Source organism: Chanodichthys erythropterus, chromosome 11 (genome assembly GCF_024489055.1).
Source record: "Chanodichthys erythropterus isolate Z2021 chromosome 11, ASM2448905v1, whole genome shotgun sequence".
Classification (NCBI taxonomy): domain Eukaryota; kingdom Metazoa; phylum Chordata; class Actinopteri; order Cypriniformes; family Xenocyprididae; genus Chanodichthys; species Chanodichthys erythropterus.
Window position 1 is genome coordinate 24,408,795 of NC_090231.1, and position 72,089 is coordinate 24,480,883.

Below are 72,089 nucleotides of genomic sequence, written 5' to 3' on the forward strand. Positions count from 1 at the left end.
GACACACACTGCTATAATCTATGGTTCAAAGCATTTGCATTCCACTAAACCTCCTTGGCAAATGATCTTAAGGGAGAAAAGAATAGTAAGCATGTTTGATTTCATTTAAAAGATCTTGACATTTAACATAGGATTTAACATAAAGCATAGCTGTGTGAACAGTGGCTTGAACAAAACAGTCAAGAGCAGAACAGTCAAATTCAGAGGCTAGGAAACTTAATGATCATATCAAAAATCAAAACACATTAAAAAAAAAAGACTAAAAGGTATCTAGTTTACTCCATTAAAACAAAGAACTGCATTAAAGAGCCATATTTTTTTCTCTTCTCTCTCTCCAAATGCTCAACGGGAAGTCCTACCTGCTAAATATCACATGACCCTGCAATCTTTCAAATGTAACATTCCCGTCTTTCCCATGGGGCGTATTGTAGGTGCATTGCACACCACTAATGGAAAGCGGGATGGACGATAATGTGCGTTGCTCCAGCGTTTCCCGTAGTTTCTGCCCCCCAAGGCATCACACATTGTTCATCAATGCTTGCCCAGTTCATTATAGCACTTAGAGACAGGCTAGGTCATAGCATCCAAGCTATGGGTGAGTGATACATGCACACACAATAGGCCATCACTTACCACACATCTCTGCTGTGCTGCAGCCTTGCCTTTTTGCTATTCATCACAGCTAATGTTTTAATATTGGCACTTTAACAAAAGAGAGGAGTTCATCTCCAACACAAATACACATTAATGGAATTTTCCATTTGATGCATGAACATTGAATTGAACGTCAAAAAGGGACATGCTGAACCAAGGAAATGGATAATACTTATTCGCAAATGACTTTTGGGTTTTAGGGTGTCTGAAGTATAAAGTCTGTGAAAGATATGAATAGAAATACACATATGAATAAGGAAAAGAAAAAAAATTGATGGTAATTTTGGCTACACTTACTACTGTGTAGTATTCAAGAAAATATTTCATAGAAATAAAATGAAATGCACATAGAATTAAGTCAACAAGTCAACAAGACCAAGATTCCATTGGTTGGCTCACACATAACACACCTTAACAATAAATAACACTGAACAGCCTGGTTGGGTTGAATCAATAGAGAAGCTGTCATGGAACTAATACACCCTAACTGTGAAAAATTGAGCAATATTATCCTCAATAGCATCGCACTATAGGAAGCTCTATTGATTGTGTGGTCAATATAAAAAATAGCCTCCAACATGCAACTTTATTCACCCTCTATTTCTGAATGTGCTAGGTCAACTTCCTTGGCAAAGTAAAGTGGAGGACATAATTCAGCGGATTTAAATGTATAATCTATAATGAACATTGTATAGCTTTATAATGGTGGCATGAATAAGTGCCTTGTCATGTGCTCTGCAGCAAATAATGAATTCATGACTGTATGTAGCTGTCTAATGAGTGCAGAATTTAAATAAGAATTAGACCTAGAATAGAAGCATATTTCTATATTCATTTTTTTTTTTGGCTGTACTCGTTCATGCTCAGATCTTCGGCTGGAAAGAGGGAGTTTAGCTGATGTTGTGAGCATATTCCAATCAGTCTCCTCCAATCAGTTACTGGAATAAGATCCAACTGTTTCAGATGTACAAGCACCATCCATGCAATAATTAACCGCTTGATATTGCTGTCAAAACCCCATGCGCGTAGTTAAAGTATATGATCCACATGCACAGGGACAGAGTTTCTCTCACTGGTGGAGAACAAAATGTCACAGTGGTGCATAAAAGCCTCATTAAATTCCCAATTATTCACATTATCTTTAGAGTTACTCTGAGTATACAAATCCTCACCAAAAGGACAGAGTAGTTTCGAAGGGAGTAGTGCACCATCTCTTCATCAAGCAGAATAGATAATTGACAGGGCTTTGACAATGAAAACCATGCACAAGCCTGATGCACTCTGAAGGGAGTCGCACATTATACGTTACTACTTCCAGTAAGTCAATCAGTAGGATTCAGCATGCAGCAAGCTTTCCCTTCCATCTTTTTAAACTGAAATCAAATCTCTTCTTGTCATTAGGGAGACCCACATATTCCCTTGCTCTCTGTCAAATTATGTAGCAAGCTCCAAATGTTTGAGCTTTTGTCATATTTAGCTCATGCATTCACTCTGCTGTATATCAAATCGGAAAAAAAAAAAAAAAAAAAAAATAATAATAATAAAACATGTTAAAAATAAAAATGTGACAAAATATCACTCCATGCTGTGGAAACGTTTATTTCCAGTGGGGATTTCAGCTTGCAAGAACAATACCGGCACAGGGATGAAAGACTGTTGTTTGAGGATGGCTGTACCAAAGGCTGATGGTTCATACTACAATAAGACAATTGCTTTTGCCTCCCTGTTTTACTTAACAAAATTGAGAGGTATAATGTGAATGACACTTTGCAGCAAAATCTGCTTATTTACTGTATGTGAGTCATTATTAGGTACTTAAATTTATTGCAAAAAGAGATTAAAATGCTACTAACGATGGCATTAAAAGGTAAAAAAAAAAAAAATCTATTACAATGTGACTGTGTAATGTGTAATGTTTCATATTACAGTGTCTATTAATTATGCCATTGTATCAATATCAAACAATTAAAAATAATTACACATTACGTACTTGTATTTCATTAGCATTTCTAATACTTCCTTATGTACAGTACATAGAGCAGCAGTTATGTACCCACAACCTTCAGTGGACATGACCATGCAGTGTATTCCCACTGCCATACATATCGCAACAGGGGTCATGTGATACATGGATCAAATTCTTGTCAGATCTGGTGTGATCTCAGCAAAATTGCTTATGAAAAAAGCATGAAGATAAAACATCACCTCATGAAGATGTCTGGTTTGAGGCAGAGACTCAGTAGGGGACTTGTACTGTGCATACCCTCTGTCCTGGCACACCAATAGCCAGAGGATTCATTTACACTTAGAGTGCCTGATTTCATGCCTTTCTAGTCTTTGGGGATGTGCTTTGAGTAGAAATAAGACCATTTTTGTTGTTCAAAACCAGTTAAGGTCCAGAATGACACAACTTCTGTAGTTTAAAGTATAGATTTAGCAAAGAAAACTTCCAAAGTTGTAACAGTTTTTCAGGATTTCAGTTGCTGCCGTCATGTATTTGTTAACTTATTAATTTATTTTCTATTACATTTATTATTGGTGCACAGAAACATACTCAGTCAGTATTGAACATACTGGATGAAGAGAGGAAAGTATCACATGCAAAACAGAGTAACATAAGATTGCTATTACACATAAATGCTGTCCTTTTCAACTTTCTATTCATCAAAGAATCCAGAAAGTGTTACGGGTTAAGGGGTTTTCTGTTTCTTTGTCTGGTTTTATGGACTTTTGTTTTGAAGTGTATTTTCTGTTTCACTTGATGCAGAGCTTAATGTTTCCTGTTTAGTTCCTGTTTGCCTTTGTTCTCTTAGGCTGTGTCCGAAATCGCATACTCGAGTAGATACTTATTTTAAATAAATAATTACTTCATGACAGCTAAAAAAGTATGTTCTATATAGTATGAATGTGTCTTATGAATGTAATTCAGACGTACTACATCCGCCATACTGTAATTATCATGTGACCCAGCGTCAGTTGCGTCACTTCAATGCCATTCACAAATCCTCTCCCGTGGCCTCATGGGATAGTAAATTTTCCATCATATGCACACTTCAGAATCACGCCAGAAGTCCTGTATAATTCATCTGGGTACTTTTTGCCTACTCTTTTATGAGTACTGTGAATTTGGTCATACTTCTTTTGTCACATACTGTTTTTTTACCTACTATATATTAGGGAAGTATGCAATTTGGGATGCAGGCATAGTTTTTCCCAGATTTGCCGTTTTAATGATATACCTGATGCACATTGCCTCAGCCTTTAGAACACACTTTATAAGCCAGCTCATTGTGTCATTCAATGTCTGGCTCCAGTAATGTTTCCTAGTCTTTTGTTTGTATTACTTATGTTCCTGTGTTCCGTTGTCTTTATGGACTCTTTGGATTAGTAATGTGCTTAGACTCTTGATTGTGGCCCTGTCATGGCCAAGAGGGCTGTCTTTGCCTTTTATGTTTTGGCTGTTCTGCGTGCCTGGAGAGTGCACTTAAGTTCTCTTGACCATGGACCAGTCTGCCAGCCTGAGCCCGCAGCCGTCCCTGAGCAGCCCGAGCCCGCTGCCGTCCCAGAGCAACCCGAGCCCGCTGCCGTCCCAGAGCTGTCTTCACCTATGTTTTGGCGGTCTTGCGTGCCTGGAGGATGCACTCAGGCTCTTTTGACTCTAGACCAGTCTGCCAGCCCGAGCCCGCTGCCATCCCCGAGCAGCTGATATGGCCACGGAGGACCCTTGGTCTGCCCTGCCACCGCCGCCCAGGCTGTCCGCCCTGCTGCCGCTGCCCAGGCCGCCTGACCTGCTGAAGCTCTCCTGGTCAGTTCCTCCAGCACTGCCCTGGCACTTGGCCAGGACTCCAGACCTGCTGGAACCCGCCTGGTCAGTTCCTCCAGAACTGCCCTGGCACTCTGCCCAGACTCCAGACCTGCTGGAACCCGCCTGGTCAGTTTCTCCAGCACCGCCCTGGCATTCAGCCAGGACTCCAGACCTGCTGGCACCCGCCTGGTCAGTTCCTCCAGCACCGCCCTAGCACTCAGCCAGGACTCCGACCTCACTAGAGCCCCCATGATCTGTTCCTCTGGCTCCCCCCTGGCCTTCAGTCGGGGACTCTGGACCTGGCACACCATCCCTACCCCTGGTCCTCCTCCAGTCCACCTCCCTCCTGAGAGTTTTTTGTTTTGTCAGGTGGAGCGTCTGGTAGCCGCTCCGTAAGCAGGGGGTCATGATCACGAGTTGGAGTGCCCTACTTAGCCACTAGAGGGCACTCCAACACGGACTATTGTTTCACTTTACTTGGACTTCATTTCCATTAACCCACTTCCCGGACTCATTACTCCCTCATTGCACAAGCTGTCTTGAGTTTTGTCATTAGTGTCTGTCTATTTATACTGAGTTGTTTCTGCCTTTGTTTGTGGATTGTTAATTTGTGTTACGTGTACTCTTGTATTCCTGGTTTTCTGTTGTGGTTTCCTGTTTAATGTGGACTGTTCTGTGGAGTTTGACCCTTGCCTGTTTCTGGAATACGATTTTGGATTGTCCTATTAAAAGCTGAGCTTGGATCTTACCATCTCGTCTTTGTGCATTACGTGACAATATCTTATATCATTTTTGTATATATATGCAAAATCCACCTTGATTTAAGAATTTTTAGATATTTGTACTTGAAACAGGACAAAAACATACTTAGTATGGAAAGCATTTTTGCAGTGTGAATGAATGAGTAAACTATTTAAACATCACTTGCACCTTAAAAAGGGGGAGGACACCAAAAGAAACTCTGTTTGAGTGTAAGTTACCTCTCTTTCAGAAACAGGCTTGACTTAACCTGCTTTCTCGGGTTTGACATACCTCCCATTCTGAAACGGAAAACCCAGAGTTTCCCTCATTTCAGGGTTAACATACTCAGAGTTTTCACTTAACCTCCTTTCTGAAACAGGTCCCTGGATACTTACCTGTTCCTGTTATTTTGTTTGTTTCCTGAAACTCTGTGTGTGGAGTTACCTATATATTTACCTGTTCCTGTTTTTTTAGCTCGTGTTATGGACTATCTGCATCTGTGTGTGGATTTATTTGGATACTTGCCATCTCAAGGATATTATTTAGATAAGCGATTCTGCTTCTTGGAAGCCTTATGTTATTATTTTCATGGATATTTACTTCTTTGGATGCTATTTGGTTTAAAATACTGTCTTAACCTTGAGTTGTTTATATACCTTAAGTTTCTGAAATAAGTATTGATTATGATGAAACTATGACTATGAATACTCACCTTTGTTGTTTCTCCACTTCCTGTTCAACAAAACTCCCACGCCTGGGACCTAATAAACTCCTGTGTGTGTAATATATTGTTACAGAAAGAATGTAACATGGTTTACACACAAATATTAAGCAGCACAACACATCTCAACATAAATAATCAGAAATTATTCTTGAGGAGCAAATCAGTATATTAGAATGATATACTAAAAGATCATGTGACACTGAAGAGTGGAGTTATGATGCTGAAAATTCAGCTTTGATACCACATGAATAAATTACATTTTATATTAACATAGAAAAGAGTTATTTTAAATTGTAATATTTTATTACTGGATGCTCAAATGCTGTTTCTGGAGGCACACATTTTAATAAAGGATATTAAGGTTTAGTTCAAATGACCCAAAGCTGACAATGGTTGTGACTAGTTCTTTTTCCCATTAACTAATGAGAAGTGATATGGTCATGAGAAGTCAGAATTTTGTAAAATTTTGCTAACAATGGGGGAGAGTGTAAGGAGCTATTTGGCACATTTATTTTAATTCTATTGTAGTTTTAATTTATTTTATTTAATTATACTGTAGACTTTCTTCTATTGCCTTTAGCACAAGAATTTGAAGTATCTTTTTCAAGTGAGTTATTCTTCTTTCTCTTCATTTTATTTCCTTTTATTGATTAAAAAAAAATCAGGGTATTATTATTTTAAAGATTAAATAACTTGCTCTAAAGAGGATCTAAAAGCATCCTTCTTTCTCTTTGAATGTCTGCAGCAGAATAAAATATTTGAAAGATTATTCTCTTACTGTATGTGTCAAAAATTCTAGTGTTGTTAGGCATGAAAAAATAATATCCGTAATCTCAGCTGTCATTAGCACAGTGCTGAGAAATAATAGGGTAATTGATAAAGTCTTCTTAAAGTCTTCTTCTTTTTTCTTTTCTTTTTCTTTTTTAATGGAACAATGAATGACTATGACTTCATTATCTTAGAATACTAATAGTTCACATTAAGAGTCAGGTAATCAGCTTAGTACAATATTACTCACAGAATATCTTTCCAGACAGAGTATTCCATGGACAGCTGTTGGCTGTGATGCCTAATTACAGTGTACCATTCCTACCATTGCAGCCTGTCAAATATGCAGCACTAAAGCTTAAAAACAAGCACACAGTGAATCAATTGATGTTCTAAACTGAGCCAGGCAGGACCCTTTGGACAGCATTCAAAGGCTGTTCTGCTTGTTGTGAGCAGGATGAAGCAATGAAAACATTGTTGTCAATACCTTCAGCCACTTAAAAAGAAACCCCAAAATGCAACATTATGCCTTGGGAAACAACGAGTACAATCTAGTTATGTTGATTAATTGCTGCTGTACACAACAAAATTTAAAAGTTCAATTGAAATTCTTCCCTTGTGGGTGCTGGCTAATTGTTATAGTGAGCGCAATAGAGTTTAGTCAATTTCTTATTTTTGAAGAATATAAAATGAACAAAGATTGAAAAGATAATGAACAAAAATGATTACTCAGTTCAGCATTGCTTGATACAAAGAATTCACAAACACATTTCTAGCTCAAGATAGGCCTACTGATAAAATAAAAAAATAAAAAAAAAGAATGTCTATGAGCGTTTGTGACCTTTGTTCAGCACAACTTGCACGTCCTGAGCACTATCAGTGTAAGTCTAATGATCGACAACATGACATTTTCTATCGGTAAAATGTCAGATTCAACTTATTGTATGACGGACAAAACGCTGTAATGGAATTCGCTCCTTTTTAAATCTTAGCAGTGAACAACATATAGGAACTCCCTGGGGAAATCAACCGCGGCATTTAATATGTTCTGCCCACGGTCTGTGAAGAGGTGTGGACCTTGGCCGCACTCGCGCTTCAGATGAATTCATCATGAACACATATCTAAACTCCCACAGGGACAGTCATATGTTGATCACCACTTCATTTCATAGATAACTTAAACATGATGAGTAATTATTAGTTTAATTGTGTAAACATCGCAGTTTCCTTGGGGAAAAGAATGTATGGAATTGCAGCATTTGAATTGCTGCAGGATTGCTGCAGTTCAACGCAAGTTACGACAGAAGATGTGGTATAATGCTGATCAAATTTATTTTCACACCTTTTCTTTCAGTATATCAGTAACACTTTGTGATAAGTATACAGTAATATAATAATAATCTTTTATATGTTGTAGTCTCTACATTGTTAATATATTAATAGGCTACATATATATACCTTCCATTGTACTAAGTGTCACATCATAACATTATGCCATAAATTGTGTCAGTTGAGCTTAACTTGTATTTTACCTGGAATATTCGTTTAATGAGAGCATAATAATCAGGCCTAACCTGCACCATTCAAAACCATAGGAACCACTGATTCCAGCAAGTGTCAATAATTGCCAAGGTCCTCCTCAAGCGGAGATGGATAACATAAGATTAATAACACGTAATTACAGAGGGAAGATTGGACTGTCACTGTGTCGAAAGCAAAAATGAAATGCTTCCTGTGGGAAACTAGCATGGCCGTAGACGTCTGTGTCATCGCTGCGAGTGAGCAGTGAGCAATGTTTCTATCGCTCTCATCCCTTCATTCTCTCTGACTGCCTCTGCCTCTACTTTCGAGGGGAAAATCCCCCATAAGAGTGAGCCCTCTGGAGCTCCCAGCCAGCTTTTGTCTGATACAAGGACGGTGTGGCACTGTGGTCGCCTAAGCAGGTGTATCTCATCCTCTAGTAACAGCATGGCAGATTGGCCCACTTGTTGAGCACCTAGAGCATAAATCTGTCCTCCTAGGAATGGAAGCCTTCACTAGCATTGAGTTATCAAAGCCAGGGCTCAGAGAATAGTTTGGGCTGCACAGACATATGTGATAATGAGGCAGCAAAACATGCAGCATAGTTTCATTCTAGACCTGCAGCCTGACCTTTAAAAGTGACACAACTGCATTTAGGAGAGTCTTCAAATTACTTTTCTGTGGGCTAAAGGTGCCGACCCCCTGTAATCATTAAACGTACAGCTGACACGCTGTTCTAACTGCTGCATGCTGGAACAGCGCTTGGAGAGGTGATGCCACAGAGGTCAATGTGGAAAAAAAGCTGCAGCAGCTATAGAGATTCAATATTAAAGACATATTCATAATGAGAGGCCTAGGGATAAACTCCAGCTTCTACAGCTCTACATAGGAAGGGAGTGTTACAATTATAATAAATGTTTTTATTCTTGTTTTTATTGAATGTTTTATAAATCTTTAAGATTTATTAATGTTTTTGCCAGTTCTGTTCCATATATGATACTGTTCAGTTTTTTTTTTTTTTTAAATGTTTAACCATTTCTATAGTTATACTGTTCATGCCAGTCGGCTATCTAAAACATACATATTTCATAGCGTGTGGATGAAGAGAAGTTTCTCTCTGAAGTCGTTGGACGTAATCACATAATTAACTATGATTTCCTAACAGCTGCAAAGGAAATCCACTGTAAGAAGCAGAACTTATTTCTTGAAAACAGATTGGTGCTTCCTGATAATTAACACTGAACAAACAGCATAATATCCAACACCATTTAATTCTACTTTCTTCTTTTGTTTTCATCATTCATCAAAAGCATGTTTAAAATTTAGTGGTGAGCAACAATTATGGGGATACATTGTGATCTAAATAGTTAGTTCACCCAAAAATGAAATTTCTGTCATTAAGTACTCACCCTCATGTCGTCCCAAACCTGTAAGACCTTCAGTACTATCCAAAGAATCAGAGGATGATTTTAGGATGCCCAGTTCAAAGAAAATCCAGCCATTACTTGCAACTTTTGATCAAAGTTCACAAAGGACATAATAATATGAATAATAATTATTATAATTATTATTACTAGCATCAGATGGTGATGAGCAGAGGCAAAGATAAAATACAAGCCCTTTTATTAAAGGGGTGGTTGATTATGATTTCGGTTTTTTAACTCTAGTTAGTGTGTAATGTTACTGTTAGAGCATCACATCTGCAAAGTTATGCCACTCAAAGTTCAAAGCAAAGGGAGATATTTTCTTTTAAAGAAATCACTTTTTAAGGACTACAACAAACGGCTGGTACGGACTACAATGAGCTTTTGCCCGGGTTTGTGACATCACTAACCCTACAATTTACATAAAGCCTGCCCCCGAGAGCATGCAACAAAGGGGTGAGGCCAGGATATTGCAATACAGTACGTAACATAAATGCAATAGCAATAAAAGCAAGATGACAACATAAGTTATAACCATAATTAAGCCAAACTATACCTGTTCTATCTTAAAGCAGCATATATTCTCTGGCTCTGTAGGCATCTTACAACAGTTCCCACACATGCGATTTATAGATTATCATGACAAAATATGTTAATCAGTGACTTTAAAATAGTTAACTCCACATCAGCTACATACATTCATCAACTAACCATTCAGAAACATCCTGTTGCATTCTACATGTTGTCACTTCTTCTTGAGTCTCTCCATCATCTGGTTTAAACATAAAAGGTTGAACAGTTTCTGACATTTTCAGTGAGTCTGCATGAGGTAATTGGAGGTGCTAAAATTAGCTCTTGAAACTCCGCCCTCTTATTGGGAGCAGCAGCTCATTTGCATTTAAAGGGACACACACAAAATCTGAGGGTTTTTTCTCTCCCTCAAAAAGTGACAAATTTAACATGCTATAACATGCTATAAAATTATCTGTGGGTTATTTTGAGCTAAAACTTCACATAAACACTCTGGGGACATCAGATACTTATTTTACATCTTGTAAAACTGGTACTATATGACCCCTTTAACAGAGATGGTGTCATGATCACTAGTGGGAGTGCCCTAATCAGCCACTAGAGGGCACTCCAACCCGGACTCTTGTTTTCACCCCTTGGACTTCATTTCCCATAACCCACTTCCCGGACTCATTATCCCGTTCATTGCACCCAGCTGTTTTGTGTTTCATCATTAGTGTCTGCCTATTTATACCCGGTTTGTTTTCTGCTTTGGTTATGGTGTTTTCATGTATGGTTTTCCTGTTCTCTGTTTTGGTTTTTGGTTTTCGTGTTTCTTATTTTTTGTATGGATTGTCTTTATGGATTTTAACCCTTGCCTGTCTGTGGATTACGTTCCGGATTACCCCATTAAATGCTGCTCATGGATCTTACCTGTTTGTCTCTGTGAGTTCCATGACAGATGGGTACTCGAGTTAGAGACTCGGACTTGAGTCGCATAGTGATGGGCAGATCGAGGCTTCGTGAAACACTGAAACAGTTGAAGCAAATGTGCCGTAATGATTCGAGGCTTCGAAACAATCTGACACCCATCTCCGCAGTGACCCTTAGTGGTCAGAACAGTGGAAATGCAACAAAACTCAGGCCAAACATGCATTAAAAATACACTTAAACAAATGTATTGCAAAAGTTTTATTGAAAGTAAAATCAATCAAATGGAACAAACTAATCATCTAATAAGACTAAATATAGAGTGTCTGTATAATATGTGTTCTTTTATCAATTTTAAAGGCTTGTCTCTTTGTTCCATGGCTCAAGCTAAACAGGCCAATAAGAGATTAATACCTACCATCATTCATTTTAATTATTCTAATGTATAATTAAAACATCTACAAATGTATAAAACTGATCGGAGATCAGGTAAAACCATAGGGTATAGCCCTAGACACTTGTTCAATAGTTCTCAGTGAATCCGCATGATTCATTGGCTCACTTTATCATCGCCCTCTATCGGTGAACCATTGAAATTTCGAACTGTTTCAAAACAGTGATGACGTAACGAAGCCTCGTTTACTAAAATCACGTGACTTTAGCATTTTGATACATGCTCCGAATCACTGATTCGAATCAAAAGATTCATGAAGCTTCGGAGCTTCATGAAGCAGTGTTTCGAAATCGGCCATCACTAGAGTCGCACTCGAGTCGCATTTTAACAGACTTCAGACTCGGACTTGACCTGAAATGACTTCAGACTTGACTCGGCACAAAAGACTCGGAATATTTTGAAAACGACTGTATTCTTTTACCCTTAACTACTGATATAATAAATAGAGAATTTGTGTTGTGTTTAAATAGTTTTATAATTTCTGCGTCACATATATTTCCTTACGTGTCATGGTAGATCAGGCTCTTGTCATAGAATTTGATTGCGTATGTCCGTGCGCGTAAACTCCGAAATGTCATAATATGCAACATGACGGGAGCCACCTTGCCATATGTTCTTTCGTTTGAGTTTATTATCACGTCAGATTGGCTAGATGCACAGAATGTGGGAAAACAATTAAAGACACCGGAACAACATCATCAAATTTTATGAGACATCGCATCCACAAAGGTTAGTCCCATAAACTCACACAGCTATTATACTGTGGTGTAGCTGCATGGCTCATTTGAATTGCAGCCTGTTAAAATATGAGCAAAAAAATCTAGACTTTAGCACTACGTTTTATCAATCTTTTCGTATTATTTGCAGCTTTTCTATTTCTTAATATGTGTCAATAAGAGAGAGATAGAAAGAGATGTTAATCCATTTATTACTTAAAGCTCATATTTGTCTGATAATGACTGTCGTTAATAACAACGAAGCTGTATAACAAACCGTGACTCACTGGCGCCATCTTGTGTCCGTTTAGCGACTGTATTGAAAATGACTACTCGTGTTGCCGGGACGACTGTTTTGTACATTGTAATGGATTATAAAGCAACAAACTGGATGTACATTATCCCTTATATCATAGGACCTTAATTTCAAATAAAACAGATTATAGAAAGATCATATAATTTTGTCTATATAATACAACTATGATAAAATAGAGGATTTGATTATGAGAATTTCTTTTTTATTAATGACTCGATACTCGACTAAAATTAAACAAAGGGAAACAGGTAACCAAGGAAATACAACCTTAATGTTCATGAAAAAGAAAACAAACAGGAAGACAATGACAGAATGCCCTGTGATGACAGACTAGGGCGAAGCCGGTGGGATGAGGGGGTCCAGTCGAGCCAGAAGGATGATGGTCCCAGATGAAGCCAAGGGGGTGAGGAGCCAGGAAGGAGCTGACTGGTCAATGAGCTGAGGTGGAACTGAGTGCTCCGAGGGACAAGGTGGAGGCAGGGACTCTTAACGTGGAGCTGGGGACCGGGACCGGCAGCCCCAGGGCAGATCAGGGATGCATGGCTGGGCTGGTAGTGGAGATGAAGGGCTGCAGGGATCCAGCAAAGGTGGAGCTGACAAGAGGAAGATTGGGTGCGGAGACAGACTTGGTGAAGGACAGGGTTGGTGGCGACAAAGACAACATTGTGCTGGACAGAACCAGTGATGATGAAGACAACACTGTGCTTGACTGGGTGGGAAGCACTATCATTCACTGTCTTCCAGTCGATCAGCCATTCCTCCTCTTACAGCTGCACTAAAATTCCCACTAGCAGAGTTGTGATGGCAAGCTCACACACCTGGTCAGACGGGACCTCAGGCTTCACTTCGCTTCTCTTCTGGAACGGACGAGGCTGCTGGCTCTGGCTCTGGCTCCTGCTCCGTGGTGGGTATTGGCTCAGCCTTGGTGTCCATGGCGGGCATAAGCTGGGTCTCTCAGTCTGTGGGTGAGCTCTGGTACCTTATCTGCAGAGAGTGTGTGCTCTGGGTCTGGGGTGGTGACTGATGTTACGTGGGGTGAACACTGACTGTGGAATCCTCTTCCACATCACCCACCGTAAAAGGGAATTTGTCAATCCACAGGGTGAAGTTGATGTAATCCCTCAGAATGCACCAATAATTCTCCCGTGGCATGAACCAGATGAATCTCATCGTCCAGTCTGCTATAGAATCCCTCCATGAGCGTCAGGTCACTGCAGGTGGTGAGATGGCAAATGCTGGCGAAACTCCTTCATGTATTCCTCCAGGTCGCTGCCATTTTGAAATATCAAAATCACAGCCCCATCAGGGAAATATTTCTTGAGGCAATCTCCATCTTTACTTTGGGTCTCGTATTCTGTCACGTTTATAGTCAGATGATGACGAGCAGAGGCGAAAATTATGTAGGTAAACATAGTAACCAAGGAAATACAACCTAAAAGATCATGAAAACGAAAACAAACAGGCAGACAGACGATTATAATTATTATTATAAGAAGAAGAAGAATTATTCCTGTAGCTCAATCATTAGAACAGTGGTCGGGAACCTATGGCTCGCAAGCCACACCTAGCTCTTTGACAAAAATCATGTGGCTGTCATATAACTGCTCTGATATGAAAAGGTTGAGAATCCAAATGCAGTAGATTATTGAAGGGTAATCCAAAAACGTAATCCGAAAAACAGGCAAAAGCTCATAAATACATGGTAAACAATCCAAACTACAACAGAGCACAGAAACACAGGCAAACAGGGAAATCCACAAAAGACAGGCAAACAGGGTCAAAACCAAGGAACAGGAAACCGAATGAGTGCTCAGAAATGTAGTGCTGTCACATACAAGACTTTGCAACAAATGACCGAATGAATCAGGCTTTTATAGGCAGAAAAAAAAAAAAAAAAACTCTTTGATCAAAAAAGGTTCCCGACCCCTGCATTAGAGCATGATGGATCCATAGCCATGGGTTTGATTCCCAGGGGCTGCATACCAATGCAGGTCACTTTATATAAAAGCATCTGTCAAATGCTCAAGGAAAAAGAAAACTAACAAATATAAAAGAGGCCATTTCATAAACATCTTTATGGGGCATACCAGTCACTTAATGCATTCAGTATGTGCCTAACCAAACTGTCATTATATTACCCCATTATCCTGTATTAACTTTTCTGTGTAAATTCTATATTGAGCTACTTGTAAATTTGGAAGTCATGGCACATCAGTGGCACTTATCTCTCCTTCACTTAGAGAGAGAGACGAGAATGTGTGAGAGTGACCTCTCTGATAAATTTCCTCTATTTTCACTCTGTATGAGTGAGACCTGATGGGGAAGGCACTTCATCATTGAGAAAGGCTCTCACCATTCTGCCTTCAGCATTTCTCAACTTAATACGTTGTGGGAATGGCGCTAATAATGTTTTGAGGTATGTTTGTTTTGGGAAAATGGTTTTCATATATCAGTTTGATGTGGGATTTCAGTGCTGACATCTGATTTAAGGAAGTTTTATTATGAACATTATCCACAGACCGAATACTGTGTGAAAAAAAAAAAAAAAAAAAGGCTGCTTTTAAGGCTTCTTGTGTTAATTGGTCATTATTTTTCACAATCACACAGTTCACTTAAGTTCTGTGTGTTGATTTTTTTTATTTATTTATTTTTTAAGAAAATAATAGTCATCTCAGCCAGTGACAGCGATTAATAGATTACCTTTCTTTAAAATGGGCAGGATGCTGTGCATTGTAAAATGGTCATATATCAGGTTTACTGACAGTCTGTGAGAATGAATACAGTAATATTAAAAAAAATAAACAAAATAAGAAAAGTTTGTAAGATGTAAAAATACCCAACAGTGTTAGTCAGCAGGTCTTAAATGAAATAGTAGACTTTACATGTAATGTGTATGCTTGTGCAGGTGTATGTGAGGATACATACATGTGCAGAAACCACCAGGAGCACTTCTTGTCAGGAGTTTCCCCCAGGCCTGCAACACTGCATGTTTCTCCAGCACCAAGTCCCCAAGTTCCACCAGTGTTATCTCTTTATTGCCTCCCTCTCTCTTTGCTAAAATGCCCCGTCGGCATTGATTAAGGTACGCCAAGAACCTGCTTATGTGTTTAAATTATCTGCACCTTGTGCTTGGGGACAAACATTCACAGTGGAGCCAAGGGAATGTATTATTCCTGAGTTAGAAATTCTTTGAGGATCTCAGCTTTGCATCTTATTTGGTTGCTAAGCCTAGAGACAAGCCCCAGGGTTTTGGGTTCATAATTGGGCTGATTAATGCCTGATGTCTGATGGTGATAAAGTTAGGGTGAAAGGGAAAAAAGGCTCTCCATGTGTTGCTCAGCAGTTTATACTCAAGAGCTGCAAACAGATTAGGTGATCGCTCATGTGTCAGGTACAAGAGTAAAGAATAATTGTCTCCCTAAGTAAGCTTGTGCTTCAATAAGACATTCTGAAATAATTATTATTTATTTACATATTAACCTATGAATTGTGTGACCTGAGGACAATGAATGCAGTATGTATAGAAAAGTGCACCATGGTATTTACCTATGACAAGCTCAACTCAAATGGTACCTTTATCGTATATGCTCTTGTGAACTGAATAAATTCTAAGCCAGCTGAATGCTGCAAATTTTGCTCTTCTTTATGAGTACTGCTTGTCATATTGTGTGATATGACTCAAATTAAATTTTGGTTAAAGCCTATAGCAGACTTATGTCAGACCATATACTATTAGCCAGTCTACACTTATGATTGTCATGTTCTTACATCTTCATAAACACAAAATGAAACTGTATTGTACTACAAAACAAAAGAAAGCCATTATGCCAATGTTTTGCTTTGAAAAGGAGAAATAAAGAGACTGGGCTGAGCCATTTTCCAGTGTAAATGCAAAATAATCTAAGACGAAATTAAATTTTAAATAATACAATTTATACATGTATACACAGGAATACACTACACGGCCACCAAAACTTTCCAAAGTACAAATAACCTAATATTTATTATCTGACAACAGACAAGGCAAACAAGAGGGTTTAAATACACAAGAGAACCAAAACTAATTCAACATGAACCAATCACAAGACAAGAATAATGAACAAGACAAGCTAATTAACAAGGCAAAATCAACATGAACCAATCACAAAGACAAGACTAATGAACATAAACAAGACTCGTAAACATGAAGCAATCGCAAGACACTGCTGGAAACACCTGAGGGGGGTTTCCAGAAAACAGGATATGTGGCATACCCAGGTAAGTTTACGGATAATTATAGAGATAACCTCAACCTTTAGTTCCAAAACCTTAGCTAACCTTCAGGGTATGTAAGTAGCCGTAGCAACTTATTCTCTGAACATATCTCTGACCAGGATTACTTTACTATTATTAGGCACATGTTACCCTTTTAATGATGTTCCAGTGTGTGTGAATGCACAGATTATACATAATGTAATTTATAAAGTTGTAAAACATTATTATCAGTGGTGTCTGCAGCTGTACGGCCGTACGCACTGTGCCTACCTTGAGAGGGCGCTAATTAATGCCATTTTTATTTTTTACATAATTTTTAAATGGATTATTAAAATCTATCTGTGTCCACTCGACATATTAAGAGAGAAAGAGAGAATGAGAATACATAAAGGTGTGCATTTGTGTATTGTAAAGTCAAACGTGTGTAAGTGCGTCTATAGGTGGTCTAATCTGATTGGCTAGTTTAGTTTCGTTTTTTTCCACATATGAAAAATGACCTTACAGATAGTTAATAATGTTTAAAAACAGGGTGGATTCTGTGCGTACCCTGAGATAAAATCCTGCAGGCGCCCCGATTATTATAACACAAAACAATGTTTATTTTATTTTACATCACAAACCTAAAAAAAAAAACACATTTTCTTCTCATATACTTATACTCATAAGGTCTAAAGTTAACCTTGCTTTCTGGAATATCTGCCAGAGGTGCTTTTTAGGCTATGTCCACATTAAAGATTATATAAGTAACATTTATCTTTAGCAACACCATGAAAGTGAATAGCAGGCACAATAATGCCAGAACAAAGATAGATATACAATTTGCGTTACATGACTAAACATGTGTCATTGCTTTCAATTATCTCCCACACAACAATGCAATATCGTGTGTTTTCAAATTTATCCACTTGTGACAGAGTCTTCGAATCTCAGTGTGGATGAAAGGACAAAATGTATCCAAATCAATGTTGATGTATAGCCTTAATCGGAAAGCTGCATCCTAGCAAGTCTCAATCAGGGTGCTTTGAAAGAAGCATCAAGTGTGTCCTTTGCATGCATCTTCCGATCACCTACAATATACAGTAACAAATTATCAAAATGTTTTAGAGAGAGATGGTCTCCATATCTTTGATAATGAGAACAGCAATAAGTAACATAAAAAATGTCAGACAATAACTTTCATTTTATTGAAGTGGTGCACAATATATAATTAGCACATGACAGATGTAACAAGTACTTAAATCTTGGTGTATCAAAATGATACAGCACTCCACAGAACACACTGTTAAGCCCCTTCATCAAACAAGTACTTCTTTAATTAAACCGCCACAGATTGCCATCAACTGACTAATGGACATCTGATTACAGCAAAAAAATAACAAAGGAATAAGACAGATTTTCTTTTTTCATTTTCAAAGAGAATGCAATTATTGTGTGCTTATCTCAAGCAATTCCTGATGGATTTTCCTTAATGATACTGTTCTTGATAAATCTGCACAATATTATTGTGCAAAAAAAAAAAAAAAAAAATCTGTAGAAAATGATTAAAAATTTTACTTTTGTGTATCATTCTCTTTACACTGCTCAAAAAAATTAAAGGAACACTGAAAACACATCAGATCTCAATGGGGAACAATATCATGCTATCTATACTGATATGGACTGGGTAATGAGTTAGGAACGAAAGGATGCCACATCGTTTGATGGAAATGAAAATTATCAACCTACAGAGAATTGAATTCAAAGACACCCCAGAAATCAAAGTGAAAAAATAAATAAATAAATAAATAAATAAAAAATGATGCAGCATGCTAGTCCATTTTGCAACTTAAAAATGGTACTCAGTAGTTTGTATGGCCCCCACGTGCTTGTATGCATGCCTGACAACGCCGGGACATGCTCCTAATGAGATGACGGATGGTGTTCTGGGGTATTTCCTTCCAGATCTGGACCAGGGCATCACTGAGCTCCTGGACAGTCTGTGGTACAACCTGGCGGTGTTGGATGGACCGAAACATAATGTCCCAGAGGGTATTCTATTGGATTTATGTCAGGCGAGCATGGGGGCCATTTAATGTATCAATTCCTTCATCCTCCAGGAACTGCCTGCATATTCTTGCCAAATAAGGCCGGGCATTGTCTTGCATCAGGAGGAACCCAGGACCCACTGTACCAGTGTAGGGTCTGAAAATGGGTCCAAGGATTTCATCCCGATACCTAATGGCAATCAGGGTGCCATTGTCTAGCCTGCAGAGCTCTGTGCGTCCCTCCATGGATATGCCTTCCCAGACCATCACTGACCCACTACCAAAAACGTCATGCTGAACAATGTAACAGGCAGGTAACGTTCTCCACGGCTTCTACAGACCCTTTCACGTCTGTCACATGTGCTCAGGGTGAACCTGCTCTCATCTGTGAAAAGCACAGGGCACCAGTGGCGGATCTGTCAATTCTGGTTTTCAATGGCAAATGTCAATTGAGCTCCATGGTGCAGGCCACCCTCATGAAGTCTGTTTTTGATTGTTTGGTCAGAGACATTCACACCAGTGGCCTGCTGGAGGTCATTTTGTAGTGCTCTGGCAGTGTTCATCCTGTTCCTCCTTGCTCAAAGGAGCAGATACCAGTCCTGCTGATGGGTTAAGGACCTTCTGCGGCCCTGTAACTGCCTGTCTCCTGGAATCTCCTCCATGCTCTTGAGACTGTGCTGGGAGACACAGCAAACCTTCTGGCAACGGAACGTGCCATCCTGGAGGAGTTGGACTGCCTGTGCAACCTCTGTAGGGTCCACGTATCGCCTCATGCTACCAGTATTGACACTGAACTTAGCCAAATGCAAAACTAGTGAAAAACAGTCAGAAAAGATGGGTAGGGAAAAAATGTCAGTGGCCCCCACCTGTAAAACCATTCCTGTTTTGGGGGTTGTCTCATTTTTGCCCATCTAGTGCACCTGTTGTTATTTTTTATTAATACCAAAGCAGCTGAAACTGATTAACAACCCCTACTTAACTGACCAGATCAATATCCCAGGAGTTTAACTGACTTAATGCTATTCTCTGATTAATAAGTTTTCCTTGTCTTTTCTCTTGCAGATATCGCAGGCTGGTGACAGGCTGGAGCAGGGAAGACACAGAGGAACTCACACGAGACGAGGAACAATGAAGGAGACTTGGGAACACGCTGGAGACAGGTAAGTATCTTGGAAGGAGTCCTTGAGGTGAGCGATTAAGTAAGACTAATGCCAACGAGACTGGACAGTGACTGTGTGAGTGCGTGTGCCTTTTGTGCTGATGCTGATGACTGTGCTGATGGGATGCAACTGCGCGTGATTAGAACTTTGGTGACGAAGTGCGCTATGGTTGGGTGATGGTAGAGCCTGGCGTGTCTGTGACAGTAATATTTGTGTATATTAATATTTTAGTAAACTGTTGGTTTTTAGTGTCTCTTATTGAATATGCAATAATTATTTTGGTTACTTTGATATTTTGTTTATTTTAGTTTTGGGTCCAATTCTCACTATTATCTAGTTGCTTATTAGCAAGCATATTACTAAGATATTTATTAGTATTTAGTATATTATTTAGTATATTACATTACAATGAATTACATATTAATGCATTGTTCGGTATGACCATATTCTACATCCCTTAATCCTACCCATACCTACCCAAAACCTAAACTAAACAACTGCCTTACTAACTATTAATAAGCAGCAGAAATTAGGGGTTTATTGAGGCAAAAGTGGTGGTTAATAGTCAATAGTCAGAATTGGACCCTAATCTAAAGTGTGACCATATTTAAAAAAAAATAATAATAATTTTTAAATTTTGCGTTTATTGATGCTGATAGTATACATGTATATACAAATTTATATATCAGGGGGTGCTCCTGCCCCAAAGTGTGGCTTCTGCTGTTTTAAAAACTTGCATAAGCATAACTTGTCATTGATTCGCACCAGAGGAAGTGAGTGTGATTAAAGCCTACACATGCTTGTATAGAGTAAAATTTGAGTACTCCAAATTTCTCACAGTGCTTTTTTAAATGGGTCATGAACTGCATTGTTTTATTGTTTTATAATGTTTCCTGGGGTGCCTTTATAATGTTAGTATGATTTTTATATTACACAAAGTTATCATAATTTGCATTTTTTCCTATCCTGATTTTAGCCCTCTGATTTGAATACTCTGTTTGAAGGGGCGTGTCTGCTGTGAGACTTCAGTGTAAATGTCCACTGCTGTGATTGGCTAACATCTTTGCATGTGAAATAGCAAAGTATTACATGTGGAAAAGTAGAACTCTCTCGAAAACGTTTAACACAAATTTACTTTTACAGCTCTCAAGGTTAACTAATCGTGAAAAGTGTTGCATTACATTTAGATCTATGACATTATATTAAGATTGTGGCATGAAAGGTTGCAGTGATGAGCATTGTAGCCGATCACATACATGTTGAGTGCATGAATGCAGTGAACTTGTCATTTTAACTCTATTTCTGAACACTAACGAATGTTTCCATCATAACTAACAGTGCAAACATAATGTAAATAAGAGATTAGTTTATTATAACGTGAGTTTTGGCGAGAGTCCAGAACTTAGTCACTGATAAACTTGTGCTGTTTGATTGACAGCTTCTCCAGCAATTGTAAAGGAAGCGTTCTATGATTGCTTTCTATATATAATGGGTAACACTTTACATTAAGGTTCCCTTTGTAAAGGGTTTATAAAGGTGTTTGTTAATGAGTAATAAGTCATTTACAAATGTATTATAAATCATTAATAATGCAGTTATAACTGCATGAATAAAAAGGCGACTTTAGGCAAGGCAAGGCAAGGCAAGGCAATACCTGCCAAATAGTGAGCCGTTTTTAACAAACATGTTATAGATGCTTAATAAATGTATTTATTAACACTTATTTAACCCAAAACCAGATTCCTGGTTTATTTCATGATGCAGCACAAAATGACAATCAGACTATTAGACTGAAGAGTGTTGTATTTGTGGTTTTTTTATTAATATCTTATTAATATGTTGTGACTGCCACTTTTCTTACTATGTTGCTTACCAGAAGTTTCTGTCTTGCCCATGATACTCTCCAAAAAGTTAATGATGCCTATCCACAGCAGTGTATAAAAACTGATTTCTGTTTTTTTTTTTTTTTTTTTTTAAGATGAAATTCCAACTTTATTTTGAAAATAAAACATAATAATAACCATAACTTGATGAAATATTAATAATGAAAAAAAAAATTCCATTAATGTAGGGTGGACACTTGTAAACCATTTATTCATGAGTTATAAACATTAATAACCTATGAAAGTGAACCTTAATGTAAAGTGAAAACCTGTGAACCATTTATTCATGAGTTATAAACTTTAATAACCTGTGAAAGTGAACCTTAATGTAAAGTGGAAACCTGTGAACCATTTATGGGTAAGACAGAAACTTCTGGTGAGCAACATAGTAAAAAAAGTGTCAGTCATGAGATATTAAGAAGAAAACCACAAATACAACACCCTTCAGTCTAATTATGATAGTCAATTTTTTGCTGCATCACGAAATAAACCAGGAATCTGGTTTTGAGTTAAATAAGTGTTAATAAATACATTTATTAAGCATTTATAACACGTGAGTTAAAAACGGCTCACTATTTGGCAGGTATTGCATTAAAGTCACCCTTTTTATTCATACAGTTATAACTGCATTATTAATGATTTATAATGCATTTGTAAATGACTTATTACTCATTAACAAACACCTTTATAAACCCTTTACAAAGGGAACCTTAATGTAAAGTGTTACCATATATTGTAACCACAGGTTACATAACAGATTATTTTCATCCTAATAAGAGAAACAGTATGAAGTTAACTGTTTAGTCACTGGTTTGATTTACTGACACATAGACAAAGAACATCTGACTATACATAAATCATTACATATCAGAAACCACTGCTCACAGATCAGGCATTAGATTTATCACGGTTACTTACATGTTGTCACATTATTGTTGAGTCCATATCGTAAAAGTCTGTTTGCAAAGCCTGCATCGAAATTGTGACTGATTTACCAAAGAATCCACAGTGAAATGTACAGAATACAAATAAATAATGCTCAACTGAGACATTATTTTTAGCCCAGTATGTGATCCTGTGCTCTTCTCTCACCGTCATCTCACTAACATACTGGTGGGCGGGGCCAAAGTTGCAATGATGAAGTAGGCGGTAATTTTCTTCTGCAGAGGCAGTCTTTTGTCTTTAACGATGACCTCTTATAGAGTACCTCAGAGATTACGTGTTTTTGTATGCAAAACATGGAACCGAGTTAGCATTTTAGGACTTCCGGTTCCATCGCCCCAAAGTCAATGGGTTTTTTTAATGGGTTTTTGCTAAATCGCCTGAAATAAGGTCTGTGGTTAACAAAGCCTTTAAATATTTTCACGTTTTGATCTATGACATAAAACACCAGTTATAACCCTTTAAAGTTAAAACCTTTATTGTGTCTTAAAAACGGCTTTGGTGGGGACTTTAGATGTCATCATGACAAACAGGACATTTGGACAGCATTTCACATAAAAAAGTGGATAAGTATTCATACACAGCGCAGATCATGATCATTGAGCTTGTTTTTAAATAAAGTTGTTTTTTAAATAAATTTTGAGGAAGCTTGGTGGTGGTGACGTTGATCCGCGACCATGGTGTGCTGTAGTCTGTTTATAGCCTTGTTAGCTTTTTATATCTGATGACTTTATTTAGGCTTCAAAATGTATAAATGTTGTGTAAAGATTATATTAAAGGTGCCCTAGAATCAAAAATTGAATTTACCTTAGCATAGTTGAATAACAAGGGTTCAGTGCATGGAAAAGACATACAGTCTGAAACACCATTGTTTCCACCTTCTTGTGTAAATCTCATTTGTTTCCAAGACCTCAGAAAAACTCAACATAACACCGACTTTTACGTAACAGTCGGGATCATTAATATGTATGACCCCAATATTTGCATATGCCAGCCCATGTTCAAGCGCGCGATTTAAAGGGGCCACAGCCTGAATCGGTGCATAGTTAATGATGCCCCAAAATAGGCAGTTAAAAAAAATTATTAAAAAAACTCTATGGGGTATTTTGAGCTGAAACTTCACAGACACATTCAGGGGACATCTTAGACTTATATTACATCTTTTTAAAACTGGTTCTAGGGCACCTTTAAAACTTTATTTAAATAAAGTTAAATAATAAAAGATTATTTTGATAGACAAAATGTCTATGGGAAAAATGCATAGGCTTTTGATCGAGGGAACCCGTTCGCCGCTAACTTCCGGGTTGGCCTACAAAAACACATCATCTCTGAGGTACTCTATATGTCAAATTTGATTTCTCAGTTCATGACCTCTTTAAATACTTTGTAAGTGCACCATGTAAAAGTATCCATTGTAGCAATTAGGATAACATTGCCATAAAAGAAAAAGAGACATTTTATTCTACAGCCATTTCTACCATAATATTTCGCTTTTGTACATTATCAGTTGTCATTTTGAACAGATTAGACAACTGCAGAAAAATGTATCAGTTCCTTCCTTTTAATATGGTGCATTCTCATCACCAGAGCCACTTAATACGTACCATGAAATGATTGCCAAGGACACTGGTGAATGAGTTGTGTCTCCTCACGCTCTGCCTGCACTATGAGGGAGTACTTGAAGTCTATTCTGCTCTTTAACAAAAAAAAAAAAAAACTCAAACTATAAATATAAACTCTCCCCTTTGTTCCCTCTTGCTGCAATTATTGACATGATTTTCCCCCTTTATCTTTGCATGACACTGAGGCAAATGTGAGCAAACTCTTAAGAGCGGTGGCCTGGAGAGAAGGGAGACGCAGCTCCCTCTTTCCGGACACACTTGGTATGCAAGGCACTCTACCAGGCAGCCAACGGGTCTCTGCTGCAAATTTACTCACATTTGTCCAAATTTGCTGGCGTGAGACAGGAATGGAAAGACAATCTTAGGCAATGCTATAAAACTGATAAATCATAAACAAACTTAAGTGAAAATGTTAATTTGGTGTAGCGATGAGAGGTACCAGAAGAATGATTTGCAGATGCATGAAGATAGATTGAAATGATACATGACACTCTCATCGATGGTAAAATCATGGCCATTATGCATAGCCATCTGCAAATGTTCTCTTGATTAAAAGTGATTGTTAAACTAATGATAATGATATCATTATTTTCAAGAGGCCGATATGATAGTGAAATGATATTGTGTTAATTGAGTAGATAAAAAACGCATATAAAGAACTCACTCATCTAGACAGGTAGAAAGGAACTACACTGTTACCACTCGCTTGGGAAAAATAATCGCCCAGATATCTTTCAACTGCAAGAGAAGCCAAAACACTCAAAATATCTACAGATTCTACCAAACCATATTGCTGAAATAATACATCCACCAATTTCCTGTGATCTATGACATAGCATACTTGCTGGGGGTGGTTAATTTACAGAGATGACAGAGATCTACAGGCTACTCATGATGAAGCTGTCAGTAGTTCCTTTTTTCTCTGCTTTTTTTTTTTTCTCTCAAGTTCCAATTTTCAGCCTGTCCCCTCTATTCTGTCAGATTGCGGCAACGTGTGAGACTAATGGACACTCTGAGAGGTTAAAAACTTCCAAAAATAAGCATAACCTTTATTCTAGTCTCTATGACAGATTATACAATGAATGCAGGTTCTAACACAAAACTGATAATGCTAAAATATCTAAGCTAGGTATTTCTGGTATTCCATTAGATATGATCAAGCAGAGGTGTCATGCCCATTCAAACCGAGAGGGCACGAGTCCCCTCTTTTTTTCTTTTCTTTTTCTTTTTTTTTTTTTTTTTTTTTTGTCCAAAATGACTTTTGAATGAAACTTCCAAAACTTTATATATATATATATATATATATATATATATATATATATATATATATATATATATATATATATATATATATATATATATATATATATATATTTGATAATTAAATATAAATATATATAATATATATAATTAAATATATATATTTGATAATTAAGTTCCACAGTTAGTGTGGGTACATAATTGTTAGGGTTTTTGGGAGCCTTTGAATATTACTGTTTTGATGCCAACATATGCCATTTATGCAGAATCAGGTAGTTTTTGCATGCTGATGGTTTGGAGGAATCCATCCAAAATTTGTACAATTAATAATATTAATATTACTATATTACTAGTCATGTTTCCAAGTGAAGGATGAATATGTGCTCAGATCACACAAAGTTTGATTAGATGCACACAGAAATCAGCAACACAAGATAAGGGAAGCATTTTGTTGTCTTTAAACTTACTAGCCGATGAATTTTCACCCTTTTCCCTGCTGTCCATGCTCCTATAAAGATCAGCAACTATTTTTTGGGGTCTCAACCTAATAGTGAACTACTGAACTAGGAATATACCCTTGCACTATGGCTAAAACATTATTCAATTTTTTTAGATATTTATTAGGCAGCTTGCTTGCTACTGTATATAAATCCGTGAGTGAAAACCAAACAAAGCCATGGTTTTCAAATATTTGTTTATGCAAAGTCCTAGCTTGTGCCTTCGCATGTGAGATGACAATGATGTCAGATTGTTTGTATAAGATTAATTCTTATGTCCCTGATTTTGTGAGGAAAGGATCAAAAGATATTCGATGCAAACAAGAGTAGTGTGCAGAGAAATACAAAAAATATATTGCAGAAAATAAAGTTCCAGCAAGTTCATACAGAACAAGAGTGGCCTATTATAAAATTATTCTTGATTCCTTTTGCTTTTGTCTTAAATGTTTGGTGCAAATTCACAACTGATGCACACTATCAGTACCATGCAGATGAAGAAGAAGAAGAAAAAAAAAAAAAAAAAAGATGGTGAAAGACTGGATTGATTACAACTGTTAATCAAGATCCAGTTGAATGCACTCCAAGAAAGGGCACTTAGTGAGAGAGGTATGCTCCATCAACTGCTAGAATTCATTCCCTCCATGAGGATTAGTTTGTAAAGTTTAAATAAGTTCCCCATAACTATTTAATGTTTTTGTAATAAGGGTGAACATAATGGAGCAGGCACACACCATAAAGCAGTATAGGGCCTACAAGCTTCTCTGAGCATTCAACCCATTCTACTGCATTAAGTGAATATTAACTTCACACCACATTATCCAGTGAGACGCATCAATGCTTTTGTACACTTACAGTTTTTTTGCAAAATGCAATATTGCAACTAGAATAGGATTTTGTGAACATCATGACTCTTAACACATAAAGCTGCCATGACCAAAGATGTTTTTTTTCCCCCACCATTTTGCTGAAGGTAAATTATTTTGGAGAGGACAAGGGCTGTCCCTGTTCTTGCCAATTACACAGATTATATTAGTGAAGCTGACAAGTTGAGTGACATTTCTTGTGCCACAGACTCTGTTTCCAATTGCAATTTTGTATGCATTTTTGTTTTATTTTTAAACTTCAAATACATGATAACTGAGGTGTTTTTAAAGGAATAGTTAACCCAAAAATAAAAATTCTGTCTTCATTTACTTCCCTAGTACTGCTTTTCTGTGGAACACAAAATGAGATATTTTACAAAAAGTCCAACTATATAATAACATGTGCCTGTCAAATTATTAGTTTTTTACCATCACTAGGACACATTTCTCAATACTTTGTTCACTTTTTCAAAACTCTTCACACAATTCTCCTAACCAGCTTTCATCTTGGCAAAGCAGTTAATTTCACATTCAAAATACACTAAATCTACAAAAACACTTCATTCATGTCTCAAAACAACTCATTCTTCCAGAACACCAGCAAAGTTTTTCATCATAAAACACTGACTTAAAAAACATCACTAACATCAGGTAGCATTATACGTTTTCTTTTGTAAAATTTCTAACAAGAATAAAACTCTCTATTGTTTATAATTCACTGCAGTTTATGTTAACCATGTTTACTTTACAGTACACAATTACACCTACGTTTCCCCTTTTGAATGGATTATAATGAAATTGAAAGACTAATGTTTGTGTAAGTGTTCAGTTTCATCTAATTGCTTTGATGGTATTCGATTTTTTAGATTCAGAATACGTTTCATTACAATATTACTGTAGAAATGCAGCATATTTCTTTCTTATTCAGTTTTGTATTATGTTATTGTTTTGTTGGAACTGTGGATCATTTATCATTACTTTGACACAAAATGCATTCAATGACTACACCTTTCAAATTACATTAATTCTTTTCTCACTTCGCCAAAACTCTGTGGACTTACAGGCCAAATGTGCACATGCTTACATACCGTTTTCAAAACTGGTAAACTTAAGTTCAAAACAATATAATAATACAAAACTGAATAAGAACTGCTGCATTTCTACAGTAGTAAACTGCAGTGAATTCTAAACAATAGAGAGTGTTATTCTTGTTTTGTTAAGAAATTTTACAAAAGAAAACATTGTAATATGCTACCTGATTTTAGTGGGGTTTTTTTCTTTTTTTTTTTTTTTTTTTTTTATATGTCAGTAATTTATGATTGACAAAGTGTGTTTGCTGGTGAAAACCTTTGCTATAGAGTTCTGAAAGAATGAGCTGATTTGAGACATAAATTAAGTGTTTTGATAGTTTTAGTGCATTTTGAATGTGAAATTAACTGCTGTACCAAGAGGAAAGTTGGTTCGGAGAACTGTGTTTTGAAAAAGTGACCTAAGTATTGAAAAATGTGTCCTAGCGATTGTAAAAAAAAAAAAAAAAATGTAATGTTATTTGAAAGATGTATTCATTGAATGCATTTTGTGCCAAAGCAATGATAAATGATCCACAGTTTAGCCCATATAGATTTCTGTTGTGCTCACTGTGTGAAGAGTTTTGAAAAAGTGACCCACGTATTGAGCAATTGTAAAAAACTGCAAATTGGTCCGATATGACAATATCCATGTGCATTATATCAAGTCTTCTAAAGCTATATGACTGAAACAGACAGAAAATTATGTTGTAATTTGCTGAAAGGTTTCTCTTTGTCCTAGCTCTGAAATGTCATTCACGTTTGCCTATATTCAGACATCACTTTTTGTTTGAAAGCTATGGTGGAAGGCCAGTATTTTCATCAATTTTAGTTTTTGTTGTTTTTGTGTTGTTTCTCACACAATGCTATCATATGGCTTTAGAAGAGTTGTGAAGAAACCATATGGACTATTTTATAGACCTTTTGTCCTTTTTTTTAGCATTTGAGAGCCAGTGATCTGTTTGTGCATGTGCTCGTGCACGCACGAGCATGTGTTTAAAAAAATAAATAAATAAATAAAATAAAAAGCTTCTGCAATATATCTCCATTTATATTTTACAGAAAAAAGATCATGCAGGTTTTGAAGAACATGTGCATGTAAATGATGACAGAATTTCTTTAAGCTTTTACAGTATTTTAAAGTTTTAAGTTTTCTTTATTATTATTTTTATTATTATTATCCTATTTAATAAGAATAATACTTTTGTATTATTATAAAATTATTATAATTATTTTTTATTAGCACATACACTCGTTCTCCTTCTCTCTCCTCGATTCTCCCTCACGCTCTGTCTGTTTCCTTGTATCCATGCTTTACATTCATAAGCAGAAGGTTTGGACAACTGGAGCAGGTAGGAAATGTCGGCTGTTGCAGCATGGCAGAATTATTAATGTCACCCTGTGACTTACCCATATGTTGTTAGGTGTGGAGTCAGCATGTGCATCTGTTTACTCCTTCCACCCAGACACTGCATAAATATTATGCACCTGAAAATCCACTCTGCAGCCCAAGATCAAATGATTCCAAATGTCTTTTTCTTTCTTCTCTGAAAACAAAGTTTGCCTAAAGACACATTTTGAGATTGGGCACTGGACTAACTTGATAAATGTTTAATTCCTCTGTCCCATGAGAAATTCATGGGCAATTCTGTAATCAAATAGAGGAGAATAATGTGACAGGAACAGGGGCAATTGTGCTCAGGAAAGTCCATTTTCCTGGTTGGTATAGAGATTCTCTGCTCCACTCTTTTCCAGCTTTGGCAGCTTGTGTCAGAGTAGAGAAGCCTGTTTGGCTGAAAATGAAAAGGCCCCTGATATTTGTGCTGGGAGATGGATTTCTTAGCGGCCTCTGACGATTCTGAATGTGAACGTAGAGAAGCACAGCATTTTCCAATCATCTTGGCGAGGCCATTCAGCATCTGATCAGCGGGTGCCCAGGGCAAAGGGTTCAAGCAATCCCCCGTACCTGACAATCACATGACCAGCTGGCACACCAACCCTCACACACCGCCTGTGACCAGCTTCAGATGAAAGACAGCAGCCGCCAGCAGAAAAAAAGACAATAACAAAAACTGTTTCTTCCTAGAGGGGGAATGTTTGTGTAATGCATTTTGAAATAGGCCTACATAAAAAGAAATGGGGTTTTAAAGCTTTATAATACACACCCATAAATTATTTCAGTTAATTAAGTTAAATGCATAACTCCATGATTTAATAACTTGCACCTAACACATCCAGATTTATCATACAGTACACTCAAAGTGATAATATATAGCAAAACTCAACCCTATAGTAAAAAATTAGGTCCCACTTTATATTAAGTGGCCTTAACTACTATACTTACATTTAAATTAATCATTTGATACAATGCACTTATTGTGTTCATACATGTTTTTACATTGTACTTATATTTTAAAAACACCTGCATTAAATTACATCTGTAATTCATTTCTGTAATTACATTTATAATTACACTGTTGACCCATCCATTACACCTTAAACCTACCCATACCACCAAAACTGTCCCTAACCTTACCTGTATCCCACCTCAATAGCAGCAAAAGTGTTTTGCAATTCAATATGAACACAATAAGTGCATTGTACTTATTTTATGTAATATAAAGGCCACTTAATATAAAGTGGGACCAAAAATTAATATACCAAATTGTATGTGAAATACATTTATTTTATGCTTATGCAAAAAATAGATTTATATATCTATGTACTTAATAAAAATACCATGCAATTGAATTTTTGGTACACTAAATTGATATACTTAAAGTCTGATAAATGTGAACAAATAAATTAAATTGTAAATTGTAAAATTTAGTCCCTTTTACTGTCCAAACATGCATCACTAAAGATCTTTTAGAATTTTTGAGCAAAATTTTACAGAACTACAGAAAAAAAAGAAAAAAAAGAAATTTGTATGCCACAATAACAAAACAAAATGTATACATGTAGGTTAATCCCTAGAAAACAACAGAATGGTGTTTTTATGCTGTAATATTATGGACAGCCTAACTAAGGAAAATAAAGCTTTATTATATAATTGATAGAGATAAAAAATTTCAAGGTCATGGGTTCAGTTCCCAAAAAACACACTTACAGTACACATGCAGAAAACTGAATTCCAAAATACTGCCTGTTAAGAAAAACATCAAAATGACAATTGGGCTTTTTCATAAATTAATAATAATGAACCAAAGCAGGTTTTAAATACATTATCACATGGACACATGGACTTTCTGTTCTTATTAGCTCACCTATTTTACTGTGTGTGTGTGTGTCTAAATTAATGTAAAATATCTCATTAAAAACCTACTGGTATTAAACACTGCAGTAGTTTGTTTCTGAATTCTTAAAATACTTATATGCCATTTTATATTGCTTTCCTAATCATAAATGATTACAAATGAATATAATTACAGTGTAAATTAAATTACTGGCCATATGTACTAGATAGTAAATCATGGGCTCTGGCATTTCTTGTGTATTTTGCTCATACAGTTCTGATCAAAATATCCATTGGTGCTCTGTGTCCTTGATGTGATTTACTCCCGCATTAATAAGTTGTAATTTATTAGCACCATGTTGGCCTATTTGAGACATATTATGCACTGATGTTTAGCCAATTATAGTGCCACACTGAGAAACTGGCAACAAATTGGACAATAGGGGCATAATTAAGGCTTATTGGTTGTTGTGCTGAGGTGGCGTTTTACAATTGTCTGATTTACAGCAGCAGACTTTTGGCCGATGGTCATTGTCACACTAATGTGTTATGGAATGGCACTTTAAAACCCTGCGCTGTATCTTAAACAGACACTAACATAAAACATCATGCTGGCTGGCCCGAAGCTTATTCTAACAAGTATCTTCTTCATCCTTTTGGATTTTTGACTGTTATTTTTATTTTATTTTATTTATTTATTTTATTTTTTGGAGCAAGAGAGAGAGAGAGAGAGTCATAATGTTATTTTTTAGTACTGGACCATTGTGATTTATCAATAATCCACAATTCTGTCTAAACAGGCCTCTTAGAAGAATTTACAAAGTTAAAATCTTTTATATTTGAATGTTTTTGCTGTAAGATGGAAGCTGCAATTTTTGTGTGTTGATTGCTCTGATCTCTTCTCTCATAAGGGATGAGCTAATTTCATTCTCCTAGCTGCTCAGCCGAGGTTTGCAAATAATGTTGTAATTTTCAGCTCAGAAGAACACCTGCACCTTTTGGGATTAGGGGAAAAGGTGGATGTCTGTTTAGAATGTACTGAGTCCCAGCACTGGGTACTTTAGTATAGGAGACAGCCTCTACAACAGCGTCATGTCCAAAACAGAAGAATCGAGATACTGAGATTGTTTAAACAAACCATATTGCTCAGCACATTTATATGACTTTTTAATGAAACAGGAATCGTCTCGGTTACGTATGTAACCCTCGTTCCCTGAAGGAGGGAACGGAGACGTACGTCAGTAGTGACCGACGAATTGGGATATCGCTTAGAGAGCCCTATCATCTTCGTGTAAACTAAAACAAGCCAATGGAATTGGCGTGCGATATTTGCATAATGCGCACCGCCCCCGACAGGTGTATATAAATAGGAAGCAGATGCAATCGCACTCTGTTTTTCGCTGAGGAGACAACTGGTGTCCGCACTACAGCGAGGGTACAGAAACTGTGGCGACGGGACGTACGTCTCCGTTCCCTCCTTCAGGGAACGAGGGTTACATACGTAACCGAGACGTTCCCTTTCAGTCGGTCACGTTCGACGTACGTCAGTAGTGACCGACGAATTGGGATCCCAACTAAAGCGCCACAGTTACGAAACCCCTTCCAGTGCCCAGCGCAAGCTCAGCCGCCCATAGCACCGGCTGGCGGTGAAGGGGGCGAGCTTACACCGAGAGAGTCTACTGCTGTCTACCACTACCCACTAAGTAAACTAGACACACTGGGAAAGCGAACCCGAAGGGACGCTGCGGAGACCACTACCTACCCAACGGGGGAGGAGTTTACGTGGGAATACACATATGGACTGGCCCGGGGGCAGTACGCATATGGAGTCCCTGGGATGGCTCCACCTGGTTAGGGGGAGACTCATCTGACAGGTGACAGCAGAGCTGGCTCTGCTAAGGGAAAGACACGGACTCGGCCCGTAGGGAGTTTTAAACCGTGGAAAATACACATATGGGACCGCTCACGTAGAGGGGTCACGACATATGGGCCCCAGCCAACAGACAGCGTCAGCGACGGATGTAGGCCTGGCATCAGACACTCCGCAATGTCCGAGCCGAAGGGGGAGGCGGAGGAACTCGACAGGGTTCGCCAAGCGGGGAACGCGACTGGAGTGAAAGTATGCACGTATCCGGCCAGAGGCGGGAATGGCATTGCAAGCCGACACTTAGAGTGGGTACAACACGTCTACCGACTAGTGGATGCGAGTACACGCGAGGATACCGGCTCTACACGTAGGCTATAAAACCTAGCGAACGTGTTAGGTGTCGCCCAGCCCGCAGCTCTACAGATATCTGTCAGCGAGGCGCCATGAGCCAGCGCCCAGGAAGAGGCCACCCCTCTGGTGGAGTGGGCTCTCAACCCGAGCGGGCAAGGCACGCCCTGGGATTCGTACGCCAAGGCGATGGCATCCACTATCCAGTGGGCCATCCTCTGCTTGGAGACAGCCTTTCCCTTCTGCTGGCCTCCGTAACAGATGAAGAGCTGATCTGAGGTCCTAAAGCTTCGCGTTCTGTCCACGTAAACGCGCAGAGCGCGGACGGGACAGAGCAAAGCTAGGGCTGGGTCTGCCTCCTCCGAGGGCAGCGCTTGCAGGTTCACTACCTGATCTCTGAAGGGAGTGGTAGGAACCTTGGGCACGTATCCAGGCCGGGGTCTCAGGATGACGTGAGAAGCACCGGGCCCGAATTCTAGGCACGTTTCGTCGACCGAAAATGCATGCAGATCCCCTACCCTCTTCAGGGAAGCCAATGCAACCAGAAGAACCGTCTTAAGAGACAATAGTTTCAGGTCGACTGATTGCAAAGGTTCGAAGGGATGACCCCGGAGAGCTGTGAGAACCAGGGTCAAATCCCAAGAGGGTACGGAGGAAGGGCGAGGAGGATTCAGTCTCCTGGCCCCCTCAGGAATCTGACGATCAGATCGTGTTTCCCCAGGGACTTACCCTCAACTGCATGGTGATGTGCGGCAATGGCGGCAACATACACCTTGAGGGTGGAGGGAGACAGCCTTCGCTCCAACCCATCTTGCAGAAAGGAAAGCACAGATCCGACCGAACATGATCGGGGGTCCTCTCGGCGAGAGGCGCACCATTCGACGAACAGGTTCCACTTCAGCGCGTAGAGATTCCTAGTAGAAGGAGCTCTAGCGGAAGTGATGGTGTCTACGACCGCTTGCGGGAGATCACTCAGAACCTCCGCATCCCGTCCAGGGACCACACGTGGAGGTTCCACAGATCGGGAGGCGGGTGCCACAGGGTGCCCCGTCTCTGAGTCAGGGTGTCCTTCCTCAGAGGAATCGGCCAGGGAGGTGCTGTCACGAGGAGAATGAGGTCTGAGAATCAGGTCCGAGTGGGCCAGTACGGAGCCACTAACAGAACCTGCTCCCCGTCCTCCCTGACCTTGCACATGAATAGTGCGAGAAGGCTCACTGGGGGAAGCGCATGTTTGCGCAGACCCGGGGGCCAGCTGTGTGCCAGGGCATCCGTGCCGAGCGTGCCGCCGGTCAGGGAATAAAACCACTGGCGGAGGGCAGTTTCCGGGGAGGCAAACAGGACTACCTGGGCCTCGCCGAACCGCTGCCAAATCAGCTGGACCGCCTGGGGGTGGAGCCGCCACTCGCCCGCAAGTAGATGCTGCCGTGACAGCTCGTCGGCTGCACGGTTGAGCACACCTGAGACACGAGTGGCCCGAAGGGACCTCAGATCCTTCTGACTCCACAACAAGAGATGGCGGGCGAGTTGCAACATGCGACGGAAGCGTAGACCACCTTGACGGTAGGTGTACGCAACGGCCGCAATGCTTAGTGAGCGGACTAGAACGTGCTTGCCTGACAACAGCTCCTTGAAGCGGGCCAGCGCAAGACGAACCGCTAGCAACTCGAGGCAATTGGTATGCCAATGCAGCTGAGGCCCCGTCCAAAGACCTGTCACTGCATGCCCGTTGTACGTGGCCCCCCATCCCGTGGCAGAGACATCTGTGGAGACCACAGCGTGCCTGGACACTCGTTCGAGGGGTACTCCGGCCCACAGAAACGAAGGGTCCAACCACCGGATAAGGGTGCGACGGCAGCTCGGTGTCACGGGGACACGGAGCGTGCCGCACTGCCACGCCCATCTCGGGACCCGGCCGCGGAGCCAGTGTTGAAGCGGTCTCATATGAAGCAATCCGAGCGGCGTTACCGCGGCTGCAGATGCCATATGCCCCAGGAGCCTCTGAAAATCTTTCAGTGGAGCCGCTGTCCTGCACTTGAGCGAGCTCAGGCAGTTCAACACCGACTGGACGCGCACCTCGGTGAGACGCGCAGTCCGTGCGACCGAGTCTAGCTCGAGACCGAAACAAGAGATCCTCTACCCGGGGGCGAGTTTGCTCTTGTCCCAGTTGACCTGAAGACCCAACCGGTTGGGAGCAACAACCATGTCGGGTAGGACTTTGTACTGACATGCCCGACCCTCGAGCGCAGACCGACCTAGGAAGGGTCTGCGTCGAGGCAGAATCGAGACATGAAAGTATGCGTCCTTCAGGTCTATTGCTGCAAACCAATCCTGGGGACGGTCCAGGATTGGCCGTAGCCCACCGCCCTTTTATGGTACAATGAAGTAGGGGCTGTGAAACCCCGACTTCATATCGGCTGGAGGGACCGGCTTGATTGTACCCTTCGCCAGGAGGACAGCAATCTCCACCCGGAGAACAGGAGCACTGTCCAACGACACCGGAGTGAAGTGGACAGCCCTGAAGACCGGGGGACGCCGGGCGAACTGAATCGCATAGCCGAGTCTGATAGTACGAATGAGCCAACTGGACAGGCTGGGGAGCGTGCTCCACGCTTCCAGACACTGAGCCAGCAGGACCAAAGGCACCACAGACGCACCGGGGGTGGGGCAGCAAGGCAGAGAGGGACCCGACCCGGACAGCTTGGGGGCGGCCCGGAGTGGGGTCAGACTCTGCGAGGCAGCAGTGTGCATGGGAGACCGCGCACGGGACGCGGTCTGCACCATCACACTGCCACCTGCTGGCGAATGGGGGGGGGAGCTGTCAGCGGCGAGGCGGAGCCTGGCACACTGACAGACACCCCTTGTTGTGACCTGGAGTTTGAGGAAACTGCTCTTTTTGTGAAAAAGTGGGTACCGCTGGACTCCGGAGAGCCAGCGGCGGTAGACAGACAAACACAAATTCCCCCCGGCCCTCCTCCGGGGGTGGGAGAGATGGTGGAAAACTCTCCCGAAGAGCAAGATCCTTCCCCTCCAGGTTGCCCGTCTCAGTGCCGTGTTTTGCTCTTACGCTTACCACCGGGCTTAGCGGAGACGGGCTGGGCACCACGCCCGCGACCGGCACCCTGCTGTCTGGCTGGTGTAGGCTGCTGCTTTGCCGTCTTAGCAGGGGCGGAGGACGATGCAGGCGGGCGCCCTCGGCGACGAGCGGGCTGAGGCTGAGCCACGGGCGGCTGGGTGGAGGCAGCAGCGGACCGCCGTGGCATAACGTGACTGATAGCCTCAGCCTGCTTCTGTGCAGCGGAGAACTGATGGGCGAAGCTCTCCACCGCGTCGCCGAATAGGCCGACCGGGGACACGGGGGAATTTAGGAACCTCTGCTTGTCGGCATCCCGCATGTCCGCCAGGGTCAGCCAGAGATGGCGTTGCTGGACTACCAAGGTAGACATCGCATGACCAACAGCGCGTGCTGTCACCTTCGTCGCTCGGAGGGCGAGGTCGGTGGCAGCGCGCAGCTCCCCCAGCAGCTGTTGGTCAGGACCTTCCTGGGGCATTTCCGACAGCGCTTTTGCCTGGTAGACCTGCAAAAGCGCCATCGCATGCAGGGCAGAGGCAGCCTGCCCACAGGAACTGTAAGCTTTCTCAGTCAGACCGGCTGAGAATTTACAGGCCCGGGACGGGAGACGCGGCTCACCACGCCAGCCAGCGGCCGTTGGACACAGTTGCATCGCAACAGACCGCTCGACTGGCGGGATCCTCGCGTACCCCCTGGCTGCCCCGCCGTCCAGGGAGGTGAAGGCGGACGGGGGGCCAGGCCTCGAACGAACACTATACGGTGTCTGCCAAGACCTGGTCACCTCATCGTGCACCTCCGGGAAGAAAGGCATTGGGGCGGGACGCTGGGGCTGGCCAGCGCGACCCGCCCCCAAATACCAATCATCCAGCCGCGATGGGCCGGGACAGGGTGGAGGGTTCCACTCGAGCCCGACACACAAGGCGGCCCGGGAGAGCACAGCCGAGAGTTCGGGATCCGATTCGGGCAACGCTGCCGTCCCGGAGGGCGGCAGCGCGTCCGGATCTTCCTCCCCGAACACTCAAACTCGCCTTCCGACGCAGCGATCGACATCTGATCCTCCGCCGGCGCACCAAAGGTAACGGCTGGACAGTCCGAAGAGGGCCCAGCGGAAACCAACGGCGGCAGGATGGGTTGCGGTGCTGATGAGGGGGCAGGGGCCCGCGGAGCGTTTCCGCTCGACGGGGGAGCCCTGACCGTTATCCTCAGGTCGCCCTCCCTATACAGCGCCGTACCGTCATTCCGGTTCCCGGGGCCGGAAAAAACGGTCGTACGCGGCATAGGAGAGGGGACTCCCGCTTCCTGAGACTTCAGGAAGGAGAGCCTCGACCTCAGCACCGCGATGGTCATGTTCCCGCAATGGGAACATGAACCATCCACAAACGCTGCTTCAGCGTGCTGAACGCCCAAACACGAGATGCAGCGATTGTGCCCATCAGCAGGGACCAGGGAACGACCGCACCCAGTAACGCACAGACGAAATGACATACTGTCAGGGTTCGTCTGTAAAGCTCTTTTAGAAGGGGAAGTCAACTCACTCGTGCTGAAGCACCCAGGGAGCGACGCGATGTGTCAGGTACACCACTCCCTGACACACCGAGGAACCGGCCCAAATCGCTGCCTCACACACACTCTTTTTTGTGTTGCTGTGAAAACAGCAGTTTAGAGCTTATAGCTCGGCTCCTCAGACACTCGCGACCTCGCTGCACGTGCCCTCTTCACCAGCACCAAAGCTCGCTGCAGATCCTCTTCTGAGGCAGTGTTTTAGTGAGAAAAACACACGAAGAAAGGAGTCTTCTAAATAGGACACCAGTGAATGGCTCCGAAGCGAAAGACAGAGTGCGATTGCATCTGCTTCCTATTTATATACACCTGTCGGGGGCGGTGCGCATTATGCAAATATCGCACGCCAATTCCATTGGCTTGTTTTAGTTTACACGAAGATGATAGGGCTCTCTAAGCGATATCCCAATTCGTCGGTCACTACTGACGTACGTCGAACGTGACCGACTGAAAGGGAACAGATAATAATAACATGTAGTTTTCAAGGTTACGATGTAGGTTATGCCAAAAAAAAAAAAGAAAAGAGCTCTGTCTCCAAAGGTGTTTACTAGAGGAGATAAATTGTCTGAATACTCGTTGTTTTCTTTGTCATTAACTAAGGTTGATTCATAGTGATCCTGAAAACGGCCACAATGGCCCAGCAGCAGCAGCAGGTGATCGTATCCCAGCAGTGCCATATGTTTTTCCTGGCCCGTGTTTTGCCTCCTCCAGTCTCGCAGAAGGCGCATACACAAACAAACCACATTATGGTCAAGAGCCCTGAGGTGTAGGATCAGGGGAGCACCGCACACACACATCCACACCCGCTAGCACATAATGAAAATGCCCCTTACAGACACAGCTGATCACTGTCACTAAGTCTTTACTTTCATGCAGCACTGATAAATGTGGATTGTTTGTCAGTGTATTAATATCTACTGCTCATATATTCCAACATATATATTTTTATATATCAGTGTTTATGGAAACATCCTGGCCTGTCAGCTATGGAGCTCTTTAGTGCTTTAAAACCCACAACTGTCATCTTGTTTAACTGACGGCATAAAACGCCGAACAATGGCTTCAGCTGGGTGACTCACTGTCTGTTAAGATCACTCCGGTCTAATCTCAAGAGAATCGTCAATATTCCTGGTGTAAACACTACAAACTTGGCTTTCTAAATCTATGTAAATCCAAGGGATTACTTGCAGACAACAGTACACATATAATGACAGGGTGAAGGCTGTGAAAAATCAAGCTAGCATGTTTAAGGGCATGAAGAGACAGGAGACTCAGAAAGAAGGAAACCATCAATAAACTTGTCCTGAAGTCTTTACTGAGGTTATATTAGTGCAATCTATCAATAATGTAGTGGGAAATCCATAATATACAGAGGAATTTCACCCCTGTGTGCTGTTCTTTTTATGAAGTGCAATCTCTCCTGCACAGCTCTGTTCTGTGGGTGCCATTTTTCAAGCACTCTGATGCGGAATGGTGTTGTCAAAAAATATAAAAACTCTGTATCGTCTGCAATTTTTATGCCATATATCCATCAACAGAGCCTGCCACTCAGTTTGAAGCCAAGACTATTGACTATACTATGAGACTTTCAGCAGCACCAAGTCAAACTGCGAAAATAAATTCTGTTTAATGTATTATTCATTTTTTTTTTTTTCCCTCTCTCTTATATTGGACAAAGGCTGTAATTGGATCAAGTTTTTGAATTTTAGATACTTTTTTTTTTCTTTTTTTTTTGCTATGTCACAATTGCTTTGCAATTATTCTGTTCGAACATGCAAAACTGAAACTGAATATGGATGCAGAGAAATGTGCCTACACTAAAAATAGCTGAACTTTACAGAAGTCCATTAATTCAAGAAGATGTATTTGACTAAATTGATGCTACTTTCAGGGTGAAATATGTCAGCAGTGCAGAACCCGTACAGTAGGGATCTTTTATCTCACTGCACATGATGAAGATGCATCATCAAAAGATTCTGACGGCGACACAAATATCATATTATGAAGCTCATAATAACCGTGAATCATTAGATGGCCTCAAACCACTAGTGAGGTACGACATGTCAGATGAAGATGAGAGTGACAGCATGTTCAGCACCTCTAAATGTTACTGCGGAGAAGCTCAGAAAATCCCCATCTCTCCCATCTCGCCTGCTTCAAAGTTCTTTCAAATGTGCTTCTCATCTTTGGATAGACGTGCTCCTTTTGAACCCACAGCAAGACAAAAAGAGCTTTCTGAAGGAATAATGGCTGTTTATATGGAGTGTGTCGTGAGGAGCTGTCAGGCGGTGCCTTTAAGTTGATTTGCTAGAGTGTCAGAGAAGCGGGACTTTGGGAGGTGAATCATGGATTGTCAGAAATCAATTCTCAGGGCCACTCTCCTGAGAGAGTCAGAGCCATCAGGCATTAGAAAATAAATAAACCCAATCTTAAGAACACATACTTTGCAACATAATCAGGGGTTTCCATATGCACTAGTATTATTTAGCCACAAAGGGTGGCGTTTGGTCAACAGGAAATACAATCTGTGAATTTACACAAATCCTTTATAATTTTTGTCTCCCTCTTAGTTTCCGTTTTATTTATTCTGTTCTTGCTTCAAGATAATAAGATGTATTGAACTCAGAAGTAACTCAGGAGCTGCTCGTTATAATGTCTTTGGGAAAACCCCAGGCACGATAGGTATTTGTCATTCAATAGTGACGGGCCAATTTCCGTTTTCATCTCCTCTGCTTTGCATTTCCACTAAGGCTCATTAGGACTCCCGTATTACCGTTCACTGGGGCAGGTAAAATTGTTTGTCTCTAAATGGCAGGTAACATTGTTCCGATGCCATTCATAGCTGTGGCTACTAAACGCATACGCAATAAGATCATGATGTGCAGGAGAACAACAGTGCACCTCAGGGACTGTTTCATTGTTCTCTTCTGTTTTTCAAGCATACTTCTTGATGCATCGGAGCAAGATTTAATCAGCGCTTGTTTCAATATGGGTGTTTGTCATAAAGATATACCTGTTTTCTTTCTCTTTTCAGGGGCTGCATCAATAAGCTGTATTACTTACCATGCATCTATATTTGTTAAAACATTTGGCAAAAGCAGAGGGCTGGATTTGTTTAGTCCCCTGGGACATTTCTGCTGTAACTTTTATTGTCACTGAGGTAATATATGATATAAATCCTTAATGACATTCCATCTGATCGGCTACCATCAAATTTACTCTCTCCAAGGAAGTATGAGCCAGCCCTGATGCGGCCTTATCATCTCAGCTCCGATTCTGATGTGTTTACCTCTCATCTCGCCGATTCAAAATTGAGTTATAGCCCACCTCTGCTTTGTCCAAACATTTTCAAGAAATTGAGCTCTCAAGCAAATGTAAACGGTATAGCTGCTTCAGTGCTCCCTCTGTTTGTTGTTGTTGCTGAAAATGAACCCAGCTATGCTTTTCTGTAGGATGAGAAGTCCACAGTATGAGTGTACTGCCTGAGATTCAGCTTTCAGGGGATGGAAAAGTTTTCAGACTTGGAAGTTAAAAAAAAAACAGACTTGATGACTAATAACTGCAAAGCCAAAACTAGTACTTTGCCAATGACCAATAGCTCTCCCCAAATGCCCTTTAATGCCCCAGTGGTGTCACAGTTTGCTGACACAAGCTGATAGAGAAGAGGCCATAGTCAGGTTTCCATCACAGCTATCCAATCTCTTGATCCTTGATCTCTATATGAGGTAATGAACGCTTCAACGGACAGCTCCATACCAGATACCATGGACAGTTACACAAAAATAGCTGCTTTACTGAATGTTAGAGCAGCTAAGCAAGTTCACTCTGTATGTATGTTCAGCACTATCGCTGAAAAGCACTGCGGCACACTTGTGTTATTTTGGATATGTTATTTATGCCCCACGTGCCAAAATGGTACACATCTATTGTTATATTTATGACATGGCATGAACATAGATGATAGTTTTGAATGCTGTGTGAGGCTATGGGTGGGGTTAGAAAGAAATAATGCATTATTAGATCTGACCTTTGTCTTAATAACAATGATTTTATTATTAAATCAGATTTCCTATATATATGAACTATATTCAGTATCTGTAGAAGCAGACTTTCAGTTCAGTAGGTGAATCAAATTACTATTATTATTATTGTTGTTGTTGCTATTATTAAATCATATATACTGCGGTATATGTAGAAGCAGAAATTCAGTCCAACAGGCGAATAATAATAATAAATCTACATACATGTATGTATTTCAATATATGTAGATACAGAAATTCAGTCAAGCCGTTGAATTGTGTTTTATTATTATTAAGAAGAAGAAGAACATGAAGAATTCAGATTTTCTTTGTCTGTAACTATAGCAGGTATGTGTAGAAGCAGAAATCCATTCGAGCAGGTGAATCTCAAACCTTGCTCTGCACCAGCCACAGGGGAATTAAGCACTTGCTGCAATACAATGAAATAGCCATGCCATAAATGAGGTACTTTCCAGAGGGAAGACAGTAAGGAAGAGATTAGTTGACTCCCTACCAGGATGCTCTAGCTGTGCTGAAGTCTCACACTTTCTTCATGCCCTTCCTCTTCTTCCTGGCCCGCCCAGTGGTGTGCCACAGACAGGGAGTCTCTATATGCACCACTGACTTGAAGCCTTGCAGCACAAAAACTGTGTATATCCTACATGTGTGTCCCAAAGCACAACAGGTAGCCGCAAATACCAAGTTACCAAATACCAGAATAAATAAATATATATATAAATAAAAAAGCCTTTCAATGCCATGTGCAAGCGAACAAGTAAACATGAGGGAGTATGTGTGTGTGGCGATTGGGTGCAGGTGTGTTCACCACAAAATTATGCTACAACTTCACATACAATACCCTGTAATTTAAGGGGTTTGCTTTACCAGAAGTATATAATATAGGTTAGTGACACATCGTTTGCATGTTCAACACTCAGCATGTGAATATCGTAAATTTGAAAAAAAAATCTCTGCAGGGATGTTTAAAATCAAACGGTTCCTTTCTCACATCTTAAATTTTTTGTTAGTGTTGAAGGTCTATTGACTTCATCTTGAAAAGAGCTGAGCTCTCGCATTGATTTAACTCCTCCTGAAAAGCAAGCTCTGGAAATGAATCCTTAGTGGCCATAAGTGGGGTATAAAATTTTACACCCTCTGTCTTACATCACTGGCTGATCCATAATGATGGTTTCTGTCGGCCACTACACGACGAGGGACATGGGGGAGTGAAAGATTATTAGATGTGCTTGTAAAGACTTTGTGTTTGCTGGAAATTTAAACTAGACATAGTTTGAGGCAATAGATTGTGATCTGTGGCCCTTCGTGATTGCTAAAGTACATATTGATTAAATTGATTTAGACACGCATCGATTTTAAACCCTGCTAGGGATATAGAATGAATATCGAGGAGGCTGACAGAGTTAGGAAAGGAACTAATAATGTGTTTGCCAACACCATTTCTCCTCCTAAACATGAAAATTGACTTAGACAGCGAAATACTACATTTACAGACGTGTTATCAAAATGTGGTAAACTGGCTTGATCCTAAAGCATTCTGCCTACATTACATTGCATTTGTGAATGTAGACACATCTATGTTGTCCACACACTCAAAAGGAAGTTTTGGTGAATCGTGAACTCCTATAAGAATATACTCCATAACGTTTAAGTAGCCTGGGGACCGTAGTCGAACTGGTTCTCATGTTCCATAAATCCAAATGTATGTGGATATAAGTCTTTAATTTTATTGTTCCATCATGCTCTGTTTGCTAGCTGTGGTTTGGCCTCCTCCCAAGCTTTAGCTTCCTATAAGTAGCTGGAGCAGGTTGGATTAATGATGAATCACCTCCTTACTAGTAATCAATCAGGTGGGATTTCTTGAGCCTCGACGGGATTTCTAGTCTCTTAAAGCATCCAGGCCAGCTTCAGCCCACAGGACCACAGCTGTCTCTGCTGCCCCGCTGATAGGCATTCTTAAAGGGAAATAGCCTCAGTGTATGGCTCTCTAGAACAGGTCAATTTCATTCATCCATTTTAATATGTTTAAAAATTATGTTTATTTATGTTTGTATCTAATAATCAGAGTTGGTAAAACTTTAAAGAAAACGGTTAGAAATTACATATTTTCAGTTTATGAATATAAATTTGAACTGATTTTGCCATAGGAGGATATCCTGGCATCAAGTGCACTTGGGAAACTTGTACCTCAGATGTTCGTTATCACGATATGCTCGGAAACACAACACAGAAGAACCCTAAACAAAACAATTATATTGTGAGCCAAATAACTACATCAGATTGCAAATTTATTTAAATGATTAATTTCTATCACATTTATATAGGTATGTAGCGACTCATAATGCAATAACAAAGCACATAATGTATTAAATAAAACATTATTAATGTAATAAAATGTTCATAATGTAATAATTTTCTCAAAAAGTAATAAAATCTTGAGCTCAATAATGTAATAAAGATTGTATTGATTTTTCACATAATATAATAGGTTATTGTATGAGAAATTTATTATGAACACACTGGAGCAACTTACGTAATCATAGTTCATAAGGTAATACCAGCACATGATGTATAAGTGAGAAAACACATTATTACATAATTACATTATAATTAACACATAATTACATTATAATGATTATATTTCAATCTGTTACTTAAAGCAAACAGTGAACCACACATCTCACCTTTAAAGTAAGTGAACTGCAAAATTAAAATAGCTTGCATAATAAATAATTATTATCCACTACAGACATGCGCTCACATATTTCTATATATAGATTACAGATGTCACAGCTTGGCAACTTAGGGATTATCTAGAATTCTATGTTTCCTACTCATAAGTATGACTTGGTCATTTATGTGCCTGCAACTTGTAATTATGATATTTCTGACAAAAGTAAATAAATTGGAATTTGAATTGGAATGACATGAAGAGGAAATTCCTGAATTGAAATGAAAAAAATAATCAACACAGGTGATGTTTTCTAGGAAATGAAGTGTTCTTCCACCTTGGTCAAGAAAGTTAATTTATAAAATATGAAGAAATATAAAAATTTCTTTCCACTTCATATATTAGGCAAAAATCCAACTTTGTCATTTTAAACATTTTTTTTTTCTTTCAAAACTTATAAACAATACTGTCAACTAACATTTTTTTTTTTTTTACATTTCAATTCATATTAATTGTACTTCCTCACATTCAAATATTGACATTCTGTGTATGACTGCTCTTTCAGGTGCACAACAGAATACAATGTCAGAAACAATGATGATTTTAAAAGCTCTGCTTGAGGTTTTTCACTCTGTGCTGTCACCCAGCACACCTACTGTAGGCTTAATGGAAACAGGTCCATGTTGAGCCTTTTGTCTCATGCTACAGAAGTTCAGAATCACACATTATGCACCTCTCACAGCGGAATCCAGCTGAATATGTTGTGTGAAATGGTCAGAGAAAAATCCTCAGTTTTTGTGCTGAATATTCTGTTCAAAGTGGAGAAGCTTACTTGTTTAACTTGAGAATAACTGTTTCACTATGAGAGCACACATTCCCCTACTGCTGGCCTTAGAGTATCAGTCACGCCTAGAGGACTCCTGCCAAGCACTCTGCAGAGTGTGCAAACCACACACATCCACGCCACAGAAGCACTGAAACAAAGCAACTCATGCTGGGTACTGTTATGTACTTCTCTACAAATCTAAACCCATACTGAGTCATAGGGACTCTAACTCCTACTGCAAACTGATATTAGACAATCAATAAAACATGGGCCAACATTTTTCTAACCCTGGTTACTGTTAGTTATTGCATATAGTTCACTGAAATTCAAACACAACAACCTTTATTCCTTTTAACACAAATTATGATTACAGGATCAGATTATCGAATAATAAAGTCTTAGTTTTCTGCAAGGAACCAAGTGAAAATATGTTATGATGACCTCAAAACATTACTGTGTGATTTTGGTTTTAGCTAATACATTTTGATGTTTGCAATGCATCACATAACCAGCTCCATATGTATGGCTTTTCTGACATAGTAAACTTGCTTGGTACTGTAGCTCACCTGGTACAACATGGCCCTTGCGATGCCGAGAACTATGAGTTCTACCAGAAAGACTCGGGAAGCAATGAAACGTTTGAATATGATTTATTCAACGGTTTGAATGTAAATATCAAAGTTAAATGATAAAGTTCTTTGACGTAGGTCCCGTCCATAGTACAATCTGGAGGGTAGCAGACGTTTGCAGATCCTGCCTTAAGATGAAGGCAGGGGTGGAGCCTACCCCCGATGTATGGACAGGGACCGACCTGGTGGTGGTGGGGAGGATGGGGGTGAACGCCGGCGATGGTATCTGTGAATAGTGGATTGGGAACAGAACTTATATACTCAGGAGATGTGTAATGATTGGTTAGATAATGAGCAATGACATGCATTAGAGTCTTCAGGGTAGAACTTCCGCTAAAGCTCCCATTTCTGTGAAACGCAAGCGCTCAAAGACTTGTTGAAGCATGCTAAAATGGCATGGTTGCTTTAGAAAATGTGTTTTATCTCAGGTTTTGTTTTGTCAATACTATTGTTTAGGTTTAGAGTAGGGTTTAGTGTAGGTGGTATGTTATTTTCAAATGCGCCAGAGCTTTAATGCCTCTCACTGGACAATTCAGTTGCAAACTGCCGTGATACGCACAACAACCAACATAACAAAACATTGCCAGATTCACATTCATCTTTTTTGAATAAAACAGAACATGCTTTTAACACCACTCACCAGATATTTCAATTTGAAAATAAAGAGAAAGTCAAGCAACAAAATATTATTTTGCAGAAATGTAGCCACAGGCTTGATTTTCAAATGAGCCTGGGTTGCAAATCTAACCACTTCTGTTTTGACCAAATACTTTGCGATCCACTTTGCAAAGCTTCCTTTTAATATTGTGGGTTAATTGAGTGGGTTTGTGCACTAATTCTGATGTGTTTAGGATGAATTCCTCTGTGTTGTGGGCTAAATCCCATATTTTGTTAGTTAATCCTTTTGTAGTTGTTGTCTTAATAGTGTTGTGTTGTACCCCCACAAGTCTTACTGAAAGAAAGAACAGAAAATTGGCATCGTATTTCAGCTAACAAAAGTCTGAGCGTGCTTTCTGTCACACTCACTCTATCTCTATCGCTCTCTCTTTTTTTTTTTGAGCAACTATATGAATGCATTTGCAAATAACTGAGCCCAAAAGCATTGGTCTGTGATTCAGTTCATGCTGCGAATTTTGGCCTGAACTGATCCTTTAAGTAAGCCAATCTCCGTTGGTGGGCTGAGGCCCGGGAGGGTGCTGCAGTTGCAAGGAGCGATTAAAATGTTCGGCGAGGGCGATGACCTTCCTGTCTGACTGAGATCTTCCTTGCCACTGATGCCAATTACACTTTCATGCCATCAGCTTCACACCGACACCCTCTGAACTGCACCTCTGTCCTGTAATCCCGTAGACCTCTACCACCATCTCAGAAACCCGGGAGAGGAGAAGGACTTCCGAGCAATTACCACAAAGTCTCTCCTTGTCTCCAAGGGTAATCTTCTATTCACATATCACTCTGAAGTCCTGCACTACTTCAAACCCCATTTGTGTTCCTGCTGCTGCAGGTCTTGAGTTAAATGTTCTCTTCTCTTTGAAATCTTGCGGTGGAGGCTATTGAACAAGAACATTGGCACGGTTAATTAATTGGTAACTGTCACGTCCGTGCTCTGAAAACTCATAGCTTTATTTTTCATTCCCAGAAACACTTAACAACTGGAGGTTAAGTCGTGAAAAATGGCTATTTTTATCTAAATGTGACAGCATAAAAACACACTATCATATTGACAGTGACAACTCGGTGAGCTCCGGTTGCTACGTCCAAGCTTGTGTGCACTCTGTATATGTGGAGTAGTAAATGTAATCCTTTCTGTTCGTTAATGTAATAGATCCACCGACAGAAGCATTTTGTTTCCTCCCTTTCGGGTGTCTTACTGGAACAGTGAGGGGGAGGAGGGGAAGCGGGATCAGATTAAATCCTTTAACACAGAGAGTGAATTGCTCTCTTTGCACATTTTTTGCATCAACATGGACTGTAGTTGTGGCTATCAAAGTGAATTGGTAATCAGATCCAATTTGAACCATCATTTTAGATTTGATTGAATCATTTTATATGAATCACTCTTTAAGATTGATTTTTTAATTTTATTTATTTAATTTTTTTTTTTTTTTACACTTGGTTTATGATTAAACTTGAGCACATCAAATAAAATAAAATACAATTAAACTTCTCTGAGCCACAAAATAAGCTGCTAGTTTTGTTTCACTTTTTATCATTCCTGTAAAATTTGCCTAAAATGCCTAAAAAAAGGTATAGCCAAAGTAAATCACAAGCTGTTCTTGAATCATTTGGAGTATATGCATGGTTTTGGCCTCTTTTGAAAGGTATGTGTACCGCAGGCAGTACAGTGGAGCGCTCACAGGTTAATTTTGGCAACACTTTAATTCGATGGTCCACTTTAGACATTCTGCTAACCAGTAGCATGTAGCGGTGTTCTGATATGAGGAGGCAAAGTCCTCACAGTTTTTAATATGTCTGTGTATGTAAATTCATTTCCCAGTTAAAGGGAATTCTGTCATTAATTACTCCGTCGTTCCTCACTCGTAAGACCTTTATTCATCTTCAGAACACAAATTAAGATATTTTGGATGAAAACTGATGGCTCAGTGAGGCCTGCATTGAAAGCAAGTTAATTTCAAAGCAAAAAAAAAAAAAAAGCAAGTCCATTGAATAATGATTCAAGGGTTTAAAGGGTTAGTTCATCCCCAAAATTAAAATTCTGTCAGAACACAAATTAAGATATTTTTGATGAAATCCGAGTGTTCTGACCCTTCCATAGACAGCAATTTAACCTCCACTGTCAAGGTCCAGATATCATTAAAATAGCCCACATGACTACAGTCAACCTTAATGTTATGAAGCGACAAGAATACGTTTTGTGCGCAGAAACAAAAAATAACAACTTTATTCAACAATTTCTTCTCTTCCATGTCAGTCTCCTACACAGTTGACGTAAACAGGGAAGTGCTGCACTTACTGCAGCAACTACATAAGGATAATGACAGGGAAGAGAACTATTTTTTTCTTAATATGTTCAACTTTTTAAATTAGCCCCATAGCTTCTCAATGCACCTTCCATTTTAATCTCACTTTCCAAACCAGAAATATGGGAGGAGTACTCTGGGTTCAGGCCAAACACTGAGCTCGGAGCCCTCTCCTCTGACAGTACGCTAAATACGCATACTATTACGCATACTTTTTACTATCTGATTATTTGTAAGTGTGAATTTGTGAAATTACAATAAGGCCTCTTTCAAAGAACAGGGCAATTTGGACCACAGACTACCCTGCTCACCCTCCACCACAAACATGAGGTCTGTCCTGCCACTTCACAGGGATTCGGTTTAATTGGTTAATTATAAATAAATGCTTAATTATAAATAAACTCCCCTCTGGTGCATCACCGAATTATCTCAGTGTGCAAATCAACCCTGCCACTCGTGATATTTCAAAATCTGACTCGAAATCTCCTCAAAAACACATTAGCGTGGGCACTAGCTCGCTCTCTCTGTCTGTCTCGCCGGCTTCCTCCTGGAATGCCCTTTAATTACAGGTTTACATCAGTCCACAAGGTCTATGGGAGCTGAACAGCTGCTCTGTTCAATGGTCCATTTCAAAGCGACGTAGCCTCCTGAAGTACCTGCGTGTGTCAGGCAGATGTTCATTAGCTAGCCAGCCTTTCATCTCTGTGCTGATAACAATGGGCTGGCAGGGTTTCTTGTCCTTTCATGGTGGTGTCTCCTCCATCCTCTACAGCCTCTCCTCCCCTCCTTCCCTTCTACATCACTCTGTGCCAGCAAAGCCCAAACAGTCAAAGTGTCAAAAACTTTCTGAAGTTTGACAAAGGGGCCATTTGACTGCAATAAAGGACCGTATTGTTCTCACATCGCGATGAGAGGAGGAGTATAAGGTCACAAAGGATGTGTATTTTTTTGTTAACTTCAAGGTGATTTTGTATGCATTTGAGTGTATTGTTGAATGAAAGAAAGCTAGAAAAAAATATTTTCTCAGCGTCAATTTAAAAACAGCATATACTTTGTGGAAACTCACTACTGTGTTGAGCTATTCACACAGAATAAGTTCACAATACGTTTGCTCACCGACATCCACTTCTAGCTTGAAAGCAATTTTCAAAGAAAGCCCAATGGACTTTAACAAATGGCACGCACTCGGGTCAAAACATTCATGTCTTCACCGGAGTGTTCCTTCTGGAACAGACAATAGAGATTCATATATTGTCTGGTTTAAAATAAAAGGAACAAGAGGGCCACCCTGAAAATCTCTACAAACATATTGACATTGCAGGAAGTTTTATCATATAAAGTGCACACAAAATAAGTTCTGTAAGAGGGCATTTCAGAGTGAATGAGAATAGGAACAGTAGATTGTCTTTCAATAGTTACATAAACTGTTTTAAATATGTCTTTAGCAGCTTTCTGGGCACTGAAAGTGTTAACTGTCTTGCTGGCAATGCAGGTCTCACTGAGCCATCAGATTTTATGAAAAACATCTTAATTTGTGTTCTGAAGATAAGCAAAGGTTTTACGAGTGTGGAACAACATAAGGGTGAGTAATTAATAACAGAATTTTCATTTTTTTTTAGGGGAATTAACCCTTTAATGATAATATTAAATTATATTAAATTATATTTATATATATATATATATATATATATATATATATATATATATATATATATATATATATATATATATATATACAGTACAGTCCAAAAGTTTGGAACCACTAAGATTTTTAATGTTTTTAAAAGAAGTTTCGTCTGCTCACTAAGGCTACATTTATTTAATTAAAAATACAGTAAGAACAGTAATATTGTGAAATATTATTACAATTTAAAATAACTGTTTTCTATTTTAATATATTTGACAAAGTAATTTATTCCTGTGATGGCAAAGCTGAATTTTTAGCATCATTACTCCAGTCTTCAGTGTCACATGATCCTTCAGAAATCATTCTAATATGCTGATCTGCTGCTCAAGAAATATTTAATGTGTACAATTGTACAAAATATTTGTGTACATATAAAAGTATTCATTTCTTTAATTTCTTAAAAAAAAAATAAAAATAAAAATTCTTACTATAATATAGTAAGAATATATAATGCTACAGAAGCTTTGTATTTCAGATAAATGCTGTTCTTTTGAACTTTCTATTCATCAAGGAATCCTGAAAAAAAAAAGTAAACAACTATTTTCAACATTGAAAATAATCATAAATGTTTATTGAGCAGCAGATCAGCATATTAGAATGATTTCTGAAGGATCATGTGACACTGAAGACTGGAGTAACGATGCTGAAAAATTCAGCTTTGCATTACAGGAATAAATTACTTTGTCAAATATATTTAAATAGTACACAGTTATTTTAAATTGCAATAATATTTCACAATATTACTGTTTTTTTACTGTATTTTTAATTAAATAAATATAGCCTTGGTGAGCAGACGAAACTTCTTTTAAAAACATTACAAATCTTAGTGGTTCCAAACTTTTGGACTGTACTGTATTTATATATATATATATATATATATATATATATATATATATATATATATATATATATATATATATATATAATGAAATATATATATATAATGAAATAAAAATAAAAAAACAACTACCGGTTCAGGACCTGGACCAGATCTTTTTTCAACTACAGCTCTTGAGTTCACACAAAACTGAGACAGGTGTCTGCACTTGTATATGCAAATAACTCTGGGTGCTCAACATATCACAATGAATATAATGAATTGCTCCTATAATAACTAATTTAATTAAAAGTCTGTTTTCACATATTGAAAAATGTCATGGTACAGCAATACCGTTAATAATACCAGGAATTATTTTTAGTTAGTTATTTTAGTTATATATATATATATTATATATATATATATATATAAAATTAATTTAAAAAAAAACACTCTATAGTATAATAGCTCATTGTTCTATGTCCTTTTCTCTTTTAAATTGCTAACCTGAACTTTAATTATTAACTTGACTGCACATAAAGTCACTGTATCTTGTCCGCGTCCTTGTAACTTAGAGAAGCACATGTTTTGCTTTCGGTGTTACTGCAAACACAGTGTTTTGTGGATGGCCCATCGCTGGCAGGGACACGCAGGGTGTCAGTGCAGGGTGATATGTGGCTCTGATGTGCCGCTAGCACAGCCAAGAATGTCACAGTAAGAAACTCAAAGCTCCATCACAACTCTTTCTCTCAGTCTAGGGCTGGAGACCCATGGCAACAAATGACTTGTTTATTTCAATCTGCCCAGCATGACCATGAGCCTTTTAAGCAGAATATGATTAAACTGCAGTATACAAGAGAGAAGTTTATCAACTGAGCTTTCAAACATGTGTCATAGTCCGTGTACTAAACAATGATTTCTCCACTTTTAGAACATCTATGCAAGACACTCGAGATGCGCTGAACAATAAATATAGTCCAACATTTGGCAGCAGTCAATGTTTTGATCCTGAATGTTTTGTAAAATTTAGTTGTTTGGCCAAAAGTCAAGCCTATGACTCTGCTTCAAATGAAGATGCATTAAACAGAGGCATTCCATTTATATATGAATTTGGATTTCTTCCAAACTACAGGCCTTTCCCGTAGCTTGATGCACCATTTTCCTTTAAGAGAAATGTGTTTTCACAGTTCACCAGGGAGAGTATTGAGCTGTTTACCCAGAGCAATATGATGCCATCATTAGTCGCCATGATCCATTTTGGCAAGTATTCTAATTGATTTTTCAATGCATCACTGAAATCATTGGAGGCCTCAGAACCCAGCAACTTTTCTCCTTGCAAAGACGACTTAACACCTCACAGTCACAAACATTCATATAACCTTAATACACATAACAGATGCTTTTCTCTTTGACAAATAAAGACAAGACATATTTGTTTTATGCTGCTCTTGCCATTAATTGGTTATATGATTATATAATTTGGCAATGTGATCTCATGAGAATCTGTGTGTATTTTATGTAAAATATGACCACATGTTTACTTACATTTGCATAGAAGCTAAAATGCACAATACTGAGGGCATCTAAAAAGTAAATCATTTACGTATGATTAACTGTACACAGACATGCAAAAAAGTCTTTATTTCATCTATGAATTATTAATGCATGGAATTAATCTGTTGATTTTATTGTATTTATGATCAATGAGATTATGTTTTCACTCACATTTATTTAACACAGTTGACTCATTTACTTAATATGATATGATTATAAAATTTAAATGTTTTAAATGAATAAAACTTTTGTAATCTGTAAATTACTTATGTAATAAGTTATGCAATTTTTGTGGGATTATTCATATAATTGTATATTGTAACTAAAATGTACACGTTTCTCCCTGTTTTGTTTCTTTATTTTGTTGAAAATTGGTTATGTTTACTTTGTAAATATACGATATAAAGATTTGTTAATATTTTATGTTTATGTAGCTGTAAATACACAATACTGCTTACATTTTAGATGTTGCCAGTATCCATTCAAACATACAAAAAGGACATTTTTGTACCTCTAGTTCTGTACTATAATGACAATGAGAGACAATGAGGCTTTGAGGATTTGGACACTGGTGGGCAAGGTTTTTGTTTGTGAATTTGTTTGTTTTAGTTTATTTTTTAAAACATTGAATTACACTAGAAGAAGAAGATGATGATGATGATGATGATAATGATGATGATGATGATGATGATGATGATGATGATGACTGTTATATTATTATGTAGAAAAAAATAAAGATTAAATCTGCAAGAAGTGATGAAAGGGCCCTCGCACCTGGGCTCACCGCCACCCGTTGGACTTAGGAAACCAGTGAACAGTGGGCACTATGACTGTCACTGAATATTGCCATGTAAATGTGTTTAGGACAGGAATCTTACCAAACATGTGAAGTTTGGGGCAGATCGGACATTGTATGCCTGAGTTACAACAACTTCCGTGAAACATCGAACTTTGTCAGGCCGCCATGGACACGCCCTTCATCAAAAACTCTAGATCTTCACAATTTAACGTTGCAAAGGCCTTTAGATTAGACTGACCAAATATGATGTTGATCTGATTAAAGCTCAAGGAGGAGTTTGTTAAAGTACAAACGCCAAATGGCAAAAATTGCAAAAATTTTGCAGAGAAAATTTAAAATATCTGACTTCCTGTCAGTTTTCAGATTTTGCTCCAAGAGACTTTTTTGTAGGTATTGAGCTATAAAATGTATGTGAAATGTAGCGTGAGGGGCACTTCATTGAAAATGTATAGATGGCGCTATCAAGCCATTTTGCCACGCCTAATTCTGCGACCCATAACAGATGTCAATTTTCACCACTGCTGACGCGTGTGCAAAAGTTTCATGAGTTTTCAAGCACGCTTAGGCCCTCAAAAATGTGATTTCCCTTTCATGGCGACACACCCTTCGACGAAAATTTAACATTGCTAAGGTCTTAAGATTAGACTGACCATATATGATGTGCTTCTGGTGCCAAAATTTTGCAAAGAAAATTCAAAATATCTCAATTCCTGTTGGGTTTACAGATTTTGCACACATGCTTTTTTGGGCTGTTACACGTGTCTACCGAATTTCATAACTTTACGTGAAACATAGCACGAAGTGTGCTTAATTGAGATTTTGTAGGTGGCGCTATCGAGCCATTTTGCCACAACTAATTCTGAAACCCATATCAGATTTAAATTTTCACCACTTCTGACACGTGTGCAAATTTTCAGGAGTTTTCGAGCATGTTTAGGCCCTCAAAAATGTGATTCATTTCAGAGAAGAAGAAGAATTGGCCGAGCACTTGCAATAGGGTCCTCACACCATTGGTGCTCGGGCCCTAACAAGCAAAGAAAACAAGGTGTTTTATCCATTTACTTTAACATGCATGTTGGGGCAATAAGATTGCTGTATTCCAGAATTTGAGCACTAGCACATACTTCCTCCAGGCACATAAAGTCAAGCAAATGCTTTTTCCCCTCTCATCCAGCCTCAAGGCACTACCAAGGACAAGAGAAGTGTCTGAGGTCACATGCTATCTGCAACCCTCAGGAGCCTTATATCTGTGGAGACTGCAGTCCAGAGGTTGCCCATCCGCGCTGAACCATTGCTACAACAATGGGCAATTATTTTGTTTGAAAGTATTACTATTATTTTTGACTTTGTTGTCACTGTAAACCAAACACTTTCAACATATACATACACGGCTGTTCTTAATGGTGCCTCAAATAATAAAACAATGGGCCATTTTCCCCACATAATTTAGGTTGCAGTATTAATAATTAGAAGGAGGTCTAATTTGTTCGGTTACTGAATCCTCCTTCGTCAGGACAGCTGTTTCTTTCTGCATTTGTCACATGGGCTGTTGCCATCGGCCTCAATCTGCTCTAATTAATTATCTCCATATCAGAAATTTCCTAAACTTAATATCTGCCAAGAATCTGGTCATGTGACTTGTCCTAATTATTAGAATATTTACTCAGTAAACAAGAACATCAATATAGATTGTGCATCTTTAATTACACAGTTATGGACTTTACAAGAAAATATGGAGAGAATGACGTCTAACCTCATTGCATTTTCATAATAAAAACATGAAGCTATTGCCTTTTTGCAGCATACATTTGACAAGCATCTGAAAAAGCTGTATCACTGAATACCAGTCCAAGGGAACAGCTTCAAGGAAATTGCATTTGATGGATGCCTTCAATGGGATTTAGAATGACAGCTATGCATCTGCTTGTATACCAAAAAAAACAAAAAGCCAAGGTTTTCCCTTAGCTGCTACCTCGTATAAAATTGAAAATTTCTCTTCACACAGTGTCACCGTGAATACTCACAGTGGCTCAAGTTACAAGAGCTGATCTTAAGTTTACATGTGGGTGGAAAATGAAAATGTGAGGCTGCAAGCCATTCATTAATGAGATCCATGCCATGTTGTGACAGATTCAATATCTTTGTTATACTATAATACTTTAAAGTGATATACTGTTTACACCAGAGAGGTTGCATGTCCCAAAAGTTGTGAGCTTTATTTTCTGTATTACCAATCACCATTGACTGCAGACAATGCATTACTGGTATCTCTCATTCTGTTTTCCTTTCCTCCTTTCAGTCAATGTTGCTATGAAATCCAACTCCAGACATAAGCATCTGCCACAGTGTCACTCCTGAACTGAAGCTATGCACCAATTAACATAATATGAAAACACATACATCTGGTTGTCTAGCAGATATCAGTAGGACTATGGTACGTACCTAAGAAAGTACTGGGTAATATAAGGTAACTACATGGATTAAGGTTAGGTTTAGGGGTCGGTTCAAAGGTTAAAACCTAGTTATTACCCAGTTATTCCAATTACTATAATAAGGCCTGTAAAATAAAGTGCTACCTAAATAACTAAGTACAGTATTTATGCCATGGCAAAAGAAAGAAAGAAAGAAAGAAAGAAAGAAAGAAAGAAAGAAAGAAAGAAAGAAAGAAAGAAAGAAAGAAAGAAAGAAAGAAAGAAAGAAAGAAAGAAAGAAAGAAAGAAAGAAAGAAAGAAAGAAAAAGAAAGAAAGAAAGAAAGGGTTAGAGGCTAGCCATTTGCAAATTAAGTCAAATCAAACGACATTGCAGAGCTTAAGTCAATTGTAAATAAATCAATGGCCCTGAGTCAGGCTCCCGTGACATGTTTTGGGATAGACAGGCCAAATCTTGTTTGACTAACAGGCAAAGACTCCCAAGACTCTCACCTATATTTCACTAAGTCTAGCACATTCTGAGTATTGCGAGGGAGGAATGAAGATGAGCAAGGAACCTCAACAAGTACTAAGTGAGAACAGACATCCATGTTTAAGTTTCATTATTAAACACATTATGGCTTACTAGATTATCATATTAAAGTGAAAGAAAAAAAAATAGCATAATCTTACATTTATTTGGGTTTCAGTTAAATTACACTTTCAAAAGTGTTTGTGTGCCTTATTTAACTCTTATACACACAGCTACAGTAATTACTTAAGTGCTATAATTACATGACAAATAAATTTAGGAACACTTTCACCCACAATGAATTCGACTGGCTTAATTGGTCCCATCGCAAGTTCTTTGTAACATCCATGAAATTGCCAAATGGCTGGTCCTTCCAAAGAATGTTTTTTTTTTTTTTTTATTGCATAATTGGATTACTCCATGTGATACCAATTATCACTGGAATCAAGAGATATCAGATATCAGCTTCCCATGTCTCCGTAAGCCAAACAAAAATTGAATAGAAGTGTTTCTTTAAAGTCATCCCCATCATTAAAATTAATTTAAACCCTTGGTTGAGTAGAAACAGCTCAGAGCAACTTACCAGCTGCCTTAAAACGTCCCTGACGATATCTGTGTACCCTAGTGGCTAGTTTGGATATTGATGTGAAAATGCCTGCCAGCTTGCCTCATCTCTGGCCACTTGCCAGCAACAGGAAAGAAATAATTATACTAAAGGCCTAACCCTCAATGACTAAGATGCTGCCATTCAAACAGACGGATGAACCCATTTTCCAGGCTTGTTGGTTAAACTACATATACATAACAAAAAACACTATGACCTATCATATTCATCTGAATCACCACATGTATTTTTCCAATGCAAACATTTATGTTTACATCTGTTTCAAAGTAATTATTACATTACGTGACATTATCACTTGCTCACCAAAATCTGAAATGATATGCCTCCAATTATCCTTTGAGGGTGGTTTAATTGGCTGGAAGCATCTGGTTTTCCAAAACAACTCCTACACTGCACACAAGACATACAACACACAACCAGTGTGTGTATTCTGCTTTGTCTACAACAGATTTAGATGTACTAAGTTGGAACAAAGCAAGCCCTAGTCTATTTATTCATCTTATCATTTCCCCTCTTTTTCTTTCTTTCTGTAGGATTCCTGCTGATTTTAGGAGCTCCTCTAAATTTTGAAACATCACCCGCAGTGAATTTGAGGGGCTGTAGCGTATCACACACACAACTGAAGCTTTGCACCATTTTTCAAGTCATCTGAGCCACTTCGCCTGAGTTTGCCTCTTCTCCCGGTTTCTCCCAACCTGCCATACACATACTCAACCTCCCACAGTGTAATCACATTCAGTACCCAAAAGGCACAGACCAAGTCAGTACTGGGAAACTGCAAAAACTCTAAGCGGCTGTTGTTTGAGACCGACAAGTTTTCTGAAAATACTGCCAGAAAATCAGCCCTCTAGAATTAACTAGAATTGTTGAGAATGCTGGTGCTGTCAGTCGAGCACGTGTGAGATCAGGCGGTTGTTTCAGTGGACTTATATCTTCGACCTTCTATCATTTCCCAGCACATTTGACCACAACTTGTCCTGCAAAGTGCCCATGTTTGCCATTACCGGGATGCTATTTTAAATGTTATAAAAACCAGTTTGGGGACGAAGGCTGGAGTAGGGTTACAACTAGGAGCTTCGCGATCAATCTCGGGCCATTTTCCCCTCTCGCTCCATCTCTCCCTCAGGTTGTTGAAACACACATAAAAACCGCATATTAGGTAACATAGACCCATTTAGAAAACAATTTAAAGCACTCCGCAACCGTCGCTGCTGGTGAAGAAGTCTAGCCTCTTAATTATCCTGTATCAGTGTTACAGAAAATGCTTCCAAATATTACTCTTTGTTTTCCTGCTGTCAGCCTCCGGCTTATGTAGCAGGCTTTTAAGTATCTCCTTGTGTTTGACTAAGGTTTCCAACATGGAGAGAAAAAGGCAGAAGGTCTCATTGTTTGCCCTATGACACAAATTGTATTTTACAGGCATTTACATCTTTGTGATGAATTTCAGATAAATGCAAAGAATGCACAGATAAAATTATTTTTGTGGATATTATTGCGATTGCTCTACAAGCACAGACCAGTGAACTAATGCAAATATCTCTTCCATGCATTCCATGACAATGGTCTTCATTCCCATTGGCTGGTCATTTCCACGTGTCGTTCCCCACCCAAAACGCTTCCCTAAACACCAAGGAGAAATTCTGAAAACCAGACAATCTAGCAGCCACCTACCAAGAAGGAACACTTTCAATCTGCTTAACTCCTACCACTGAATTTAATTTTAATTAAAGAGTTAATGAGCCATGGGATTAATGCCAATGGCTTTTTAAAGCAAACATCTATAAATCATTAAGGCCCCATTTGGAAGGGGAAAAGGAAATGTGCCTGTGGCAGACTGGGATCCTCTCCCCTCTCTGGGGCCTGGTGATCCCGAGCCCACGCGTCCACAGAGCCGACATCATACAGGCAGGGGTATTGAGTAGCCCATGTTTAGCACGCTGTACAGGCATCTCTCTTTTCCTCCATTTCACTCACGCAGCAAGAGCTAAAAAGAGCCATAGACGGACTCAACCACAACAAACCTTCCTCCCTGACATTGCCTCCACATACTGAAGGTCAGCAGCAGGGGAACGGCATGACGACGGGGGTCCTACTAGGGCAAGTATGACCAAATGAGCTTCCCTGCCACACTGCTGGAGCCCTCTGTTACAGGCCTGGACACTGTTGAATGGAAGAATAGGAAAGTGTATGAACACATGGTCAGACCTTTATCTGAAAATATAGCAGTACTTAAGTGTTGCATAATGTTGCTTCCTATAGCCATTGCCACAAAAAATAAATAAATAAATATTGCTGTAATAATCATAAATGTGCAAGCATCAATGTATGAGCCTTTTTATTCTTTCTGCAATGAATCACGTAAATGAAAGGATTCACCTTTTGCTAAAACTGACATAAATAAAGCAATTTGAATCATAAGCAGATAAACATCAACATTTTTGTACATTTTAATGAAAATCTGGCTAATGAGATTTTTATTATTTACCCAAAATTCACGAAATCAACTTCTTCTAATCGCCCACACATCATATTGCCTCTAAAGGAATGCAATCAACATCTTAACGCTATGTCCGATGGGGCTCTCATTTGTAACAATTAGTGCTCAGTCACATGCATGCTTCATGGCTTAAATCCAATTTAAAGCATCAATGTCTTAATAAGTCAGCTTCTAATCATAACTGCTGGCACAGCATCCAATCCTGTAATGACCCATAAATTCTGCTCCATGACTCCATTGATCATCACCCTCAGATGAGATGAGCCAGTTAGTATTATCAAGATGTACTTTCATCTTAAGTATTCATTCATGATTAAGCTGCACATGTATCAGCATCACTGGTTAATCACAAGCTTGTAGGTTTAACTAGCAAACACACAGACAGTCACTCAAAGGGATCGATTTTAGACCTTACTCATGTTTTGAGCTATTATTTAAACATGAATATTCATATCTGTGAAGTCCATCATATATTATATAATATTTGGGCCAGAGAAGAAACAGGCGAGAGAAAGCCTGTTGCATAAGGCAAACTCCTTTTAACATCCTAATTCACATTGCATTTTAATGAAAGGTAAGACATTGAACAAAAAAAAACAAAAAATCTGGCAAATAAATTTTAATGAAGAAATCATTCATTAAAATTTCATCCCCCGCCCCCAAAAAAAGGATTGTTCTACAATAACAAACCAAAATCTGAAACATGACGACAAGCATTACATTATTTAAAAGGTACAACAGAACTGGTCAGACGGAACAGAAAAAGGCATTACTCAGAGACACCGTAGCTCCTCCAGCTCATTGACATAGCCTGTAAATGAAGGAAATTTAGCCTCAAGTTATGCAGTCTTACTTTTGAGTCTTAAATTAGGCAGCTAAGTTTTTTATGCAACTGACTTTAAAAGGCCAGTCTTTTTAGGTTTTAAACAACTAACTTGCAAAACTAATCTAAAACAGATTTATGCAACGCACTCCAATTTCATTTTGGAATTCTGCTTTTTTTTTTTTTTTTTTGTGAACTCCTTTGATTTATTATAACTCAAAGTCTGAGTGTTCATTGGATTTTGTGCTGCTAAATTTGGATACCAAGTACTTGACAGCTCTCACAAATGCACCACATGCACACAAAGAAACAAATATAATACCCCCAGCAGCCAGACTGTGTGATGGAGGCTACTTACGGCCTCCAAGTGGTTTTGTCAGTTGTAACATGTGGACCAGACACACAATTATTCATTTTATTTAATGAAAAATCCAGAAACTCTCCCTCACAAGTTCTGTTAACCCATCCTCCACAACTGCAACACACAGGCAGGATAGGTGTCATGTTCCTGTTTTATTAACTTCAGGAATTTGCAGACATGTCACTTAACTCTTGTTGAGAAGGACAAATAAACCCCTTTTAATTCTACATATTCTATATAACCACTTGAGAAATGTACAAACATGTATCCAATTTTCCCATCTCATGATTTTCCTTTTATAGGATTTGGCCTATGTATTAATTCTCTCTTTTGAACTCTTTTGGTATTAATGTTTCAGAGTTGCATATTATGGTTAACTAAAATCTCATGGGTAGCATGTTTGATAGCGATGGACTCCAACGTTCATTTCCTATTAATGGAAACATGTAATTAATGTTACATGTTGCTAACTCTGTGACACATTAGTTTTATAAGAATCTAGAAGGTTCTTCTCTCATTCGTCCTAATATCCTGCCAAAGGCACAAAGACTTGTAAAGCTCCCTCCGAAGGGACAATTCCTTATTGGCTCAGACACCTCAAGAGAGTGTGGCATCTTCACCCTTTAAAATCACTGATCACAAGATCACAGTCCCTCTTTTCCTTTACTGAAAAATGCTGATGTGATGATGATGCTGTACTAGAAGCTTCTAAGAAACCCCAAGCTTGTGCCGGGCTCCGGCCTAGACCTTCCATTCACCAAAAATCCAACTGGTTCTCTATCATCAAGACAATATCAGCAAAGATTCAACAGGAGCCTCCACAAATTGCATCAGGACAGTTTTAATTCATATGGGCGAGACATGCAAGTATATCAAACTTAGTCTCATTATTTGATACATTAAGTACCCTTTTAAAGAAGAGCCTGTTAAAAACTAAATTGATGGTTTGCTCAAGGCTGTTGATCTGCTGAATTTCAAACAACGCTGTAACTTCTTGCTTTCCTGTATGCATGTATGTGTGTGTTTGCTAGTTTAGTTATGTGTTTGATATTTAGTTAAATAAAATGTGTGTGCACACTTGCGAGTTGATTCTGATCTGCTAAAAACAATGTCCCTGATAACGATTACAATCACAGCTACATACTAAGAAAGTGATATTTTTCTGTAGCCACGGAAAAATATCCTTTTTGAAAAGTTGATAGATGATCAATACTGAGTGTTCACTGGCCGAACAGATTAACTGATTGTAATATTAATTCAGCTACATTGTTAATTTGATTAACTGATTCAAATATTTATAATTATGTATAATGCTTAAAGGTGCCATCAAACGTTTTTTCACAAGATGTAATATAAGTCTAAAGTGTCCCCTGAATGTGTCTGTGAAGTTTCAGCTCAAAATACCCCATAGATTTTTTTTTAATTATTTTTTTAACTGCCTATTTTGGGGCATAATTAGAAACGCACAATTCAGGCTGCGGCCCCTTTAATTGCTCACGCTCTCAGCCCCCTCCCGAGCTCTCGACTCTATCATTGCATAAACAAAGTTCACACAGCTAATATAACCCTCAAAATGGATCTTTGCAAAGTGTTCGTCATGCATGCTGCATGCATACATTATATTATGTGAGTATTTTATTTATTTGGATGTTTACATTTGATTCTGAATGAGTTTGAGGCTATGCTCCGTGGCTAACGGTTAATGCTACACTGTTGGAGAGATTTATAAAGAATGAAGTTGTGTTTATGAATTATACAGACTGCAAGTGTTTAATAATGAGAATAACGATGGCTCTTGTCTCCGTGAATACAGTAAGAAACGATGGTAGCTTTAACCACATTTAACAGTACATTAGCAACATGCTAACGAAACATTTAGAAAGACAATTTACAAATATCACTAAAAATATCATGTTATCATGGATCATGTTATTATCGCTCCATCTGCCATTTTTTGCTATTGTCCTTGCTTGCTTACCTAGTCTGATGATTCAGCAGTGCACAGATCCAGACGTTAATACTGGCTGCCCTTGTCTAATGCCTGGAACATGAGCTGGCAAATGCGAATATTGGGGGCGTACATATTAATGATATAAATATTAATGTTGAGATTCACCTGTTCTTCGGAGGTCTATTAAACAAATGAGATTTATATAAGAAGGAGGAAACAATGGAGTTTGAGACTCACTGTCATTTCCATGTACTGAACTCTTGTTATTCAACTATGCCAAGATAAATTCAATTTTTAATTTTAGGGCACCTTTAATTATTCATATTTCTTTTGAGCTGATTTGCTAACACAGTTATTGTAAATTTTGCATTGTACTAAATAAATAAATAAAGAGAGAGAGAGAGAGAGAGAGAGAGAGAGTTTTGAGTACAGAAAAGAAAATCAGTTTCAAACTTTTCAATTTGACAAATTTAATGACCATAGACCCCCCACCACCCACCTGTGGGTAATATATTTGGTGGTTTTTACACAGAGAGCTATTGTATTATAAAAGAATTGAATTCCCAGTCTCCAGTGGCCTGTGCTAAATTTACCTTAAACTAAATCACCAAAGCCTACTGGTGCTTGACAGTGAAGGCAGGTGCACAGCCTCCTCTCGGCTGTTGCCAGAGAAAGCAAACCACTCTCTTTTTTTTTTTACATACCTTTTATACATATTATCAATTTAACCTTTTTTCTTTTGATTTTCTAAAAGTCAAACAGCATGCCACTAGAAACAATTTTACACACACACACACACACACACACACACACACACACACACACACACACATATATATATATATATATATATATATATATATATATAGAGAGAGAGAGAGAGAGAGAGAGAGAGAGAGAGAGAGAGAGAGAGAGATATAGATATATATATAGATATATAGATGTTTCCCTTTAATGTTTCATTCCTCAGAATACAGAACCCTCCTCATTTCTCCCCCCACCAATTCCTTTTGATCTCATCTCTCTTTTGTGTTGACAGTCCATAGCAACTTTTGCCAGTTCAAGTGATTTTCAGAGGACAGGCTGATTCTGCTAGCTTGTCGTCATGAAAACAGAGTTGACTTTGACTGAAAACAGCATCAATGGCCCCTGCTTTTTTCCTGACGAAAGTGGTGTCTAGTGAAGTGTTAACAGTCCTGACACTGCTAGTTTTATGTGTGTCTTGGCATGTCTTCCTGTGAGTCAAACCCCTGACGCATATTTTGTGATAAATAAATAAAGCCAGTGGAGAGGAACAAATACATACTCCAAATAGAAGCTGACAGCTCACAAGCTAGTAGATGGAGCCCTCTCTCTTTTCTGCTGACTAGTACAGGCAGATGAGAGCAGCACAGAGAGTCTTGAATGAGTTTTCTAGGGCCCTTTGTCCCACTCATAAGACCAAGACAGGCCCCAGGAGACTGCTGAGCTACTATTAAGTGGCCTTCGACAAGACAACAAGCCATTCATGTAGAGATGAGCACACCTTCTGGGGAAGGTGAAGGGTTTAAGAGCAGAGATGGATGTTTTAAATAATAATGACTCACTTTTAGGGTTTATTGCTCCATTTTTCCTCCTTTCCCATTCCCTGAGGGAGGGCATTCATGGTTAAGCATGATGATTGATAATCTAATATCGCCAACACTCTCGTTCACCTTTGGTCTTGTATGCAGGACTAATTGCAAAACTGTCATACAGATCTTGTGCCTAAACTCACCATTTTTACAAACCTGTCAAAAAGTGAGAAGCACTGCATTACACGGACGATTAGCCATAATTCCCCAGCTGAAGGAGGAGACCTCAGGCGGACTCCATAATCTACACTCAACACTCCCCACACGCACCCACATTGCAAAGCACCCAGCTTTGTCATAAAACAACATTACAATATACCTTTTCTGACTTGAACCGGTGTCTTAAAGAGATCCCCCCCAAAAAAATTTGATGTTTATCTGCTTACCCACAGGGCATCCAAGATGTAGGTGACTTTGTTTCTTCAGTAGAACACAAATGATGATTTTTAACTCCACCGTTGCGGTCTGTCAGTCGTATAATGCATGTCAGTGGGAACTTCGTCTATAAGAGTAAAAAAAAAAACATGCACAGACAAATCCAAATTAAACTCTGCAGCTCGTGACGACACATTGATGTCCTAAGAAATGAAACGATCGGTTTGTGAAAACGGCTTCTGATGACGGAAGTGATCTTTCTCGCTTTGCTTAAAGGTGCCCTAGAATCAGAATTTGAATTTTCCTCGGCATAGTTGAATAACAAGAGTTCAGTACATGGAAAAGACATACATTGAGTTTCAAACCCCATTGTTTCCTCCTTCTCATGTAAATCTCATTTGTTTAAAAGACTTCCGGAAAACACTCGGATCTCAACATAACACCGACTGTTACGTAACAGTCGGGATCATTAATATGTATGACCCCAATATTTGCATAATGCCAGCCCATTCAACGTATTAGACAAGGAAAGGCAGTATTAACGGCTGGATCTGTACACAGACAAGGTAAGCAAGCAAGAACAACAGCGAAAAATGGCAGTTGGAGCAATAATAACTGACATGATCCGTGATAACATGATATTTTTAGTCATATTTGTAAATTGTCTTTCTAAATGTTTCATTAGCATGTTGCTAATATACTGTTAAATGAGGTTAAAGTTACCATTGTTTCTTACTGTATTCATGGAGACGAGAGCCGTCGCTATTTTCATTTTTAAACACGTTCAGTCTGTATAATTCATAAACACAACTTCATTCTTTATAAATCTCTACAAAAGTGTGCAATGTTAGCTTTAGCCACAGAGCATAGCTACAAACTAACACAGAATCAAACGTAACCATCTAAATAAATACTTTACTCACATAATTCGAAGCATGCATGCAGCATGCATGACGAACATCTTGTAAAGATCCATTTGAGGGTTATATTAGCTGTGTGAACTGTGTTATGCGATGTATATATAGTTGAGAGCTCGTGTGGCAGAGGAAGCGCATCTCTTAAAGGGGCCGTGCTGAAAAAAATCAGTGCATAGTTAATGATGCCCCAAAATAGGCAGTTAAAAAAATTAATTTAAAAAAATCTATGGGGTATTTTGAGCTGAAACTTCACAGACACATTCAGGGGACACCTAGGACTTATATTACATCTTGTAAAACAACAATCTAGGGCACCTTTAAATAAGTGCGAGACATCACTTCCGTTGTCAGAGCGTGTTCAGACCTCACACACTGGATGTGGAGGGCAGATGGACATAGTGGTGTTTTAGAGGTAAAAAAATTATATAAATACTGTTCGGTTTCTCGCACAACCGATCGTTTCATGTCTTAGGACATCAATGTGTCATCACGAGCTGCAGGGTTTAATTTGGATTTGTCTGCATGGTTTTTTTTTTTGTTTTTTTTTACTCTTATAGACGAAGTTCTCACTGACACGCATTATACGACTGACAGACCGCAGCGGTTGGAGTTAAAAATCATCATTTGTGTTCTACTGAAGAAACTAAGTCACCTACATCTTGGATGCCCTGGGGGTAAGCAGATAAACATCAAATTTTCATTTTTGGGTGAACTATCCCTTTAAGACTGCTTGGTAATGGCCTTGTAAATAACACATCAACTTTTACACTTCCTCATCCGATAAACAGCCTCCCAGATGATTCTGGTGGAGCAATATCCAGCAAAATCAGAAGCTGGAACACTTGTCTACTAGACATTAAAGATTCCAATGTGCTTTATTCAACAGCTTCACTGTGTTGAAAGTGTTCCTGTAGCTCAAACTGTAGAGAGGATATAGTTATAGTAAGACCAAGGTCAGGGGTTCAGTTGCCAGGGAATTTATACTTTGATTTTCTATTTTCATATATTGTAAAGTGCAATTTCTTCCTGCGATGACAAAGCTGAATTTTCAGCAGTCATCACTCCGTCTTCAGTGTCACATGATCCTTCAGAAATCATTCTGATATGCTGCTCAAGAAACACTTATTGTAAATGTCAAACAGTTTTGTAATTTTTTTTTCAGAGTTCTTTGATGAATAGACCATTATAGATGATGAACAGAACATCATCAGAAGATGATGGTTGTTATTGTTTTTAATATTCCAGTTTCAAAATACTAAAGAAGTCTAAAGTTTCAACTAGTCCTTTTCGACTACTTAGTTTAATAGTGACTTCTTTACCCTGCATTTTGTTAAATCTAACATAAATTTACCCAAAGATAAATTGCAGCAAACAGAGAGTGGTTACAACAATTTGAGAGAAGTGGATTTATTTTAAGTATTAGTCAATGACTAAATGGTTGATTTAACAGGTTTTATATATTATACATTTTTCAATGATGTGTTTAAAAGCACGAAGCAGTTTGGGGTAAAAGATCCTGATTGTCATAAGATTTTATGATCAAGTGTTTCCACATTCATCCAATGCATTTGAAAGACCTGACAGAAATTGGTTTAGACACATCAGACTGCCATAAAACTTTTACAGAACAAAGTCCTCTGTATTTTGACAGGAGCTAGGGGATTTGAAACCACTGTTAAAACAGCCCAGCTCTTCTAAACTATCCTCTATGACATTTAAGTATTTTATTAGGATGACAAGAGCATGGATAAGACAAGAGTAATGGAACAGAAGGACAATGCGAACCTTTGTGAGTCCTGTTAGAGGCCTTGAGATTCTGAACAATGAACAAGCGCTTGGCGTCTGTCACTGTGGTGGATGTTGGTTGTAATTATGCTGAGTGTGTCTCTCCAAAGCCACATGTGCTCTGACTGTTCCAGTCCTCCTCCGGACGACATTGAATGAATGTGTCCTCATCTGTGATGTTGACACGATTAACTTTCACCCACTGCATGTACTGTGTCACTACAGTCTTTAATCATCCCTCTGTCCCTGTGCCCTCAACCACACCTCCTCTCCTCCCCTCTAGCACATCAGCTTTTCAGAGGGCATGCCCTTAAATATTATCTACCTTTAGAAGGGGAAGGCAGAGAAACTGCCAATTACCCATATTCATGCTCCCAACAACACAATTGCCCATTATTTATGTGCTGCTCTTTTCATTGCTACAACAAGACAGCTTTTACAGGGAAGAACAAATCTAAAGTGAAAGCTTAAAGCACTTGAAATGGTTCTCCCTCTCACCCAATTTTACCCTTAATCTTTCTCTTTTTTACACCCTTCCCCCTTTTTCCTTTGCTCATTTTTTCCATAGGTGTGCTGTGGAACGCTTCTCTACTTGCCCGCTTATTGTGCTAAAGTAATTACTCCAGAGAAGAAGCTCATGAAGTGGAGAATTTCAAATGATTTCTCCATATTCATGGAGAGTGAAGCATGGAATATAGAAAATGATAAATTAGAAATGTATTTACAGAGAACCTGATGAGGAAGGTTAAAACGATTAGGCCCGATGGCTTTGCCAAGGAGTCTAAGGCAGACTCCACATGAGCTCTCTTCCTCTGATTGGTGCCCCCTGCTGAAAACGGTAATAACGCGGTTCTCTCCTCACAGTGCTGAGCGTCAGCGGGATATTTACTCCATGCAGGCTTCTCAGGTTATTGAGAGGATATTTTGGCACAGCAATGTCCTATCTTGCATTTGGAAAAGGTCTCTCTACTGGATGGTTGGATGATTGCTTTCTTCCAATTAACCCCTTCTTTTTATACATAAATTTCAACCTTAAAGCTTTATTAATACAAAGTTAATTTTCCAAACCTGTGAATAAATTAAATATAATTAAATCTCTTGTATTTGCCTATTGTAATAAAAAGCCCAGGGTATCGGTCTATTGTTAAAGGATTATTTCACTTCAGAATTAAAATTTCCTGATAGTTTACTCACCCCCATGTCATCCAAGATGTTTATGTCTTTCTTTCTTCAGTTGAAAAGAAAGAAATGTTTTTGAGGAAAACATTCCAGGATTTTTCTCCTTATAGTGGACTTCAACGGCTACCAACGGATTGAAGGTCCAAATTGCAGTTTCAGTACAGCTTCAAAGGGTTCTACACGATCCCAGTTGAGGAATAAGGGTCTTATCTAGTGAAACGATCAGTCATTTTCTAAAATAAATACATTTTAACCACAAATGGGCTCCATCTCATTTTTTCCTCCAACTTCAAAATCGCCCGAAATTGTTGTTCTACCTTTTTTTTTTTTTTTTTTTTTTTTTTTTTTTGTAAAGGCCATTTGACTTAGTCTTTGCAGATTCGCTTTGTAAACACTTGCTCTGTACTTCCGCCTACGTCATGTGTGACCTTTCCAATGTGATTACGTAATGCATGATGCATTGCAAGTTGAGAATTTGTGGTTAAAAAGTATAATTTAAAAAAAAAAAAATTAGAAAATGACCAATCATTTCACTAGATAAGACACTTATTCCCCGGCTGGGACCGTGTAAAGCCATTTGAAGCTCAACTGAAACTGCAATTTGGACCTTCAACCCAATGGTATCCATTGAAGTCCACTATATGGAGAAAAATCCTGGAATGTTTCCCTCAAAAAAACACAATTTCTTTTCGACTGAAGAAAGAAAGATATAAACATCTTGGATGACATGGGGTTGAGCAAATTATCAGGAAATTTTAATTCTGAAGTGAACTAATCCTTGATTTACAGTTATATATTCTTGTTATTTCAATTTCAGCAAACAATATTAAAAGAGCATTAAACATGTCCATGTACACATATCGCTTTATCCCATCCCCCAAATTAATTTCATCACATTTCTATCTCACCCACACATGCATACACTTTCCAATTTTTCTTTGAAAAAAATAAAGAAAGAAAGAAATAAAACAAGGAATTTGATTTGTGTAGACATAAAATATATTAAATGTGTCAATCAAGAATGAAGGTACATTTAAAGTCTATAGAATATATGGACAAATGTTTTCTTCCTGTGGTCTAATCCAAAGGCCTCTGCATTTCATCTAATTTTACTCATCATCTCTTGATGTTTTTCCAATCATAATCCATATCTGATGTACAGGTAAATTACTTCTGAAAAAAAATCTGTGTTTATTTATCTGTGCTCTGAACTATTAACCAGATATGTCAGTCAGGCGTGCGTTTCCCATACAACGACGTAACTCGCTGAGTTAACCACCATAGTATGATGCACTGTTGAAGAAATCATGACTTTTTCCCAAAAATGTGGTGTCCCTTAAGTGTTTGACATATTGTCTTTTCAAGATGTTTTGCTATAAATTACAGACATGGCATCTGAGGACTAAATCTCATTTTTCTCAGTTATTCTGCTTTATTTCCATATATTCCAATCATAAGGCTCATTCTTACATACTAGAGAACGTACGCACAAGCACACTCTTCAAAAATGGAGCTTAAAATCTCTTGACAAACTAAACGACTTAAATGAAATTTGTATGTATATATATATATATATATATATATATATATATATATATATATATATATATATATATATATATATATATATATATATATATATATATATTTTTTTTTTTTTTTTTTTTTTTTTTTCAAAATAAAATACTGTATATAGATTTTACTGAATGTCAGCTAGCTTATTTTGCTCAAAATAAGGATTTATTAAATCCATATATCATACAAACAATAAATTATTCTTCTAACCACAGGTCGACAGTTGTCGTTGCAACCACACAAACGTTGCAACTTTGCAAAGCTGTTTGTAAATCTCCATTGGAAAATATATACTCTCCCTCATGTCATTCCAATAACTTGTATTATGTGCCACATAAAAAGAAAGTCATACAGGTTTGGAACGACATGAGGATGGGTAAATTATGACAGAAATTTCATTTTTTGGGTGAACTGTCCCTTTACTGATAGACCTGTAAATCTTACAATATGGTATTGATAATAATGGTAAATCAATTTGAACGTGCACACTCTGTCAGGACACCAAAGTGCTCTAGACTTTACAGCAATTCTAACACTTCAGTGTTTGAGTATCAATCAAAACATGTCCACAAAGAATCTTCTGTTGAGGAATATAATTATACATAATAACACCTTATTATTATTTGAATCTTGATATCGCCATTTATCTGAGCCGACATGATTCATTACCCATCATACTGTAAGATTATTAGCTATTATGATGCTGTTGTAGATGATTTGCTCTCATAAGGGTCCATCATAACAAGCACAAAGAACATTGCAAATTCTAACAATAAAGCAGAATTTAACCATGGATGCAATGTTATTTTCATAAATTGAGGTTTTGTATACACTAAAATTTACAAGAGCACATTTTAGCCTATTTCATTAGAAAAGTTTTATGTCCAGAGCATGTGATGGTGATAATTTGCCTATTGAATGTAAAATAATACAGAAGCACTTGGACATCATAAAATGTTTTTCAGGCATTGAAGATATTTCTTTAAATTAATAATATTAATGACACATTACAAAAGGGACAAGCCCTGAGAATATAAATAAATACTGTCTGCAACCTTGCTGACTAAAGTGAGGTGAAGACCATGGCATCGTCTTCCTTCTCATTAATTTCAAATCTATAGTTTGCTTAAAATGTAATTAACAGAATAGTGTAAAGATCAATGTGTTGTTAAATTATGCTGGCTCCTGTTTGCTGTCTGTGTTGAAGTAGGTTAAATGTCTTGTCAGCTCT